The 72089-nt window shown below is 38.2% G+C and overlaps 3 protein-coding genes across 6 annotated transcripts; 2 read left to right on the plus strand and 1 right to left on the minus strand.

Moving 5' to 3' along the window:
- Positions 1–611: 611 nt before the first annotated feature.
- LOC139123763 (mucin-22-like) lies at positions 612–6069 on the plus strand. Its single transcript, XM_070689917.1, has 5 exons — positions 612–616; positions 1862–2106; positions 3992–4402; positions 5357–5377; positions 5990–6069. The coding sequence occupies exons 1-5, from the start codon at positions 612–614 to the stop codon at positions 6067–6069; spliced, it is 762 nt and encodes a 253-aa protein (XP_070546018.1).
- A 10058-nt stretch (positions 6070–16127) lies between these two features.
- LOC139124258 (mucin-22-like) lies at positions 16128–59977 on the plus strand. Of its 4 annotated transcripts, XM_070690398.1 has the most exons (8): positions 28112–28386; positions 35127–35286; positions 55511–55596; positions 56167–56559; positions 57088–57492; positions 57713–58108; positions 58746–58836; positions 59382–59977. In XM_070690398.1, the coding sequence occupies exons 3-7, from the start codon at positions 55536–55538 to the stop codon at positions 58826–58828; spliced, it is 1338 nt and encodes a 445-aa protein (XP_070546499.1). In that variant the 5' UTR covers positions 28112–28386; positions 35127–35286; positions 55511–55535; the 3' UTR covers positions 58829–58836; positions 59382–59977. The 4 variants fall into 4 exon arrangements, with proteins under 4 accessions (XP_070546500.1, XP_070546499.1, XP_070546498.1 ...); XM_070690399.1 differs by lacking the exons at positions 28112–28386; positions 35127–35286 and adding an exon at positions 16128–16253; XM_070690397.1 differs by lacking the exon at positions 35127–35286.
- On the minus strand, positions 19494–20339 carry LOC139123765 (uncharacterized protein KIAA1958 homolog). Its single transcript, XM_070689918.1, has one exon. The coding sequence runs from the start codon at positions 20337–20339 to the stop codon at positions 19494–19496; it is 846 nt and encodes a 281-aa protein (XP_070546019.1).
- Positions 59978–72089: the final 12112 nt, after the last annotated feature.

Consider the following 72089-nt stretch of genomic DNA (forward strand, 5'->3'; position numbering starts at 1 on the left):
TGCAGTTTCTTATATAACATTCTAGTCATTGAACCATAAATTTTAAACAATTTTTTTGTCAGGTGCACCTACGACAAGTAGTTTATTCAGGCAACTTTCTAGAAATTGCTGACACCGATTTTGTACGTCATGATCGTATTCAACTTTCAAAAAATATTCCATCTGTTCATAGAATAGTTTTGTCCGTACACATAAAATCAAGAGCCTCTAAAATCGTGATTGTTTGGTATATAATTGAATTCTCATTCGTAGATTTTGTCTCTCAATGCCCCTTATGCTCTTAAACTCTATTGCTCTATCTTGTTAAATAAATATTATATATTTATAGTTCAATGAAGAGGATGAGAGATTTCGATCATTTTAGGACAGGGATCTATACTCATAGATTATGTCTATAATAAGGATTATATCGATATGTTGTTTTTCGGTCGGTAATAACCCACAAAGCAAATGATACTCCCGTCATTTTTTTATTTTTTCAGTAGGCTCTCCGTGAACTTAAACATTCTCTATAATACTTAGGAATTACGGAATTATTTGCCTATCAATATTCTGTCAGCTATGTGTTTTCTTCTGACTTTCAGTAACCGTTGTTGCTCCGTCTTGAAAAGATGAGGTAGGTCAATGAATCACTTACTATACGAACTAATATTTTGGAATCTACTTTTAATGATTTCTGCAATATCTTCTTGGTCATTTGAGTTAGATCATAAATAAAATTATCGCTGAAATGAAATCCAGATACCAGTATCATACATTACGTCATAAGTTGACCGACAGTGAACCGCTACTATTTTCAACTTGAAAACAAAAGTGATCGAGACGGTCATATTGAACTTGCAATAGAAGTAGATGTCCGGTAATTTATTTCTATAGTACCATAATTTGCATGGTGACCCCTGATTTTCATTCTTGATTTGATAAAAGAATGATTGAAAGTTTCACTGATGACAGATTAAACAAAAGTGTAAGTCTTTCACTTCGGAAGCATGAACGTCCTTAAAATGTGAATAGAATCTATAAGGTGTACTTGCCCATAGCAAGGTGGCTTTGGTTTTCTTTCCTCCCACCTTGCTATCTCGAACTCATGATCAGATTTGAATACTGGAATTTTAATGCTGGACAATGGTTCACATGTATGTGTAAACTGAGTTGAACCAAGTCCTCAACTTTATTTTCATTTTAGAAAAGTGAAGTTTAATAGACGTTTCACCACTGAACTGAAGTATGTCAAATCGTAGGAAGAGTAATATACGTTGAATGGTTTCCTTATTTTTAGAAATCGTCATAATATTCTATCATAAACTGTCCCTGCTTTGTAATTCGAGATTTCATTATTATTTTATTAGGTCTTCTTTTGCAACTGTGGCATTTGCTATTATCGGGTGCGTAGCACTGTGCCAGGCTGAAAGTGAGTACTGTATTCATTTGAAGGTAATTACTTTCCACTCTCACAAACAGACACGAGACAGAAGTAATTGTATGACTCTAAAATACAATGTGTACTAAATTAATTTGTCGACATAATTAGATGTGTACTATCACCTTGGGATGGCCCGAGGCATAGACAATTAATTTTGTAGAACAAGTGAAAACCATTTTTGGCTAGTTAGTAAAGCTTGTATTACTTAGCAGTAACTAAGCCTTGAAAATATATTATCGTTGCTCGTAGCCAACGTTTATTTTGTATGGTTTGACATTTTCATATTTCAGATGATATATATCCTACTTTATTGACGGTAACAACACCAGATCCCGCGACAGGGCAATTTTTAATAGGCACAGCAGTGGCAACTACATTTACTTTGACATTCGTATTAACGGGTACTGTTACACCAACCGATGTAAAAGTGTACTTCAGCAATGCCGATGGATCGATAACGTCAACCGAGGTCACAGCTGAAGGACCCGATGCACCAGATGGCTCTACTCCTGCTTCGGGTACAAATTACGCTGATCTGACAGCTTCACTCACACTCGATGCAACCAACTGCGCCGAGTACTATAAACTGTGTGCGTACATTACATCGGGAGATGACGACATTGCTAACGATGAATACTGCACCGGCTTTGGCAGTACGAAAGCCGGTACGAAGACGTGTACGAGTAAGTTGAAGCCTTACAATTATCAATCGAATAGGGACTAAGTTGCAAATGGGGGTTCATGGCGAAAAATATCATAATTTGGCTTCTGTGTCACAGTGGCAACTTTGTGCGAAACATCACTCTTTTTCTGCCATGGCTTAATGGACAACAGCAAAAGGTTCATGGGTTTGAAATTCAGACAAAAATGAAGAATCACTTTTTTATTTATATCACTATCAACGTCATAGGTTTTTTTTTAGTTTTGTGACATGATCGTATAAATATAAGAGTGTGAAGTTCATGCTCATGTTAAATTATACATTACCGGAAACCTTGATGTTCAAGCTATTTTAAGGTAGCGACATACGACATACCACATAGGCACTTTCAGTTTCAGTTTGGTTTGAAGGCGCATAGGCATACCAATTTGAAACCCGGGCATCCGGAACGTGGCTCCGAATCAGAGTCGGATTTTAACTCTGAAGGACAAAGCGCGAGTGGATAAAGCAATAGAATCCTCGGGAAAGATAGGAAAGTACGATGAGGTAAAGTTTCATCTCTTTGTATTAAATAAGACAGTATCAGTCTGAGTATGAACTTTTCGCGAATTATTTTATTTTATAGAAAGAAGAGCGATCCCGCGCCTGAGTGTTTCCTTTCAATGCGTAAAACACATGCATTGCATGTTGTAGCTGCAGTTCACTTGCTCGAGGTGTTGCCTGGGTATTTGGGTTGGACGCCAACCTTTTACAGAACTATAATTTTATCGACGCACGAGACAAATGGTACAATCGACCCATGTTCCCATGCATTTTTAAAGCAAACGAATCCTGCAAAAAGTGATGTGTTAGCTCTATTCTGTACATGTTTGAAATGACGAAAAACAAAGAAAGCTTGTAACCGTTTTTTTCGGTCGCCATTTTTAATCTCCGTCTTCACGAATGTGTTGATACGGGAAACTTCCTGCCGCACAAGTGTTTCCCGGTGAAAGAGGATGTGACATCGACCGTCATCCTTCCTGTAATGTTTATTTTCGATATTTGGCACGAAAACAGTTTTAGCTTATACTTTAGTACAGCCAGACAGCCTGACAGGTCATTTTAATTTACTCGATCGGTGTGGCGATCGGCCGTATGCGTATCATGTGACGCCGCCACACCGTTGGTGATCTCGTGAAAAGACCGTGGTTTGATCTTGTTTGACACGACAATTTCACTAAAAGCAAACTAAAACTTTTAGGCACTACGATGTTCGCTGGGTGAACGTTCTGAACAAAGGAAGCCCTTGCCTCACACCCTTACGAACATGAGATTTGCAAAGATGTGAAAGACCGCTTGCCCGTATTAAGATAAGTCATCGGCCGAAAGTCGAAAAACCGACTCGGAAAAAAGTCGAACGAGTTTAGCTAGGGGTACACACGCACCCGTAACTTGTACTTGCCTTTTATCTTGACAAATGAAGCGATACGCAATGCAAGGCAGTGACGTAAGCTAATTACTACATCCCCAGAGTGATTCTAAGTTCGGTTGTCTGGGCATGTCACACTTCAAATTTCACACTCTGTCCCCATATCGCTGTATTAGTCAACGAGGAAAGAAGCCCTATTTGTGTTTACTTCGTCTTATTGTTCCATGTTGATATAGCCCAACTGCTTGGTTTCTAATTGTTGTGAGATCGAAATTTTTACATTTTCAATTTTACTCGGCCATATAAGGAGTGAAAAGATGTAATTAAGCACCCAATAATTTGCCTATTCCGTATCTTTACATGCGATACATCTTTATTTATCGGTGACTAGTTTCCATGAGTACTTAACGTTGAGAGTGAGAGCAAAAGAATGTTGTTCTCCGTTGTGTGTTGATAATCTATGTAAGAGATGAATATGGTATATTTTGTACCGCTACAGATGACATTGCAGCTACCACATTGACAGTCACATCACCTGCTCCAGCTACAAGTGTGTTCTACATTGATACAGACATTGCAACTACTTTTACATTAGCCTACACGGTTACTGATTCCGGGGGCTCACCAAGCGATGTCAAGGTGTACTTTAGTAATGCTGACGGTTCAACCAAATCGACTGAAGTGACCGCAGCGGGAACTAATGCGCCTGACGGGTCGGCTGTATCGTCATCGGGAAGTTTTGCTGGTCTCACCGCCACGCTAAGCCTTGACGCCACTAACTGCACAGCCTACACCAAACTGTGTTTATCAATCACCGTGACGGATGCTGATGCGACAAACAATGTGGTTTGTGGTAATTTCGGTACAGCTGCCACAAACGTTGGTACCAAAACCTGTACAGCGCCAGCGGGTGAGTGTACGATACAAACTAACTGCTTATATATTTAATTTCTCTCACTATTTTTTCTCTAGATAAGTCAATCAGAAAATATACTGAACGCACCTCTTGCCATTTTCGCAATCAAACCTTAACGTCAGTAAATTTGCAGTTAATATACCTTTACCTTGATCCGCTTGACTGTATATATTGACGTCATACCTTACGTTCAGCACTATATTCTACAAGGCAAGTGTTTTTATAAAAGGAAAGCTACGTGTACATGTCAATAGTTTTCAGTGCTAAATTGTCAGCATCCAGAAAGTGAAAGATTTAAACTTTTGCTCAAACTCTCCTCCATGACACTTCCAAGCTATCTCTTGCCAACTTAAGAGCAAACATTAGGGTTCACCGTAAAAAAATTGATGACGGGGAAACAAATTACCTAACATTTACCAATATTTGAAATTTCAAATGGCCGCCGTCTCTCTGTTAAGTATACTTGGCGCAATGCATTCAGATATTTAGCAGATATGTGTGTTGAATGGCAATTGCACCAGCAACTACCAGAAGATTCTGACTGGTCCATATAAAAAAACCTTTTCTGTCAGTGGGACAGCTGGTTAGCTCTGCATAATTAATGACATGCTAATGGCGTTTCAATACAAACATTGTATGTATAAGGCCTGTCTGAACCTACTGGCCTACGCTATGTGCATAAATTATTGAATTTACAAAAAAAACCGATTGGAACTAATTTGGGATAATTGGATGGTTAAGTAAGGTCGTTTTAACCTTCAAATGTAAACTCATCTGCTTTTCTTTTTCAGCTATTCCCCCATTTCTATGAGTAATTTGTAATATTGCAACATTCAGCTATACGGCACCTGATACTTTTGAGAATTTTTATAAAATATGAAGATTCAATTATCCCAAATTAGATCAAACTGTGTTGTTAATGTTTTTCCTTGGTTATTACTTTCACAGCGACAACAGAATCCCCGACAGGTATGTCATGTATAGGTATTGAGCCCGTATACTCCTCTTCTTCCTTGCATTACTACGTCCTAAAAGTTAATGGATCAAGTCGAACCATAATACATCTCAGCAGTCAGGACAGTCGCTTGACACTGTTGAATTTTGGACTTAGTATTGTAAATTTATCATAAGAATGGAGTGAACGCCTAGTATATACGAGAAGTAAGTTCTAGCTAAGCTGCAATCGCTTATTTTGCATTCCAAAAAAAAAGACCAGCACTGATTAAGTTTGATTTTTTTTTTTAAAGTTATTCTCAATATTACGATCGTTCCTTTACTACGACTTCATATTGCATGGGAATTTACAGAAGTGCGTGTACCATGTATCTTCGGCTGAGTTCTTTCATTTTGTCACAAACACATATTTTACCTATCGCGTTCGAATCCATAATAGTTTAAAATTAGGTTATCGTATCTGGTTATCGTATCTGGTAAATATCCTTGCATGAAACACTAAGTATTGAACACTTACAAATTTTGTCATCTGCATATCTCTTCAAAGATCTCTTTGCTAATGTTGTACAGATCCTCAGAAAGCCTTTTGTATTGCAAATCAAGTATTTTGCTTTGTTTTTCACACAGAATCCAATGCTGAAGCTTCGTCCGTCGGATTTGTTACTTTCATAACCATGATTGTAGCTTCTGTTCTCGCTTTACGTTGAGAAGACAGTGTAAGTTTAGTAGCTTTTTGTACTATTGTTTCTAGACCTACAGATTGCATGCCTTCACAATGCTACGATCTGCACTGTATCTGAAATTCAGAGCAATTCACTCTCGCCTGAGGCATTCTTATTTCTCATTTTTTACATTAAAGAAATTGTTACATGTCTCATATATGGAACGTCCTGTACTCCATAGGATTCAATGATACCTTGCTGATGACGTCACGGGCCACAGAGTCATAATTTGATTGAAGGCGAACCGGAACTACCTTCAACAAGATAACTTCGGGATTTGAAAACTACAAAATTACATGTTTTACAAAGGAAACATGGTTTTATAAACTTATAAGAAAACAACTTCATATAACCGCATATAAGTTATTCAAAAATATCAATGCAGCATTCGATGATGAGAATCGTTCTACTTTTTGAACAAATTTTCGACTAACACAGAAATAAAGGTATGATTGTCATTTGTATGTGTACTCCATTGAGTGACAACTATGTAAGAGAACGAAAATAATGAAAAGATAGACTAATGATTTTTATTTTTATAAATCGTTGTTGATAAGCTGCTCCGGCAGTAAACTTCAATTCATTACGTGTGTCATTCGTCAAATTATTTAATATCAACCCAAAAATTCATAGTTAATTTATCTAAAAACGTCTCATAGTCAATATTTTGCTCCGTTAAAAGTCAAATCGACAATTTGAACATTAAGACGAAGACTGTTTAAGACGAAGATTGTTTATTTGTCCTTTTACTCTCTCTCTCTCTCTCTCTCTCTCTCTCTCTCTCTCTCTCTCCACTTCGCAGGATATATTTCTGAAGCATTGTGATTAAGGACCTCTATAGATAATATCGAAATATTATAGTCTTCCGAATGAAAATTTTGTTTGTCAGATTGTTATCAATATCCTTTTGAGCCGTCTGACAAGATTAATTGCACAAAAATATTTTTAGATCATATATTATACATTTTCCGTCCATACTTCTCTGACATATTCGATTTCTCGGTTACGTTTCCAGATAACATTTAAAAATCCAAATTCTTGCGATTTTCTTCTTCATTCTGGACTATTATCATTTTAAATTCAAAGAGGATATAGATTTCAACGTCTTTGTTTACTCGTTTAACTTTGTTTGCTTGTTTGTTTGTTTTTTTAAATGTTACGTATACCACTGCCTCCTTCATCAACCAGCTGATCATTTCTGTCCCGACACAAAGTATTTAAGACATAGACGTATTTGAGATGACCAGAATGTTACTATGACGGTACTCTGGATGACGTTAAAGGACATTTCTGTTGATCAGTAAAAAGTTGTACTCGTTTTGTCGAAAGACTCCGTACCCGAGTTGCATTCTGGTCAGAATCAGAAAATTTGCACACAGTTGTGCCTCAGGAATATGTGACTTGATCCGCATGCTCTCTAATTTCGTCATGTTATGGATAATTTTGTTCTCCGGTGAAAGAAAATGGTTTAGATCGGTTGAATGGTATCAGTGAGGAGTGTGTTGGTAAAAGAACGATCACTTGATAAGCATTGTTCAGTTGAATCGGAATCAAATAATTTTGACTTCCAATGGCCTTTCTTGATCGATAATGGTAGCAATAATAAAACTAACTTTAAGTTATGATGCCAGTCTGTCCTCTTCTTGTTTGCTTGCAGTGAAGCATATGATCGCCAGTTTTCACTTCAGTGTCTCAGTGCGTTCATCATATGCCTCATCGTATTAATAAGGAATATCTGTGAAGTAAAACAGTGATTTGAGGCCATGACAACAGGATGCGTTGGAAAAATCAGCGAAATGCATCGTATTAGTACAATGTAAACGATAAAATATAAAATCAGATGAAATTGGAGCAACTCAATGATCACTTATGCTTGTGGAGTGTAAATGTCTTTATAAAAACTTTCAAAGGTTGCAGGTGATAAACGTGCAAAGCATTATTGATCAAATGTAGCCTTTCATGAAGACAGTGTTTGTACCGAGACACTTTACGCTGTCATAAAACAAGGTGTGAGCTACGTGCTTCGGCGTATTCACAGCGACTGAAAAATGACCAGCTTTAACGAGAAAAGAGAAGTTTTAAGTACGACGGATCAAATGTTTTGTACCCCCTTAAAGTGAGGTACCCTCCATCGGTGTAAATATTTGTTCAGTTGGTTGAAATTTCCAGAATAACACTTCTTCGTGAGCACTAACACCCTAATATATCATAGGCTGAGTGGCTCTTGAAAAGCGTGATATGGATTTAACTGTCTGTATTTAACCAATCATGACTTTTCAAGCCTGCGAATTAGTAGCTCAACGATCTGAAATGTGAAATAACTAAGCGTAACGGTGCTATTCTCCTCACAGACTCTGTTCAAGGGGGCTTATGACGCATGCGTGTTTTTTTTTAACTTTTTTACTTCATGTTTTAGACTGCGGGCAGACAATACATTCACCTTTGTATGTATGGAAACTTTGATGCAATCTCTAATGTGACAAGAGTTTCCATTTTTTTTTTTTCAAAATCTCAGCGATCGAAACCAGTGGTAAAATTTTGTGTTCTGTTTTTGAATATCAATGCTAAATAAAAGAGGAGATTACCTATACGTCTCCTTGTCACAAGGTTTAAAGATTGACATGAATTCTAGCTGTAACAAAAGACGCGTCCGATTTTAGAGTACGTCACAGGCGTTCGTCAGCGCAACCTTCAGTTGTGTTTGAAACGCAATAAATAAGCAAAGCGCTTTGGAGTTGTAGTTCAGCCGTGACATCGTTGAAAGGATACATCAGGATATAGTAGATAGTCTCGCAATCTTATCTCTGCACCAGAAATTATATGTGTAATATGACCAGATTTGAGACAGCTGTCAGGAGACGAAGTCGTCTATCACTATACATGTGTACTTTATTTCTATACTAATAATAGACTGGCTAATGCAGTGAAGCATAACACTTGGGTGTGAGACTGATTAGAGTCAAGTGACGTGAAGTGTTTCAGTTGAGGGTGGAAATGTCTCTGATTTAGGAGGGTGAGTGTTGTCGTTGATAAACTACTTTCGGCGGGAGAAGTCTCTAGAGTCACTAATAAAACACGTGATGGATTGGACATATTTTCTTAGCAGATTGAATATCTGGTTTGTAAAATAAACAGTGATAGGAAGCGATGCCTCAAAGCTTAAATCTTAGGAGGAATGCTATCTGAGTATATAAAGGAAGACACAGTACTAAAAATAACGTGACCCAAGATTATATTTCCTAAGAATTTATATCACTACAGTCCAAGCTCAGTTAGTACGTTTTAGATCGCTGTACATGCTCTTACTCATCAGTGAATGGGAACAGTGACGTCCTATTATACTGTTCTCCTTTCAATGATAAGGACAAGTTATGACCAAGTATTGACCTAGCTATCCCTTTACATAGCAACGAGGACATAACAAAAGTGCCCTTTAATGAGAGTTTTGAGCCCTAACATCACACTCAATGTCTAAGTGCACCCAGAAGAGAAAACGGCTGTTATTTACGGTATGTAAAGGTTATAGAATGAGTGTCAGTCACTTAATATTACCCATTGCGAGTGTCGAGGTACTTCTGAAATTTAGAACGTTGGCAGTGATTGGCCACACGTTCATAACCTGTGTGGTCCTTTTCACACTTTGTAATAATTCTTGCCCTTTTCTGGTGCTCTCTAAGTCCAACACTGCCGAAAAGACATGCCGTTGGTCAGAGTCCAATTGTCAAATGAGCAACGATTATTAAAGGTCGTGAACTATGACTGATAAAAACTGTCTTGATTGAAGCCTTTGTCTTTGTTCCAGGGTCTCTAAAAGTAGACATAGATTTGAAATTTCAAAATGTTTATCATGCCTCGCGCTAAATGTGACTCAAGTTCAGATCTGATAAATGAAAGGTGTATAATTGTGTCTTCAGAGCTATTTTTCACACTGTAGTCCCGGCACAGTCTGTACGGTTAAGGTCACTGCACATGTTATTACTCATCAGTGCACATTAAGAGAACCGAGAAGTCCTATTATACTGTTATCCTTTCAAAGATAAGAACAATTTATGGCCGGCCGGTCCACTATTGACCTAGCTATTGTTATGTAGGTCATTTCCCCCACACTCATCATGACCTGAGTTCAATTAGTCTAGAACATTCCCAAGGTCACTGCCCTTGATGACCTCACAACCTTGAATTCAATTAGTCATGTTGGAATGTTCTGGAAAGTTGATTAGTTGTGTAAGGGAGATAATTTTAGAACAGTAATTAGCATGTCAATAAAAGTTCTAGATTGTTCTTACATGCCTTTATAAAAGGGACGTGCACAGCTTCCAGTCAGACTTTTGGGATCGTGTCTCTTGTGTGTTACTAAACTCCAGCAGTAGTCATTCTCAAGACTTTTCAAGACCTTCACTGTCAACGCTGGATTTATACTGTGGTCTTTGTGCAGCTTCAAGCCTGCAAGCCAAAGGACTGTTCATTCATCCGACTGACTGTTACAACTCTGAGACTGGAGCTTTGCCGTCCCCCCAGCTGAGATAAGTAGTCTGTACACTTTTAAAGCTTGTACTCTGTCCCTAACTTAGCAATTAGTTTTGTTTTCGTAATAAATTTTGTTTAAACGGAAAACTGCTGAGTTCACCCTTTTGTTCGTTTCTCTGCACGTAACAAATTGGGGGCTCGTCCGGGAGACGAATATTTTGAGCCGTTTGACAACATTTTGACAGCCTTTTCAAAACTACTGTATACTGTGAACTCAGCGAAATTTAATCATGGCGGAATTTAAACCAGACGATTTATGGATGACCTTGATCAGGACACATTTAATTCCCTCAGAAAAGACGACCTCATAACACTGGCCAATTTCCTTAAAGTAGAAGTCAAAAGATCTATGCGCAAGAGGGAAATACAGTACCGTATTGCCAAACATCTAGTTGATTTAGGCCAATTTGAGGAATCCACCCTGAAAGATTATGAGCCCGAGTCTACCTCTGAACTCAGAAAATTAGAATTAGAAATGCAGACAAATTTGGAGATCAAGAAACTAGAATTACAAATGAGAGAGAAAGAATTACAAATGGAAAAAGAGAGACAGGCAGATTTGGAGCTTAAGAAATTGGAATTAGAAAAGGAAAAATTAGAAATGGAAGAAAGACAGAGAGAAAAAGAATTGCGATTAGAAGAACAGCGATTACAGGTAGAAATAAAACGTTTAGAGCTTGGACAGTCAGGAAAATTCTTCCCTTCAGACAAGTTTGACATCACTAAGCATTTCAGGTTAGTTCCCCCTTTCCAAGAAAAGGATGTTGATAAATATTTCCTTCATTTTGAGAAAATTGCTCAGAGTCTGAATTGGCCTAAGGAGTCCTGGTCTATGCTTTTGCAGAGTGCTTTGGTGGGTAAAGCCAGAGAAATTTACATTCAGTTGTCAGTAGAGCAGGCTTCAGATTATGATTCTGTGAAGGAATTAATTCTCAAGGGCTATGAGTTGGTGCCTGAAGCTTACCGTCAGAAATTTTAGGGATTGTGAGAAGGGGAAAGATCAAACTTACGTTGAATTTGCTCGAACAAAAGAACAACTGTTTGATCGTTGGTGTTCTTCTGAAAAGGTCAGTCAGAATTATGACAAATTACGACAACTTGTTTTGATTGAGGAATTTAAAAGGTGCATTCGGAGTGACATCAAGACGTTTATCAATGAACAAAAGGCAGATACATTGAAGGTTGCTGCACGTTTGGCCGATGATTATTCATTGACCCACAAATCTTCATTTCTCAGCAAACCATCCCAGTCCTTTTCATACAGAAACAATGCAGGTAAATTTAACTCGTCCTTTTCATCCAAGAATTTTTCAAAGGACAGTAGAAAATCAAATGACAACAGTTCACAGAGTTCAAGTAACACTCCCACATCATCAGATCCCAAGTCTCAATCTCCTTCTGACAAACAGTTTGGTACACTTTCTTGTAATTATTGTAAGAAAGGCGGCCATTTAATGTCAGAGTGTTTCAAATTGAAAGAAAACGTGAAGGTCAAAGTGTCAAAGTGGATCTAAGCCCACCGGCTTTATTTCTTCATCAACTCAATTAGAGTCTAATAATGTGTGCAACACATTTTCTGAGGTTAAACCCCTCTCATCCCCAATTAATGAGGTCAAGGTCAATTCTTCTCAAGATAGCATTATGGGTATTTTCGAACCATTTATTCATGATGGTTTTATATCACTTTCTAGTGATTTCTCTTCCGCTACCCCTGTCAAAATTTTAAGAGATACCGGGGCGTCCCAGTCTCTTTTGTTGGCAGATACCCTGCCGTTTTCTGAAAAGTCATTTTCAGGTTCTAGTGTTCTTATTAAGGGGATAGATTGCAATGACTACATTCCTGTTCCTCTCCATAATGTCTACTTGTCTTCGGACTTTGTTTCTGGACCTGTGACTTTAGGTATTAGGCCTTTTTTGCCTTTCGAAGGGATTCACCTTCTTCTTGGAAACGACCTTGCTGGGGACAAGGTCATCACTAATCCACTTGTGACTGATAATCCTAGTTTAGATCAGGATCCAGAGCCAATTGAACAAGAGATACCCGATTTATTTCCTTCATGTGCCATTACTCGAGCCATGTCAAAGAAAACTTCCGAGAATCAAAATACTCTCAAAAATAATGTCACAGATGTTGACTTAAATGACACCTTTCTCAGTCAGGTGTTTGACACGGATCATTCCGTTATCCCTCGTGGATTTGAAACTTCCAGTAAAACTTCTGCTGACCAAAGTCAGACATTTTCTAGATCAAATCTCATTGCAGAACAACACAAAGACCCAGATATTTTGTCTTTGTTTGACAGGGTAGATGATGAAGGTAAAACTTCAGATAGCTCTGTTTCCTATTATACAAAGTCTGGTATTCTCATGCGTAAATGGAGACCTCCAGATGTTTTGGTTGATGACGATTGGGCTATAAAACATCAAATTGTGGTTCCAAAGCCCTACCGTGCTGAATATTGCGCCTGGCCCATGAAACGCCCTGGGCTGGTCACTTAGGAGTCAGGAAAACTTATCACAAAATTCTCAGTCACTTTTATTGGCCTAATCTCAGGCAAGATGTAACACATTTCTGTAAAACTTGTCACACATGTCAAATGGTAGGAAAGCCGAATCAGACCATTCCAAAGGCCCCTTTACAGCCAATTCCTGCATTTCAAGAACCATTTAGTAGGATACTAATAGACTGTGTTGGGCCCCTACCAAAACAAGATCAGGAAATGAGTACATGCTGACAATAATGTGTACATCAACTCGGTTCCCAGAAGCCATACCACTGAGAAATATAAAGACAAAGACTATAGTGAGAGCTTTAGTCAAATTTTTCACTTTATTTGGCCTCCCTAAATGTGTCCAGTCCGATCAAGGCTCCAACTTTATGTCTGGAATTTTTCAACAAGTAATGGATCAGCTAGGCATTAAACAGTATAGGTCATCCGCCTATCATCCAGAAAGTCAGGGTGCTCTTGAGCGATTTCATCAAACTTTGAAAAACATGATTAGGACCTACTGTTTTGACACAGAGAAGCAGTGGGATGAAGGAATTCATTTTCTGCTCTTTGCTGTTAGAGAGTCAATTCAAGAGTCTCTTGGTTTTAGCCCATTTGAGCTTGTATTTGGACATACAGTCCGTGGCCCACTTAAGCTCGTTAAAGAGAATTCCTATCAGACGATGATGATTGTCTGAATATTTTGCAATATGTGTCAGATTTTCGTACAAAACTCTCTAAAGCATGTGAATTAGCCAGAGAAAATCTTGAGTCATCTCAGCAGTCGATGAAAACCAAATACGATAAAAACACCTCAAAACGGAAGTTTGAACCAGGTCAAAAGGTTCTTGTTCTACTTCCAATTCCTGGAAACCACTCCATGCTCGTTACTTTGGGCCATATCTAATTGATAAGAAATTAAGTGATTTAAATACATCATAATAACACCTGACAGGCGAAAACAAAAACAGCTATGTCACATAAATATGCTTAAGCCATATTTGGATAGGGATAATCCTACTATAACTCAGCCTGTCAGTACCGTCAGTTCTGGCCATTATGAAGATAGTGATACTGAAACTGACTTGAGTGAAAATACTCTAAACTCAAAGCTGGGCTCGGTCAAGCTTCAGAACTCAGAAATCCTGGAGAAGCTGGAGTCTACAAAGTTGGCACACCTCCAGCCAGAACAACAACAACAGGTGAAAGAACTGCTCCACGAATATAAACACCTGTTTCAAGATGTTCCAACGAGGACAAACGTCATCTATCACGACGTTGATGTTGGGGACAGTAAGCCTGTAAAACAACATCCATACAGACTGAATCCAACAAAAGCAAAATATCTCCAGGAAGAAGTCAAATACCTGCTGGACAATGACTTTATGAACCCAGTAAAAGTAACTGGAGTTCGCCGTGCATACTTGTTCCCAAATCAGATCACAGTTATCGTATGTGCACGGACTTTAGGAAGGTCAACACTTTAACAAAGACAGACACTTTCCCAATCCCGAGGATTGATGACTGCATCGACCGAGTGGGAAAAGCCAAGTATGTGACGAAATTTGACCTACTGAAGGGATTTTGGCAAGTCCCTCTGACGGATCGTGCTCGTGAAATATCCGCCTTTGTTACACCAGACGGATTGTTCCAGTACAAGGTGATGCCATTCGGAATGAAGAACTCTCCGGCAACGTTCCAACGGATGATCAACGACGTCATATCCGGGCTAGACGGATGTGCAGCTTACGTTGACGACGTCGTCCTGTATAGTGACACCTGGGAGGAACACATCAAGCTCATGCGGAAGTTCTTTGAGAGACTGAGCAAAGCAATGTTGACTGTCAACCTTGCAAATCTGAGTTTGGTTGGGCTAGGGTAACTTACCTCGGACATACTGTAGGACAGGGTGAGGTAAAACCTGTTGATGCCAAAATCAGTGCCATTTCAAGTTTTCCCATACCAAACTGCAAACGACAACTGATGCGCTTTCTCGGTATGGCTGGTTACTACAGAAAATTCTGTCCAAATTCTCCACAATTACTGAGCCTTTGACTAACTTACTTAAAAAGAAAGTAAAGTTTGTTTGGTCAGAGCAATGCCACAGGCATTTGATACACTTAAAGCCATACTGCAAAGTGCTCCCGTGTTGTCTGCACCAGATTTCACTTTGCCATTCAAATTAGCTGTGGATGCTAGTGATACGGCTGCTGGTGCTGTTTATTGCAAGAGGATAGTCATGGGGTAGATCATCCTGTTTGCTATTTTTCACGCAAATTTAACAAATCCCAGAGAAACTACTCTACAATTGAAAAAGAGTGTTTATCTTTGATATTAGCTTTACAGCATTTTGAAGTTTATGTTACTTCTTCAAATCAGCCAATAGTGGTTTATATTGATCACAACCCTCTTGTTTTTCTGCAGAAATTTAAAGGCAAAAATCAGAGATTGCTAAGATGGAGTTTAATGTTACAGGAGTTTAATCTTGACATTAGACATATCAAAGGCAGAGACAATTTAATTGCAGACTGTCTCTCTCGTATTTAGAAATTATTGTTGTTCACTTTCAAGAAATTTTATTGTTGTTCACTTTCAAGAAATTTTACTTTAGAGTAAAACAAAATTTGAGTACTTAAATCCTTTTCAAGATTACATTTGTAAAAGAAAGATTTTTCTTTGAAAAATTTTCTTTTTTTGAAGAGGGGGTGTGTTATGTAGGTCATTTCCCCCACACTCATCATGACCTGAGTTCAATTAGTCTAGAACATTCCCAAGGTCACTGCCCTTGATGACCTCACAACCTTGAATTCAATTAGTCATGTTTGGAATGTTCTGGAAAGTTGATTAGTTGTGTAAGGGAGATAATTTTAGAACAGTAATTAGCATGTCAATAAAAGTTCTAGATTGTTCTTACATGCCTTTATAAAAGGGACGTGCACAGCTTCCAGTCAGACTTTGGGATCGTGTCTCTTGTGTGTTACTAAACTCCAGCAGTAGTCATTCTCAGACTTTTCAAGACCTTCACTGTCAACGCTGGATTTATACTGTGGTCTTTGTGCAGCTTCAAGCCTGCAAGCCAAAGGACTGTTCATTCATCCGACTGACTGTTACAACTCTGAGACTGGAGCTTTGCCGTCCCAGCTGAGATAAGTAGTCTGTACACTTTTAAAGCTTGTACTCTGTCCCTAACTTAGCAATTAGTTTTGTTTTCGTAATAAATTTTGTTTAACGGAAACTGCTGAGTTCACCCTTTTGTTCGTTTTCTCTGCACGTAACACTATCTCTTTACATAGAGCGTTTTGTCCTCCAACCCCTCATACTGGCAAACGTCTACCTACACTCAGAATAGAAATCGCGATTCTATAAGGTTTGTGAAGGTTAATGTCAATCACTTAATGTTATCCATTGCGAGTCTCCAGGTGCTTCTGAAGTTTATAACGTTGGCAGTGAGGGGCCATACGTTAATAACCCTCTTTTTTGTCGCTTTGACACTTTGTAATTCTTCTTGCCGTTTTCTCGTGTTGATCAGAGTCAAATTCTCAAATGAGCAATGCTTATAAATACAATTAAAATATGACGGGCAAACATTGTCTCGAACGAAGGCTCTCTTATTGTTCTAGGGCAACTCAAAGTTGACGTAGATTGGAAGGCGATTTAATGTTTTGCAATTTAATTTACTATTTTGACCCGTCTGACACCAGCATAACAAACGTCTATTTGAATAAAGTCTGGAGAGAAGGGAACTAGTGACAGCAACTCAAAAATATAAATGTTGTTTTCCTTTTGTGATTTGTGTATGGAAGGCATTTCTTGGAAATTAAAAGGTACTTAAATGTGATATGACATGGTTTGTCATATTGAAGCCGTTCTTTTTTACTCAAATGTAGAAATTGACTAGGCTTTGACCAAAGCACATGATACTAGGAATTGAAATTGTATTTGCGTCAACCCAATATTTTGATTGACAATATCATCGTCTCCTGAAGCAATTGACATTGAATGAAAATATACTGAGGAAGACATCATTTTCGAGGAGGTAAAAGGAGAAATTTAAACAACAGAGATTTAAAGTCCCTAATTTAAATAATTTCCGCGAAATTCGATCGAACAATTCAGCCTTGTCACAGTAAATAAAGGCATTTAAACCAAATCATATTGATTTTGGAATCGTGTAATAAACATATTATTGATGATACAAATTCCAAGTTGTCATTTCAACAAGATTTAGTTGTTTTCCTGCTTTCTATCAGTTGGAATGTAATCGCAAGTATACAAATCAATCTTCAAACGACCGTCAACACCATGAAAGATACAGAACACAAGTAAATCATACAATAAAAAAATCCCTTTCAAGAACAGAGTGTCATCGAGTCAAACGTGTCTAGTACTGGTCGTTCGGCAACAGAGCGCTTATAAATATTAAAAAGTGAAGGCACCACCTTGACCTGACAAAGTTCATTGTGTTTGGCCTTTTCTTTATAGTTTAACAGGGGTGTCTTGACATACAAACAATGAACATAGCCTTGCGGAATTTTGTTCAGGACAGTACACTGATGTGAATTGTCGGCTGATCCAACTCTGTTAACTGGCAGGCCAGTATAGTTGTGTATTCATTGCTTCGGTAAAGTCTAATGAACTCTACAGGATGTCCAGGTATTGAATTCATAAAACCCGCTGACTTATTGAAACACTAGGGATGGGGATTAGCCGAGTTGTGATGTCTATTATGTCTTCGCTATATCACTATTTACCATACGCTGTGAGTTGGAATATCATAGAGAAAGTAGTGAATTTACATAGTATTCCCCCTTTATGTGTAAGGACAGCTTAGAATGCGACTTGATATGCCGTGCAAGTTTGAAGTGCCTGTTTCCAATTTAATTCAAACTATTTTTTAGCTTTCAATTTATTCATTTATCAGTACGTTAAACCGCCGTAAGGTTTTGTCATACCTGCGATAGGGCGGAACCTGTCCACGCGGGAACTTATGTAAGGAACAAATGTGGTTGATCTTTCAATCAAGGCACAATTTGGCTTTCTGTCAATCATTGACATACTTATTTATCTCCGGATAACGATTACATACTCGTGCCTTTATATTCATAAGACACTCCATTGCACCATACAATTCAAATTTAGGGACACAATAGCATTTTGAGGTCAGCTGACCAAATTGTCGGAACCGCTTTCGCGGCCACGAATTGAGACTAATAGAATCCCACATCCCAATGGGCTGAGATGGAATGTCTCACACGAGTTGGGGAATTCTGTCTCACACTCGCCTTCGGCTCGTGTGAGACAGAATTCCCCAACGAGTGTGAGACATTCCATCTCAGCCCATTGGGGTGTGGGATTATTTTCCTCACGTTCCTCCAATATCTTAGAGAATTGCATTTTATTGTGGTAGATTTATACTATCAAAAACCAGCGCTCGATTGCCCATGTTTCATTTGTATCATTCCGCACAGAAAAATTAAGTTCCTTTCATTGACGCACATATCAAACACGTTAACAGGTATATTACCGAAATGGCAATTTTATTAACATAGGTTTTACATATCGTGACAGGTCGTTAGTGAATACATAACAGCAACCGTATTAAGACCAACATATTTTCAAATACGTATAGGCGTACTTCTATTTTTGATTAATTGAGAATGTCTTGCAGAGTCATTTTTATACAATAAAACTTTCAACGTCAACACTAATGTCATCAAATAAACTGGCCATTGTTTGTGTTGCCATAAATAATATTGCTAAAGTCATGAACAGTTTCGTTTACTGCCTTGTGAAGCACTGTGCACGGCGACATTTATAATTCAATATTGTTTTCCTGACTGCCAGCAGAGTATGAATATATCACCCTTGGTCGTTTCTTGCCGGATGGCCCAGTTTGACTTTGGATATTCACATTCACATTAAAAGTTCCACCTGTCACCTGGCAATTTTCGAAGATTGCAGATTGACCCAGAACATGCGATGCTTTCAGTCGCTGCGTCTGCCTTCCTTCATGTAGTTGAAGTTTCATATAATTTGACGATGGACCTGCCACAGCAGTCGGAGCGTATTTTTGAGTGACGTCAGCTTTTGTTGTCTCGGTCAGAATGTGCGACATGGCATATTGTTGTGTATCAGATAGTTTGCAATAATTATTTACAGACTGGATATTCTTATGTGCACTCTTTTGCATTGTATGCGTCGTTGGTACCATATTATCATTTAATTTTTGCAACAAAATACTTTCTTCACTGGTATTGGTAAATTTCTTACCGAGTTCAGATAGGCCGCTTTCTGTCGACATGTTCTTCATGATATTTGCAATGGTATTCGGACCCATAGGCTGTCGTTTAAACCATGTCTTTTCGGATGGTTTGGGGTTACTCTGCTTGATCCCTAAATAAAAGGGGTTGTCCAGACCGTTGGAATCTGCTGGTCTAAGTGATCTGTATAATTTATACAAATTACCGGACATCGCTCCGGATCTGACGGAAACGCGTACATCTGCGGATTTACGGGACGTACGTCGGTGACATTCTCACCGGTTCTAGTTTTAGTTTGGTGCTCCCCTGTCATTTCCAGATATTCACGGTCATGACTGTCACGTTTCAGCTGGACATCACCCCAGCAGAGGGACCTGTGTTCTTTTATGGCTCTCATGCCAAAATGTAACATATTATTCAACCACAGAGTGTTGATAATCGATTGTGGGCTGTGACCGCCGAGTTGTTTCGTCGCATACAAGTGATCGACGTTGTCGTCAGTCAGTGTCCCTGCTTTGTTTGGGAGGTTGCCTTTACCCTGTTTACGCAGAGCTTTCTGCTTGGCCTTTAGTTGTTCTCGCGCCGTGAAAAATTCAGGCCCAGTGGTTAGTGACACGTCGTACTTCTTCCAGCGAAGATGTCTCTCAAGGCTGCTGAACATACCTCGTAAGTACGACGGCTCATACTCAGACCCGTCTTCCTTTCGTACGACACACAGAAACTTGCCGACAAGCGGGTCCAGTTCAGTTGGTGCTATATCACACACGTCCCTGCGTTCACCATTTTCCGCCAGATACTCTTTGAATAGAGCAATGTGACCATTAGTTTTGCGAACGGTTTCTTTGTTTTGTTGGTCAGCCACAAAATTATCCAGGTCAACGGAGGACAATGTTGCGAAACGGCTCTGACGTCCATCTGTTGATGGCATTGCGTCACTGCTGTCGTCTGCCACAGCCTCGGGTACAGATGGTTCATTCATGACAATATCGAAGTCTTTCGCTAACTGTATCGTTGGTAAATTTGTTGCCGACGCTGACCATACTCAAAATGTGAAAAATTCAGAACAATCTGTTCACTCTGCTGTACAGTCGTCTGTCTGCTATAGTTCCGGTTGTACATTACGCGATGTTCTATTCGTCAATACACACAGAGAACTACGCGCCGAAAGAAATTGACCAATCAATATACGTTTAACATACGAGGTGTTCGTTCGCGCAACAATACAGAGTGTGAGAACAAATTGATCCCACACTGGTGTTCTCACACTCTCAGCGCACTGGGGACGTGAGAAAAGCATGTTCAGAGACTAAGTAACTAATTACTTTACCCGCAAATGACCACTGCAGCGACAGGAGAAGAGCATATACCTAACATAAGGACGCATGGAATTTAACACAAACGAGGGAACAAATAACTGAATGAGTATTTTCGGTCGATCATGTCATGGTGACCGAATTTTATCGAGCAAAAGTTAAAGGGACTCATGGCAGGGTGTTGATTTTGTCATACACATCAGTGCCCCAGGGTGGAGCCAGTCGAGTTGAGTTGACATTCTGATTTCCCTCAGTTGGAAAATAATTGCGAGTATAGAAATCAATCTCCAAACGACCGTCAACACCATGACAGATACAGAACACAAGTAAATCATACCATAACAATTCCCTTTCAAGAGCATATTGTCATCGTGCCAAACGTGTCTAGTACTGATGGTTCTGTAACAAAGCGCTTATAAATATTAAAAGCGAAGGCACCACCTTGACCTGACGAAGTACTTTGTGTTTGGCCTTTTCTTTATGGTTGGACAAGGAGTGTCTTGAAATACAAACAATGACATAGCCTTAGGGAGTTTATTCAGGACAGTACGCTGATGTGTATTGCCGGTTGACCCAACTCTGTTAACTGGCAGGCGTCAATGTTGTGTGAAAAATATATCATAAAAATATGCATACGCCTCAGTTATGCTTTCATTCATTTTTCATGTCAACATTTCTGACGCCACCGTAACATAACCCTGGGGTCTGAAGTTCTGAAAGACAGGGAACTGTTGAATGGTTCTCCGCAACATACACTTCGCTTTCATGCTGAGATTATGGATCTGATAAAATTTTACCACCCGATTTGCTATTATTTATCGTTATCGGATATATTGGTAAACAGCGGGTATATGTTTAAACGGGGTCAATTTGTGATCCAGGGTGCATAATGTTGGGAAAATGGTGAAAACTGACAAACGAGGTCAAATCACACAGGTCATTTCGATTGAACTGTTGTATAAGAGTGGTTTTCATGGCACATTCCTATTCCAGATGAAATACCCGATTGTTCTTGTCGATAATATTCATATTCGCAAATCGTGATATTAACATACTTTGTTTGCACTGAAAAATACTTCATATGTTCCAAAACACAAATAGGTGCATTTCTTATCTTTGATATCATTTTCAATGCCAAGAGTATGTCCATTAGTCGAGTAGGTGTTGATAACCAGTCTAGCAAAGCATCCCAGGTGTTCTAATTTTACTCGAACACCTGGTTGATCTATTTACACCTCATTTAAAAAGACCTTAAATGAGATTGCACTTGAAAGCAATATATCTGTACCTGGCTAAGTTCAAGACTTTCATCTACTTGCCTTATTTGTCAGTCAAAGTAAGTAAGTCTGGGCACTTGCTTCATATACAGATTCCCCTTTGCCCTACACCCTCTCTTAAAAAGCTTGACTACTTTGACCTTACCGGTCCAATGGAAAGAGCGTATACTTGACAGGAGAACATGACTATCAGTCATCAGCTTGTGACCTAATTTGTCATTTCGACTGAATCTTAGTCATGTCTTATTGTTGAACCAGGCCACAGAGGAAGATCATTTAGGTTGAAGCTTAGTCGTCCCTGGTTGTGGAACCAGGCTTGGCTACAGACGATATTGATATTTGCAACACACCAGCCGGGTTTTGAATCTAGGTTATGTTAAGTCCAGAGAAATGTATTGAGAGTTTCAAGGCTACACTTACAGAAGCGTGGGGAACTTTCACTATTGGAATCTCAGTGTTTCTACAGGCGAATCGGAGATTTGTGATAGGAACAGGATCTTCACGTAACTTGCGGAAACACAACCAATATGGGCTGTACGAAGACTATTAATAGATTCTGGATCCCTTTGGCGTAAAGCAACTATTTATGGATAATCTATTTTATGAAATATGCTACAACTGGATTGTTATCAACTAACATTGTTTATTGCGAATGAAAGAAAGCCAGAGGAGAACTGCATGTACATACAAAAGCCTTCAAAACTTGCCTCAAAACTACGCTAAAGAACAAAATAAATACTTTTATCAACTAACACAACAAATTTGGCCAGGGCCCCTTTGGGAAGGCAATTGGAGTGAAAAGGGGCAGTTGATGACCTAGAGCTGAGCTCAGAAAACTGCCCAAAGTTTTGATCCCGAGGAATGGGGTCAGGATTAAATTTAATCACCAAGCGAGGAAAGAATGACCGAAGTGACACCAGAAAGAGGGAACTTGTGGATAGTCAATTATTTTTTCCCGCTCGAAGCCCAAACAAGACTGCGAAATGAAATGGTAAGTTAACTTACATATAATTTAGTATTTTGTACCGTTTGTGTAAAGGTTCAGGGGTTTCGACTTGTCAGTGACGTTAAAGGCAAGATCAAATTTTATAAAGTTTGATGATCCGCCTGACTTGCGAAAAACGTCTTTACCACAATAACAATCTTCAACATTGTCGTAAAGCATCACCTTTGTCTGAGATTGAAGGTAATTGCTATGAAAGTCAATTTGTTTAAACTTTGCACAGTGTTGACTTGTTTGCACTGTGTTGACTTATTGTCCTTTTCCGCTCTCAAAGCCTTATACCTGCATATCTGAAAACGTGTCTTTATTCTCACGTTAAAGGCACTCAAAAGGCACAAATTCACACTGGCCTGGCATTCAATTTACTTTCAAACTCACACCACGTGTGGTTCTCTGGAGAAATACTTATCAATTTACAATACCAAAGGTTTTTTTTTTATGAGAGGATCCTCTGTTAGAGCCTGCATATCATGCAAGCCGTAAAATAACGTCATAGTTTTGGTTCTCAATATACATGCATTAACTGCCAATGAACTCTGGTGTGAATTAGGTTTAAAATCAAATCTCAAATTCAGTCTTATTTGTGATCATTTCAACACATTTTATTTGCAAGGTCATAGTGTGCTACCTCTAAAAGTCTCAACTATCGCTAATTGAGATATTCACTTTTTGACCTGAACAACACATTCACAGGAAACGTCAAATCTAAGCTGTAAATTGAAAGGCAAGAATACATGTCCGGGAAATGAAATCAAAAAGGGTAAAGGTCCGCTGGCCTTGGGAACCCTGCAGTGTGACGAGTTACATTAACACAATGTGAAAGTGACTTGGTATGTCGGTTGTGTATAAATGAAGGTCTGGCCAATATCAAAATAACAAAAATACAATATATAAAGTAAATATTTCCCGATCATTGTGGATAAGGCAAAACGCAAAAAATATAGCTGGCATATTAAAACTTATGTAGGGCTTAGACTGTACTGGATAAAAATACACCAATGATATCATAGTAAATCATATGTTTAATATCCTAAAGTATATTCATGATTCACCTAAAGTTAATTGATATTATTCTTCATACAGGTTAGATTTGTCCTAAACGACACATACGCCTCATTCGTGTCTTTAAGGGCACGGCTACGAATGTTAATATGCTCATTGTAACAGTTAATCATATCGCATTTTCCGGATAGTAATACTGTAAATTAGCTCCTTTACATAGGTCAAAAAAACTTCATTTGCGAAGAGTGTAATACATCTGTTGTGAATAGACTTATTTCGTAAGAAATCGAGTAAAATCTTATCCATTCAAGGTCCTCACATATTCAAGCAGTATCGCGGAATGAGGTTGACGTGTATATGAGACGTAAAATACATAGAAATTGTTCCACATTGTTGTTTACCTACGATTTACATTTTGTAAATGGCGGCCTCTTTAAAAAAGAAAGGGTTTTATTGTAAATATTCACTCAAGCTTGTCGTGGACTTTGTCACACACGGCTGATCGCTCATAAAAAGCAATTGAAATCTAAATCTAGCTGATTCAACATGCGTGAAAAGACTTTCTACCGGAGATGTACATGTGTATTATTGCAGTGTGGTCATGCACCCTTGTTTCAAACAGTTACAGTCACCAAGAGCTTCAACTCTGCTATTTAGATTTTTGAAACTTGTGATGTATTCTTAAAGATTATAATTGAGCAAATTCGTAAGAAGACAACATTTGACTTCTAAAAACATTTACTGTAGGAAAATCTGAATAATAACAACATATTTGGCTAAATAATCAAATTCGGGGTTGGCTTTTTATTTCATTTGAACGAGCGAAGTAATTTATTTACTAATTCACTCCTACTTAAATGATTATTCCAATTTAAAGTGAAACTGCATGTTGCCAACACAGTTTTTTAAAGCAATTTTTCTCATCAAAGATGACATGGAAACCTCATACTATATATTTTCAAAAAGCAGAGACTCTTAAGTTTATTAAGGTAGCAGTAGCTTACTCGAAAGATCGGTGTGTATCTTTGGGGTAACAAACCTTAACCCTTTGCACCCTGATCCTCTGGTACTCTATGACGTCATCGGACATTTCGACTATAATGGTAAAAAATAATTTCAGTAAAAAACTTGACGATATTTTCTAAAATGCATAATTTCACTAGAAAGAAGAGCATATGTAGAAAAACTGTTTCATTTCGCATTACCTATCCTCGTTCTAAAATGGCAAGGGATGAAAGACAGACACTCAAAAAAGTAATTTAAAGGCGCCCTTCTCAATCCCTGGTTCTCGCATTAACGAATGTGTCAACAGCCCATTAACAGTTTGTCATTCTTTTGTTTTCCATTGAATATTTTATCAAGGAAATAATATTTATATTAGATAAATCTGATAATTGAGTGGGGGCTTTAAACATGATAGGCAAAATTAAAATGCCTCTCATTGAAAGTGTAAGAACTTTATTGCCAAACACAATAGCCGTTTTATATAGCATTTAAAGAACATAATGTGAAAATTTCTTAAATTTGATCCAGCCAGAGTAAAGTTAAATTCGTTGGAAATTTTGAAATGGGGAGGAAGAAGAAGCCAGGAAATCGGGTGATTTGCATACGTTTGATTTATTTAGCATTTCTTTATCACGCAACTTATGACTGCTTGACAAGCTAAATGGTGAACCCAACCAATATCTTAAATTTGGGGTAAAAAATAATTAAAATTGAATGGAAATTTGCAAAAAAGTGATTTCTGAGCAACATTCGCCATGTTGGGTGTAGCGCCCCCGTAAGCACACTGTACGTATACGTTATACAACAACAGCAATGGTCAAGTGTTAGAAATGGCATTGCATCATCGCCTTTGACCATCAAATTACCTTTTGATGCTGATTTTAAAAACCATGTTCTCGAGAAAGATATGCCTGGACGTGAACACAGCCAATGAAACATGAAATTGCATGTGTATGCATCCTTGTCTAGGTCGTCATTAGAGTTGTTATACCATCGTTCATAGTACACTTCATCGAAAATATTATGAGTAATTATCTAATGAGCCAGTATAGTCGTCTATTCATTGCTTCGGTAATGTCTAATGAAATCTACAGCATGTTCAGGTTTTGCATTTATAAAAACACACTATTTTCCATGCGACGTCGTTGTGAGTTGGAATACTATGAAGAAATTATTGAATTTTCATATTATTCCCTCTTTATGTGTAAGGACAGCTTAGAATGTGACTTTATATGCCGTGCAAGTTTGAAGTGTTAGTTTCCAATTAAAATTCAAACTATTTTGTAAGCTTTGAATACATTCATTTATCAGTATGTTGAACCGCCGTAAGATTTTGTCATACGTTCGATATAGGGCGGAACCTGTCCACGCGGGAGTTTATATAGGGAACATGTGCTGGGTCTTTCAATCGATACATAATTAGGCTTTCTGTCAATCATTGACATACTTATTCATCTCCGGATAGCCATTATATAGCCGTGCCTTTATTTGTGCCCAAAAAGTGTAAAACAAAATTCATAAGACATTCCGTTGAACTATAAAATTCAAATTTAGGCACGCAATATCATTTTGAGGTTAGCTGACCAAATTGTCGGAACCGCGCCCGCGGCCAAGAATTGAGACAAGCATGTTTAGGGACTAAGCAATGAAATATTTTAACCGCGAATGACCGTCCCCGGCGGCTGGAAAAGAGCATATACTCAACATGCCGACGCATTAAAGTTGACACAACTGAGGAAACAAGTAACTAAATTAGTATTGACGTTTTCGGTCGATCATGTCATGGTGACCGAATTTTATTAAGCTAAAATTCAAGGGAACCATGACAGGGTTTTTAACCACTGTAGGTTTTTTGTCATACACATCAGAGCGCTAGGGTGGAGCCAGTCAACATGAGAATTTATGTATATGTAACACTATATATTATTGCCTGAATACATGGGTTTAGGTGCCCGAGAGCAGGTGACAATTTGCTGACGTTCGGAGGGCAAATTGTCTCCTGCTACGAGTGCACATAAACCCATGTATTCCTGCAAGCATATTTTTATTACATACCTCTTCACAGTTTATACTTTATGACGTATAGTTTCATGCAGGACGTTTTCAAACAATTTTACCATTATCGACCAGCATTAAACAGTTTTAACGAAAATCAAAATAGGGGCACGCGCATAAAGATTTTACATCTAGCGTTAAGCGTCTACTTTTACGTCGAAAACATCGAAAGGCTTCACTGGCCCGGGTAACCAATGGAAACCGGTCCAGTACAATCGTTCCACCGGCCCGCCAACATCCCGGATGTTCCTATTCAAATCAATGCACTGATTTACATTCACCTCGAGGCATGTTATAAATGTGCTTGGTATTTAATCGAGGCACATTTTCATTTACTTATTCGAACGAACAATTCAGCCTAGTCATAGTAAAAGGAGGCATTCAAACCAAATCATATAGATTTCATAAATGTAATAAACACATTATTGATGAAAGCAATTTTAAATTGTCATTTAACAAGAGAGAGAGGGAGAGTGAGACAGACAGGCAGACAGACAGACAGACAGACAGAGACATAGAGCCATTAGAGTACCCTGTAAACTCTCCTGTATATTTTCAAAATGCAGGCTAGGTTTTTTAATTTTGGATTGTTTCGTCACAGAGGAAAGTGCAGGGCAGCCATTTTTAAAAATCATATGTTTCCTTGTATTTTTTCCTCTTGAAACCCTTACCAAATTATATAATTTTGATATTTTATTGACAGTTTCATTATATTAACACATTTTGCCCTGATCCCTTTCCTTATCAATCCCTGAGGTTTGTTCTAATCCTCTTCTCTTCTCATAATCTGTCAACTTGATTGCAAGTCAGTGATTAGGTCTACCAGTGGCTGTAAAACTGTCGAACTGAGAATAGTCTTTTTATGACACTTCAGTCACTCGTTTTCTAGTTTGAAATATCAAAGAAGATATCACTCTTGAGTGAACGAGTCCTTGAACAAGGCCTCAGGGATAAATAACTATTGAAAACACATACCCTTGGTCTCTACACTGAGAGCAGTTTGGTCGCAGTGAACAATAATTTGAATAATTATTCATGTCTTGAAGAGAGCACACGTCACCGGATGTCTGCAGCGTGCATTTCGATTAGCGTATACCGATTTGGTGGTACTTTGACACAGTCTTCCTCGGACGTTTTTGAAATCTAGTAATGAGAAATGACGGTCGTGTGCTGTTGTGTGACTCTTCTTACGAGGGAATCTTTATGCTAGTCGATCACTGGCTAGTATCTATTGAAGCGGTGCTAAACTACACGGTTTAGCTTCCCGGATATTATCTTAACAAATCCTCCCTGATTATGGGATCGTCATAGACCACTGCAGCCTAGAGAAATGAAAGGATTTATGCAGACAAAAATCGACCTCTGGAATCGGTGAGTGAAATTTTACACTGTGTATGATACTAACCAGTTTCACAGGTGGTGGCATATCGGTGACCCTGATTCAATTGTGTTGTATGTGCTAGGGACTATTGACCGTTATATTCCAATTACCCTCCTGTTTACTCTAGTTGAAATCATATTTTCGGATAATCGATGAAATAAGTGTTTAAACCATCCATGTATTGTAAAAGCTTCGACACGATATAGACTATTGCACATTTTAATGATTGACATTCAGATACGTATACACATGACAACTTTTCCCCATACAGACTTGGACGTGGTGATTTGTGGTAAATTTGCGATACCCACCACGTCTATAAAGTTAATGAGTTACTTTCTTGTTAAAGCACACACTTAAAATCGACTAAGATTGATAACCCCATGCGTGGGGAGTGAAGTAATATACTCTTTGTAAGACAGCTACAATTCCGAATGAAGCAAGACAAATTTGTTGGTTTTAGAAATTTCTCTACAAACACAACGCTAACGTTCACTAAAGAGGGAAAACAATGCAGACCTAGCAAAGCCGTGTGTAGCGACAGTTGCAACACAGTGACCACATAGCATGGAGGTACCAACTTCGCTCCTGGCTCCATGATCGTAGCGAGCGACTGACCACAGAGGAAAAAGACAACATTTTTTTTTACCTAAATGGACTAACGTACGTGTGACCGAAAAATAAAAGCAAAGAGGTTACTACTTGTATTTCCTTCAAGTAGTTTTCTACCACGATATCAACCAATGTGCAATGGTCAGCTATTAGCTCTACGACCGGTATGAGTCAATAGTGCTCGGCTATGACTACGCCGAAGCCCTTTTATAGCCCTGCCCTGCAAAGAAGACTGGTGCACGTGTAGACGCCAGAGTAGTAGTCAAGGCCCTTCTTTTATTGTACATGTAGCTTTTGTTCCTGACAAAATTTGCAGCCACCTCAGTCTGTGAACGTTGATTTATGTTCCTCCACTATGTTTCCCACTATTGTGGTGGAGGGTAACGTACTAAATGGAACATGTGCACAGAGGTCCACACAACATCGCATCTATCCCTTTCTAAGTCACCAACCTGGGAAGAACTTTGGAAAAAGTAATGAAAGCATGGGATAGTAGTATTTGCGAGATAAATGTTGAGAATAGGCAGATTAAGAGAGGTGTAACTTGTTAAACTTGTTCAGTTTCTGAAGGGGAAAGTTGGAACAGATGTCCAAACTTTTCATTGCCTCCTTCTTGTCTGTGATGATGGCAATTTTTATTTATCTGCACGGTATGTATTTCAATACATACCTGTATCATCAACACATTTTCTGTAACAGAAAGGAGACTCCAGAAGTTTTGCTAGAATGAATCGTAATTTTATGTCTCAACCTTCGCTACAAATCGCCGCCTCTGTCTGACCTGATCTGTTAGCTTACGGCAGATATGTAAGATATAATTAAGCAACTACGGTTAATCTGAATGATAGTTCCATTTGATTTCATTTCTAGTGATAACGAATAGAACGGTTGTCTTGCTTCGTGCAACCTGACGATATGCCCTTGACCGTTCCACACCGAGTTCAAAGTGACCTGGTTGTTGAAAAAGAGAAGACACTGTGCTACACGACACTTTCTTTGATGAGGTCTTTTAAAAAGTACTCCAATTGTAAAAAATCACTCCTGTGCGACCATTTGAGTATTCTCGCCCTGGGGAAACAAATTTATCTGAAGCCATTAAAAGACATAAGTTGGACTCTGAATGGAGAAAATCGAGTGCCGAAGGCCAATGTCAATAGCTACTTTTTGTCGAGATGCACTGAATGTTTTCAGCAGGAATTTTGTTGCGCGTGGGAAAGCTCTTTAATACACCTTCCCTCACGGAACTGAAAGAATGTTAATGCAATATTGTGCAGTGACTTGACAATGAAGAAGGATGATTCTTCACACTCTACTTGACATAAGCAGTAGCAATAAGACGTATAAGTACAAAAATGACACTGTACTGGGTCCTATGTTCGTAAACTCTCACTTAAAGGACAAATAGGACTGTGGCAGAAAAACTTTGGCTTCGCTAAATGTGAGGTAAGTTTACACAGTACACCATATTGTCCTGTTTTTGTGATTGTTTGGTGGACTGCAGCAGATCAACAAAATTGTCCAGAGTTTATCGCTGGTCTATCGCGAAAGCGATTCATTCAGGCGTTTTGCAATTTGCATATAAATGCACACCTTCATTAAATTATTGGCATGGCACATTGCTTTTCGTTGCTAACCTCAAACCCTGCACACAGATAAGACAAAGCATAGCTAGGGGCAACCTATAAGTCCGTGCCAAGGGGTAGGTGTTTTGTTGTATTGCTAATAAAGGCTTATTCTACCAACCTTGACATCTTTTGCCAACATGCTGAATTATCTGAAAAAATTGATAGCCTAAGGCGCCAAAGTAGGCAAAGATAAGTTACTAATCTGTGGACGCTGTTACCATATTATCATCGGATTAACTTTGACAAAGTCAACAACCAAAGCGCCCGCACAGTAAAAGCACCGTCCTTCCATACAGAAGATATTTTGCTTGTGCGTTCATTGTTGACTTTGTCAAAGTTAATACGGTGATAATCAGGTGACAGCGTCCACAGATTAGATTAATGTTCTGACCTTTGCAAACACAGGCAGAGTAGATAAAAAGCCAAGTCGGGCTCTCAATGACAAACCTATCAATATGTAAATGCTTTCACTGTACACCATTTTACTCAATCATCGATCATTTTTTTCAAAATAAAACGTATTTGTTCGCTTGATAAACGAGGTTTAATGTCAGGAAACAGTACCCCGTCGTTGTCTACTATGTACACTTGAGGTTCCTCAAGCTCAGGCATAAATACATATATTAATTATATCATTTAGTACGGAAACCAAATTTTCTTTCGACAAATTTGGCGACGTGTTGCTTTACTCAGGCAGAATATTGATCTAACCTTTCGCCAAGAGAGATAGGCATATTCTGTGATCCACTGCCGTCCGTAGGATTCAAACTTCTGCTTGATTGACCAGTTTAGTGAATAGCGAAGTGACGAGAGTTTGTCTTATACTTTACGCACTTTGGTACAGCAAATTGTGAGTTCGAAACCATACATATTCAAGTGAGTCAAAGTTTGAATCATAAATGTCAATCTAAGAATAAAATTGAACAACATTCCGTTTGAGGTCCGAGCACCTCATTATCACCGGCATAGACATTTGACCTAATTCAGAGACTTTCAATTCGTATTTTATAGTTATTCATTCAACACTACCTCTGCACCTACATTCGAAGTATTTGATGTAAATGATTTGCTGGCATTGTTTGAAGACTGTGATACACTAAATATTATCGCCAGTGTGTTTTTTGCTGAGTTAGCAACCTCAAGAAGTGTACAAATTTTCATGAGAATTTTGTTCTGGTGAAAGTCCTTGTCCGATCCAAAACCTTGGACCTGCGTCTCGAACTGATACACTTGAATAAACAGACAATATTGCTAATGTCTTTCTCGGGAGGTAAGGTGAGGTGAGTTGAGGTGAGGTGAGGTGAGGTATGAAGTATACAGCTATGTCAAAAGTACTTGACGGGAGTAGGAGTTTTACTTTAAAAATATGAATTTTAGTTGCATTTGATATAGTAAGATCTAATAGTCGTAAATCAAGAGAAGTCATATCCAGGACTGGTCATTTTCAGCCTTTGTGCCTGGTGTTGGCAAAGCGTCTGTTCAATTATGTTGTACCGCTGTCGCATCGCAATCGCCATGTGGTGTCAGTCCTCGATTACACCCAAAAGCTTCAGGAAACGACAGACCCTCTTTGAGGGGCTGTGACAAAATGAATATTCACTGACAGTCAAACTTCAAGAGGAGAGGTACCATAATCGCTGTTCCCATATACCACCTTGCATGCCAATGCCGTTTGCGTAGTTTGATTTTGGTATTATCGGCGTCAACGTGATTCACAATTTCCAACCAGCTAAATAACCCCGAAATTCTGAGGTTACAGAGATGGCGAGTTTGCATCTGTAAAGTTGGAAAGTTTGGTTCCCAGTTTAACACTATGCTAGACGAAAATTACTTCAAATTTCAGCCCAAGTATCTACCTATCCCTTGAAATCACTTTCTTCTAGTGTCAAATTCAGATTTATCTGATATGAATATTATTAACCAGATGAAATATTTAATTGAAAACAAAAGAATGACAAACTGTAAATTGGTGTTGAGATATTCAATAATGCGAGAACCTGAGATTGAGAAGGGCGCCTAGCGATTAAATGGCCTATCAGAATGCTATCATATTCTCCATAATAAGCATCACCACATTTTTAATGTATGGCACTATCTATGTGCCAAGAGGGCAGACAGCCATGTGTAATATTCCTGGGCACCGTTCAGATAGAGAAAAGCCAACAAACCTCAGCATTGAGCGATATTGTTTCACTCTCCGTCGGCCTTCATTTCGCACGTCTGTAACAGTGTTAACTGCTCGGCATATTATATGATGGAAGTCGTTTGGTGTAAATAAACTCCCTGGCACGCTCTTACAATGCATATTATAAGACTGAAGTCTTTTGGTGCAAATAAACTCCCTGGCACGCTCTTACAATGCATATTATAAGACTGAAGTCTTTTGGTGCAAATAAACTCCCTGGCACGCTCTTACAATGCATATTATAAGACTGAAGTCTTTTGGTGCAAATAAACTCCCTGGCACGCTCTTACAATGCATATTAAGTAAAGGTCGCGAATGGTCCTTTTATCTCTCCTCTGTGCTCTGTCAAGTTCTAACCTGCATTTGTCACAGTCTTGAATTTCTCATATCGAATGTATATTTAGCATGTAGTACCAGGTGACAACAACAGGATTTTATCTAATTTTGGTTATTCTGTAATATTATCCACGTCAGAATTTTACACGTCGGCATCTTTTATTTAAGGAAGTGACGTAACTGTATACATCAGTGTGATATTTCAAAGTGACAATCAAGGTCGTAATAGATGTGTCGAAAATGAATTTAACTGTGCAGACTCTACATATCATAAAGAGTCAGCAATTCGTTGTATCGCGAGATGGCGTGTCATTAGAATACAATGTGTATCACCGTTTAGAGTAAAGGTAGATTGCGGAGTAAAATTAAAATTGTGGTAACTGACAAATACCATTCTATGAGGAGGAGACGATTATGAAAGAGCTTAAGTTGTAACTCGGGCTAAGTTTCCGTGCTGAAAATAAAGTCATTAATCTCCATTCTTCAGGCATGTTCGCCTTTAATTCCAGTCTAGTATTACGGTCGTGTTGTACATCCGATATCTGATAAGGACTGGACAGCGTACGAATACTCTTTGCGACAGACAGCGTGGATTGTTCCCCAGTAAAAGCCGGAATGAAGCTGAACAAAGTTGCGACACATTTATCACTTTCGTTAAAGTCTGTTGTACATTGCAGTCATCGACATGTGCCTCCTGATTTCAAATGAGACACAGTTTATTGGTATCAAAACTAATGAGACAGGGATACACATCCAAAAGTCTCGTTAGGACTTTCAAAAAGTTCTACGGCAGATATAACAACAATGTGGCAAAATATGAAACCTCGGCCACTCAAATGATTAGCGACAGCATTCCCGGTTGTGACTTATTACAGTGATTCGTATAATGTATCATTTTATATAATATTTAGACAAATTTGGGACCAATCCTGACGGGTGTTGCGTTCTTGCAGGGTACGCTTACCCATTCTAGACACTGGTACCATCACTAACTAGCATTGGTTCAGGGTGGTCCTATTTAACTTTGTAGATCTCAAATGTCCCATGGACTTGGTAATGTATTACCTTGAATGGAAATGGTTATTGGACCAGTTTAATGTCATATTGCAAACGACAGCGTTCCTAAACGTCTTTGCATTTCGGAAAGAACAATGTCAAATTAAATTAATTCACTTTTGGTCTCAGGATTTGTTTTGCTTGATGCCTATTCCTCATTCATTTACATATAAAGTCATGATAGTTGTGTTTGTTGCAAGCGCATGGCAATATGCAATACTGACTCAGCGTTTTCTTCATATCTTGATTAAATATATGGTATTTCTTTGTCGATGTCCTGCCAATCCATGAACTGTTTGGTAAATTCGCATTTACCATTTGCTTTACACCCTAAGTTCGTTGCTGTACAAATATACGATTAAATATATTGCTATGTAAATTGTAGTATGATATGTCCATTATTTCGAGCTTTTGACTGAATATTACATATATATTATGCAACCTCCAAGTACTAATCAGCTCAGGCGTAACAGACCATTCTTTACAGCAAAGCAGGTAGTCAGAGATATTGTTCCCTCTCGACAATTATCCGCTTCTTACAAATTTACCGTTCTATAGTTGGTCTGTAGCAAAGCGACCTTTAAGATAACGCTGACTCTGAAAGCTTCCCATGGACAGATAACCCCAAGGACTATTCATATCAGAGAACGTCCACCCCAGTAAGATAGATGTCTTTAACATTGATGTCTTTATCGTGCGAGATGAAGAGAAAATCCTTTTCGGAAAATAATGAGAAAGAAAGCATAGAAAATGTCAAGGTTTTTCTAGGTAACATCGTCAATTCTCTGTATGAATCTTATTCAACAACTCCATAGAGTAGTCTTAAAGAGCTGCATATCTCATGAATATCATTTTATAATGTTTTTTTGTTGCATTTCCACATAATTAAATTAAGGCTACTCGTTCCATAATAAAGACTCTGCAAAAACCTGTGGTACAGCAACACTTCGGCTGAGTAACATCCATTTTGTCGGCTGTATACTATTGTGATATCTACATGACGACAAATTGACACTGTGTAGCGAGACAGTAGCGATGACCTGCGTGCAACACCTATTGACATGGAAACTCTCAGGGTAAAGAAACAAACATAAGTTATTTCTGGTCAATATTATGCTTCATTAATTTTAATGCGTACCAGGGCATAAACAAAAGCGCAAGCAGCGCCTCGGATTTGCAGTGCGCAGTTTCTGCGCCGAAAACAGCCGATTTTGAAAGTTAAAGTCTTTTTAAGGCAGTTGTTTGCACAAGTGCTCATCACAGGGACGATATTTATATTGGCTGTGGAAACGAACGCTTCCCTTGCATAGAGAGGGAAAAGTGGGCTTCATATATGTTTACAAACGCAGCTTAGCGCATCGTGTACCTTTATGTACCTTCATACCTTCCCTCACCGAACTGAAATAATCGTAATGCAAAATTGTGCAGTCACTTAACAAGGAAGAAGGATGATTCTTCACACTGTACTTGACATAAGAAGTAGAAATAAGCAGTGGAAATTTAATAGCCGTACAAACATGATACTATACTGGATCCTATGTTCGTAAACACTCGTTGAATGAGAGATCTTCATCGACATTTTACCACTCAAAGGACAAATAGGACTGTGACAGAAAAACTTTGGCTTCGCTTAATGTGAGAAATGTTTACACTGTGCACCATGTTGTCCTGTTTTTGTGATTGTTTGGTGGACTGCAGCGGATCAACAAAATTGTCCAGAGTTTATCGCTGGTGTATCGCGAAAGCGATTCATTCAGGCGTTTGGCGATTAGCATATAAATGCACACCTTCAAAAGTTTGGACACGGCACATTGCTCTTCGTTGCCAACCTTCAACCCTGCACACAGATTATACAAAGCATAGCTAGGGGCTTTCTTTATGTCAATGCCTAGGGGTAGGTGATTTCTTGTACTACTAATAAAGTTGTTTTTCTACCAAACTTGACATCTTTTGTCAACATGCTGCATTATCTGAAGAGTTTGATAGCCTAATTCACCAAAGTAATAAGCAAGGGTAAGTTTCTAATCTGTGGACGCTGTCACCTGATTATCAACGGATTTACTTTGAAAAAGTCAACAACCAAAGCGCCACCAAGGTATAACCACCATCCTTCCACACAGAAGATACCTTGCTGGTGCGTTTATTGTTGACTTTATCAAAATTAATACGGTGATAATCTGGTGACAGCGTCCACAGATTACATTAATGTTCTGACCTTTGCAAACACAGGCAGAGTAGCTAAAAATCCAAGTCAGGCTCTCAATGACAAACCTATCAATATGTAAATGTTTTCACTGTACACCACTTTACTCAATCATTGATTTTTTTTCTTCAAAATAACACGTATTTTTGTGCTAGTTAAACAGGGTTCAATGTCACGAAACTGTACCACGTCTTTATCTGCTATGTACACTTGCGGTTCCACAAGCTCAGGCAAAGATACATATATTAATTATATCATTTAGTACAGAAGCCAAATATTCTTTCGACAAATTTCGTGGCGTGTTGCATTACTTAGGCAGAAAATTGATCTAACGTTTCACGAAGAGAGATAGGCAGATCCTGTGATCAAGTGCTGTTTGTAGGATTCAAACTTACCCTGGATTGACCAGTTTAGTAAATACAGAAGTGATGAGCGTTTGTCTCACACTTTACGCACTTAAGAGCAGCAAATAGTGAGTTCGAATCCATACATATTCAAGTAAATCCAAGTTTTAATCGTAAATGTAATCTAAGAATGAAACTGAACAACATTCTGTTTGAGGTCCGAGCACCTCATTATCACCGGCATAGACATTTCGCCTTATTCAGAGACTTTCAATTCGTATTTTTTATAGTTATTAATTCAACACTACCTCTGCACCTACACTCGAAGTATTTGATGTAAATGATTTGCTGGCATTGTTTAAAGACTGTCACTTAGAATTATCGCCTGTGTTGTTTGCTGAATTAGCAACCTCGAGAAGTGTACAATTTTCATGAGAACTTTTGTTCTGGTGAAAGTCCTTGTCTGATCCAAAACCTTGGACCTGCGTCTCGAATTGATACACTTGAATAAACAGACAATATTGCCTATGTCTTTCTCAGGAGGTGAAATGAGGTGAGGTGAGATGAGTTGAGGCGAGGTGAGGTATGAAGTATACAGCTATGTCTAACGTACTTGACGGGAGTAGGAGTTTTACTTTAAAAATATGAATTTTAGTTGCACTTGATATAGCAAGCTATAATAGTCGTAAATCGAGAGACGTCATATCCGGGACTGGTCAATTTCAGCTATTCTGCCTGGTGTTGGCAAAGCGTCTGTTCAATTATGTTGTACCGATGTCGCATCGCAATTGCTATGTGGTGTCAGTCCTCGATTTCACCCAAAGGCTTCATGAAACCACAGACCCTCTTTGAGGGGCTGTGACGAAATAAATATTCAGTCAAACTTCAAGAGGAGAGGTACAAGTAGTCGCTGTTTCCACATACTACCTTGCATGCCAATGCTGTTTGAGTAGTTCGATATTGGTATCATCGACGTCAACGTGATTTACAGTTTCTGACCAGCTAAATAACCCCGACATTTTGAGGTTACAGAGACGGCGAGTTGGTATCTTCAAAGTAGGAAAGTTTGGTTCCCAGTGTAACACTATGCTAGAAGAAAAGTACTTCACATTTGAGCCCAAGTATCTACCTATTCCTTGAAATCACTTTCTTCTGGTGTCAAACTAAGATTTATCTAATATGAATATTATTTACAAGATGAAACATTCAATTGAAAACAAAAGAATGACAAACTTTTAATTGCTGTTGACACATTCAATAATGCGAGAACCAGGGATTGAGAAGGGCGCCTGGCAATCAAATGGCCTATGAGAATGCTATCATATTCTCCATAATAAGCATCACATTTTTAATGTTTTGCACTATCTATGTGCCAAGAGGGAAGCCAGCCATGTGTAATATTGCTGCGCAACGTTCAGATAGAGAAAAGCCAACAAACCTCGGCATTAAGCGATATTGTTTCACTTTCCGTGGGCCTCCATTTCGTACGTCTGTAACAGTGTTAACTGCACGGTATATTATATGATTAAAGTCGTTTGGTGTAAATAAACTCCCTGCAGGCTCTTACAATGCATATTACAAGACATAAGTCTTTTGGTGCAAAAAAAGTCCCTCGCACGCTCTTACAATGCATGTTGTATGACTGAAGTCGCTTGGTGCAAATAAACTCACTGGCACGCTCTTACATTGCATATAAGTAAAGTTTGCGAATGATCCTTTTATCGTTTCTCTGTGCTCTGTCAAGTTCTAAGCTGCAATTGTCACAGTCTTGAATTTCTCATATCGAATGTATATTTACGATGTAGTACCAGGTGACAAGGGCAGGATTTTATCTAATTTTGGTTATTCTGTAATATTATCCACGTCAGAATTTTACACGTCCTTATCTTTAATTTAAGAAAATGACGTAACTGTATACATGCCGCATGATATTTCAACGTGACAACCAAGGTCGTAATAAATGTGTCGACAATGAATTTAAGTGTGCAGAGTCTACCTATCATAAATAGTCAGCAATGCATTGTATCACGAGATGGCGTGTCAGTAGAATACAATGTGTATCACCGTTTAGAGTAAAGGTAGATTGCGGAGTAAAATTAAAATTGTGGTATGTAACTGACAAATACCATTCAATGAGGAGGAGACGATTATGAAAGAGCTTAAGTTGTAACTCGGGCTGAGTTTCTGTGCTGAAAATAAAGTCATCAATCTCCATTCTATTGGCGTGTTCGCCATCGATTACACTCTAGTATAACGGTCGTGTGGTACCTCCGATATCTGATAAGGACTGGACAGCGTACAAATACTCCCTGCGACAGACAGCGTGGGTTATTCCCCAGTAAAACCCGGAATGAAGCTGAACAAAGTTGCGACACATTTATCACTTTCGTTAAAGTCTGTTGTATATTGCAGTCATCGACATGTGCCTCCTGATTTTCAAACGAGACACAGCTTATTGGTATCAAAACTAATGAGACAGGGATACACATCCAAAAGTCTCGTTAGGACTTTCAAAAAGTTCTACGGTCGATATGACAACATTGTGGCCAAATATGAAACCTCGGCCATTCAAATGATTAGCGACAGCATTCCCGGCTGTGACTTATTACAGTGATTCATATAATGTATCATTTCATATAATATTTAAAAAAATTTGGGACCAATGCTGACGGGTGTTGCATTCTTGCATGGTACGCTTACCCATTCAAGACACTGATACCACCACTAACTATCATTGGTTCAGGATGGTCCTACTTAACTTTGTAGATCTCAAATGTCCCATGGACTTGGAAATGTATTACCTTTAAGACAACGCTGACTCTGGAAGTTTCCAATGCACAGATAACCCCAGGGATTGTTAATATCAGAGAACATCCACCAAAGATAGATGTCTTGACCATTGGTGTCTGTATCTTGCCAGACGAAGAGAACATCCTTTCTGGACAATAATGAGAAAGACAGCAATGTTAATGATGAACTGTCGATTTTTTTTTTCTAGGTAACATCGTCAATTCTCAGTATGAATCTTATTCAACAACTCAATAGGGTAGTCTTAAAGATTTGGATATCTCATGAATATCATTTTATAATGTTTTTGTTGCATTTCAACATAATTAAATTAAGGCTACTCGTTCCATAATAAAGTCGCTGCAAAAATCAGTGGTACAGCAACACTTCGGCTGAGTAACTTCCACTTTGTCGGCTGTATGCTATTGTGATATATACTTGACGACAAATTGTCATTGTAGCGATGACCCGCGTGCAACACCTGTTGACATGGAAACTCTCAGGGTAAAGAAACAAACATAGGTCCGTTATGGCCAATATTATGCTTCATTAATTTTAATGCGTATCAGGGCATAAACAAAAACGCAAGCAGCGCCTCTGATTTGCGTCGCGCAGTTTCTGCGCGAAAACAGCCGATTTTGAAAATTAAAGTTTTTTGCAAGGTTGGTGTTTGCACGAGTGCTTATTAGTGGGACGAGATTGATAATTGCAGTGAAAACGAACGCTTCCCTTGCAAAGAGAGAGAGAGAAAAGTGGGTTTTAACTAAGTTTACAAGCACAGCTTAGGGCATCATGTACCTTCATGTACCTTCATACCTTCCCTCACCGAATTGAAATAATAGTAATGCAAAATTGTGCAATCACTTAACAAGACAGAAGGATGCTTTTTACACTCTACTAGAGATAAGCAGTAGCAATAAGCAGTAGCAATTTAATAGCCGTACCAACATGATACTGTACTGGATCCTATGTTCGTAAACTCTCATTGAATGAGAGAACTTCGTCCACAATTTACCACTCAAAGGACAAATAGGACTGTGGCAGAAAAAAACTTTGGCTTCGCTTAATGTGAGGAAAGTTTACACAGTGCATCATGTTGTCCTGTTTTGTGATTGTTTGGTGGATTGCAGCAGATCAATCAAATTGTCCAGAGTGTATCGCTGGTGTATCGCTAAAGCGATTCATTCAGGCGTTTGGCGATTTGCATATAAATGCAAACCTTCATTAAAATTTTGGGCAAGGCACATTGTTCTTCGTTGCCAACCTTCAACCCTGCACAGAGACTAGACAGAGCATAGCTAGGGTGTACCTATACGTCCGTGCCTAGGGGTAGGTGCTTTATTGTATTGCTAATAAAGGCTTATTCTACCAACCTTGACATCTTTTGTCAACATGCTGCATTCATAAAATCATAAAATTTTGGACACAGCACATTGCTCTTCGTTGCCAACCTTCAACCCTGCACACAGATTAAACAAAGCATAGCTATGGGGCTTTCTTTACGTCAGTGTCTAGGGGTAGGTGATTTGTTTTATTGCTAATAAAGTTGTTTTTCTACCAACCTTGACATCTTTTGTCGACATGCTGCATTACCTTAAGAGTTTGATCACCTAGTGCGCCAAAGTAAGCAGGATAAGTTGCTAATATGTGGACGCTGTCACCAGATTATCACCAGATTTACTTTGACAAAGTCAACAACCAAAGCTCCAGCAAGGTATTACAACCATCCTTCCACACAGAAGATACCTTGCTGGTGAGTTCATTGTTGACTTTGTAAGAGTTAATACGGTGATAATCTGCTGACAGCGTCCATATATTAGATTAATGTTCTGACCTTTGCAAACACAGGTAGAGTAGCTAAAAATCCAAGTCAGGCTCTCAATGACAAACCTATCAATATGCAAATGTTTTCACTGTACACTATTTTATCCAATCATCGATCATTTTTTCAAAATAACACGTATTTGTATGCTTGATAAACGGGGTTTATCGTCATGAAACTGTACCTCGTCTTTATCTACTATGTACACTTGCGGTTCCTCAAGCTCGGGCAGAGATACATAATTATATTAATTATATCATTTAGTACAGAAGGTAAATGTTCTTTCGACAAATTTTGCGACGTGTTGCATTACTTAGGCAGAAAATTGATCTAAACTTCAAGAGGGGAGGTATCAGTAGTCGCTGTTTCCACACGCTAGCTTGCATGCCAATGCTGTTTGAGTACTTCGATATTGGTATTATCGAAGTCAACGTGATTCACATTTTCTGACCAGCTAAATAACCCCGAAAATTTGAGGTTACAGAGACGGCGAGTTGGCATTTTCAAAGTAGGAAAGTTTGGTTCCCAGTGTAACACTATGCTAGAAGAAAAGTACCTCACATTTTGGCCCGAGTGTCTACCTTTGCCTTGAAATCACTTTCTTCTAGTATAAAACTCAGATTTATCTAATATAAATATTATTTACTTGATGAAACATTCAATTAAAAACAAAAGCATGACAAACTGTTAATAGGCTGTTGACAAATTCGCTGCCGCATGATATTTCAACGTGACAATCAAGGTCGTAATAAATGTGTCGACAATGAATATTAGTGTTCAGAGTCTACATATCATAAAGAGTCAGCAATTCGCTGTATCACGAGATGGCGTGTCAGTAGAATACAATGTATATCACTGTTAGAGTAAAGGTAGATTACGGAGTAAAAATAAAATCGTGGTAACTGACAAATACCATTCAATCAGGGGGAGACGATTATGAAAGAGCTTAAGTTGTAACTCGGGCTGAGTTTCCGTGCTGAAAATAAAGTCATTAATCTCCATTCTTCAGGCATGTTCGCCTTTAATTACAGTCTAGTATTACGGTCGTGTGGTACATCCGGTATCTGATAAGGAATTGACAGCGTACGAATACTCTTTGCGAGAGACAGCGTGGATTATTCCCCAGTAAAAGCCGGAATGAAGCTGAGAAACGTTGAGACACGTTTATCATTTCCGTCAGAGTCTGTTTTACATTGCAGTCATCGACATGTGCCTCCTGTTTTTCAAATGAGACGCAGCTTATTGGTATCAAAACTAGTAAGACAAGAATAAAAAATCCAAAAGTCTCGTGAGGACTGTCAAAAAAGTTCTACGGTCGATATGACAATATTGTGGCCAAATATGAAACCTCGGTCACTCAAATAATTAGCGACAGCATTTCCGGCTTTGACTTATTACAGTGATTTATATACTGTATCATTTCATATAATATTTACACAACTTTGAGACCAATCCTGACGGATGTAGCATTCTTGCAGGGTACGATTACCCATTCCAGACACTGGTACCGACACTAACTATCATTGGTTCAGGATGGTCCTACTTAACTTTGTAGATCTCAAATGTCCCATGGACTTGGTTATGTATTACCTTGAATGGAAATGATTATCCGACCAGTTTAATGTCATATTGCAAACGACAGCGTTCCTAAACGTCTTTGCATTTCGAAAAGAACAACGTCAAATTAAATTAATCATCTTTTGGTCTCAGGATTTGTTTTGCTTGATGCCTATTCCTCATCCATTTACGTATAAAGTCATGATAGCTGTGTTTTTGTAAGCGCGTGGCAATACGTAATACTGACTCAGCGTTTTCTTCATATCTTGATTAAATATATGGTATTTCTTTGTCGATATCCTGCTAATCAATGAACTGTTGGCAAAATTCGCATTTACCATTTGCTTTACACCCTAAGTTCGTTGCTCTACGAATATACGATTAAATGTATTGTTATGTAAATTGTAGTATGAAATTTCAAATATTTCGATTATATATATATAGGCCTATATATATATATATATATATATATATATATATATATATATATATATATATATATATATATATATATATATATATTCTTCTACCTCCAAGTATTAATCAGCTCTGGTGGAACAGACCATTCTTTACAGCAATGCAGGTAGTCAGAGATATCGTTCACAAATAATCGCTTCTTACAAATTTACCGTTCTATTGCTGGTCTTTAACAAAGCGACCTTTAAGAATATGCTGACTCTTAAAGTTTCCAATGCACAGATAAACGTAAGGAATATTTATATCAAAGAATGTCCACCCCAGTGAGATAGATGTCTTGACCATTAATGTCTGTATCTTGCGAGACGAAGAGAACAACCATTCCGGACAATAGTGAGAAAGAAAGCATAGAAAATGTTTATGATTAACTGTCAAGGTTTTTCTAGGTAACATCGGCAATTCTCAGTAGGAATCTAATTCATCAACTCCATAGAGTAGACTTTAAGAGTTGTATATCTCATGAATATCATTTTATAATGTTTTTGTTGCATTTCCACATAACTAAATTAAGGCTACTCGTTCCATAATAAAGTCTCTGCAAAAATCAGTGGAACAACAACACTTCGGCTGAGTATCATCCACTTTGTAGGCTGTATGCTATTGTGATATCTACATGACGATAAATTTACATTGTAGCGATGACCCGCGTGCAACACCTGTTGGTATGGAAACTCTCAGGGTAAACAAACAAACATAAGTCCGTTCTGGTCAATATTATGCTTCATTAATTTTAATGCGTAGCAGGGCATAAAAAAAACCCGCAGGCAGCGCCTCGGATTTGTGGTGCGCAGTTTCTACGCAGACAACAGCCGATTTTGAAAATTGAACTCTTTTACAAGGCTGGCGTTTGCACGAGTGTTCACTAGTGGGACGATATTTATAATGGCGGTAGAAACGAGCGCTTCCCTTGCATAGAGAGAGATAAGTGGGCTTTGCGTAAGTTTATAAGCGCAGCTGAGCGCATCATGTACCTTGGCGAGGTGGCTGTGCTCGAAAACGAAGATCAATGCAAGTTTTAGATTCAAAATCGATCATCAATAACCTCCTGTGAGATCCTAAAGAACTATAAGTTATATTGTCACACATCTCAGATCACTCAAGAAAATGTTGCCTGAAAGATTTGAATCTGTTAAAGAAATTTCATAAAAGTCTGAAAATCTGAAAACTATTAAAGCGACACCGAAGGATTCAAATTACTAAGCAATGGTTGCCAATAGTAATTTCCAAAATCAATCAAAATGCAATGTTTTTCATGGTGTTCTTTGCAAAATAAAGATTTACAGAGCCATATGATTCCAAAAGACGCAGGTTTGTTGCGCGATTGGTCATTGACGTAACACATATACAAATTACCTCAGTTCTACTTTAAAACGTTTCATCTCCTACAAATTTGTACAAAATTTTCCAAAATTTCAGAATGTACCACACGAGATACCTGTTTAGAGCCCCTAGCATGGATTAGGTTATATATTCAAGGAAAAACGATTTTTGAACAGGAAAATATCTACTGTGTCATTTCGTAAAATTTTGAAGGGTTTTACGGCGATATCTCACAAACTTTCCGGAATTTTTAGTAACGCATGCTCATCTATATTTTCATGAACGACATCAATGATTCTGCCAAAGATCAGCTAAATTGGTTTACAATTGCTCTGATTCCTTCGGTATCGCCCTAAATATAAAACTGTTAGTTCCAAATGTTTCACAGCATTGTCCTGCAATATGGCGAAATGTTTTAATCGTGCGAGTGAGGTATTCTCTGTTAACAGTTTTCCATTCGTTGAATTTCAACAAAAATGCACATCTTTACGAAATAAACTGAAAAGTGAGGGCTTGTTTAATCACTTTCTATCATTGACTTTACGCTAAGTTACAAAGAGACGACCGTGGTTCGGTGGTCAAAAGACAATATTGCGGCAACATGCACCATGTGAAACACAAAGAAGACCGACATATGTCATCCTGGTCACATTTCTTTTTATTTCTTTCCCAATAGAAACATGCAAGGATCTACTACTTTTGAAAACAAGTGTTCACTTAAAAAAACAATCTTAAAAATACCACATTAAGGGGAAACACGACATTATCCCTCCGCTCTTCGAAGATGCATATCAACAAACACCGGCCACGTTTACTCAGAGCTAGAATGAAAACATTGTTGATCCTTAGTGACCATATTTAAAAGCAAGCTGTGATATTCCGGTCATTCTGTATGTCTGTTTGTGTTTCTGTCTCCGTTTGTCTTTTTCTCTGTCTGTCTGCCTGCCTGCCTGTCTGTCTGTCTGTCTGTCTGTCTCTGATCAACATATAAACAATGCACTTTTTTGAGCCTTCATGTTATAATTAAAATAAATCAAGGGGTTCACATAAAAATATATTTTCCTCGAGTCTTGATAAAATTATTACGATTATCATTAATATTACTCTAATGGAATTAGCTACACTTTTTCTATTTGTACGTTCCGACAAATGACAGTAATGGCCAAAAACGAAGCAAAGATTGCGGTTAAATGAAGCCTGTAACACGCAATGTAGACATATATTTATCATCTTGAATTTTTCTCTGATAAACTGACTATAAGCCTTTCTTCTTTCTTGCTTTTCACATAGAATCATACAACTAATTGCTAAGTTTGAAAATGTTTACATACAGGTGATTAAACCATAGAAAAAGGATGCAGATAAACAGATAAGACGCTTCATCTCATAGTATCGAAATTGCCTATTAATGGGAACAGCCCCGTTACTCAAAGTGATTAAATACTTTAAGATAGCGCTGAACATAACACAGCCTATTTTACTCAACATAACTTTTTTGAGAATGTTCACTCGATATTTACATTAATTTCTTGACCTAAGATTGACCTAAGATTGAAAACTTAGTGTGCTTCACCTTTTAGCATGGCAAGCAGCTAAATTGAAAATTACAATTTGATTTTTTTCAGCAACATGCTCTGATGCCCTGACAAGATGTTTCAGGCAATTTTTAACTCTGTTCAATGGTACAGTAATTCTCGGTAGCCTCAATGTGTTATATTGTCATAGTTTAGGGAAAGACTCTGCCATGCTTTGGTTTTCTAACAGATTACAGTTTTAAAGATGTAAGCTGTAAAAATAAGATGTAAGATGTAAAAATAGAAGGTGCTATACAAGGCTAAGACGAATACTTGGGTTTATTCAGGAACAATATTGATGGACCTGACTTGCCACTGTACGAAACACTCAGAACCATGGCTCGTAGTCTATGTCAGTCAATCATCAAGACACACTAGGTTATCTTCCTTTAAATTAAACATACCTTGCCCTTATGTCGACATTAGTCTACTTTTCAATGATGTATACTATTTCTTCATTTCTGTTTTTCTTCTCTCAGTGTGTTTTTGTTGTGTACCAGTCTGTCTGTCTGTCTGTCTGTGCTCCATCCCTCTGATTGACTGTTTATATTTTGTGTAGTCCCCTTGCCTCTTTTTCTTTCTCCGAACATTCGTATTTCTTTAACTCGATTAACCATACGAATAATTTGTCGCCAATGAAATAAATTCGAAAAATGAAGGGAAAAGTACGTGTTGCGAATCCAAGCAGAAAAAATATTGATCATCGTATTAATTTCAACGAGAATGGAGGAAATATCACTGCATTTAAACTCCTTGACATATTTTGCTTGTGACGTGAAACATCAAAAACTGAAGTTGTTCAACGTAACACTACCGGGAATTATCTTTTTGTGACGACTTTTATTCATGTTACGCTATACCAAAGACCAGTTGTTGGCAAAATGTAATCATGTGCTGATCTCTCTAAACTGATGAAACATATTTTGATGTTCGTAACCACTACTCAATTAATATTGTTAAGAAAGAACAGACGCGTTCTAAAACTTGTGAAACTAATTCGCGTATATAAAATAATCGCAATTATACCAATCCATCATCCAATAAGACTAGGTCAGAATTTGTAAGACAATAGTTGTAAACATAGACACAAAACAGCACAGAACAGACAGTAAACAGACGGTACACAAACAAAGTCAAATTCATGAAAGAAAGATATATGGACCTCTGGCCAAAAGACCAAGAGGTGATGTCAGGTGTTTCGAAAATAGTAAGCGCATCGTGCCCCACATGTGGCACCCGCCATACATCAATCCGCAAGTCACATAGGTAGTGGTCACTAACTAAGGCCCTATGTCACCGATGCCATCAGTGATCATTTGTCGAAGAGAGATATGGTATTTATCTATCAGCTTGCGATACCTGCCAAAAAATCGTTGAATGTTGAGACAAGTCTTGCTCTGGTGTAACCTTTATTTAACAGTTTGTAAGGGAGATGGCCATGTCTCTCTACAAAATCATCATATGAACCGCATGCTCTTGCATATCGAATAAGCTGCGAAATGTATACCCCATAAGCAGGTAAGAGTGGAATAGTACTGATGAGGTGTGGAAAATTGATTATACTAAAGTTGAAATCATCTCCCTCGTCATATAGCCTAGTAGAAAGGTGACCATTAGAGTCAAATTCAAGTAAAATCACTTAATTAGGTCACGACACATGTCTCCCCGCCCTGTACTGCAATACGTAGCTATAATTTTCCAGGTTACACTATTAGTGATGTAGTGTGTAAGGTGACTTTGCAATAGTTGTTTATGGTTACGGCAGTACCCTCAACTTTAACCGAGTGGTAGCCAAGGCTACCGACTGTTTGGTGACATAAACAACATAAATTCTGTGCCTTTTCGATACTATTCGCACGAGTAAGCATCATGTACCTATATATCACTCTCACCATACTCTCACCACATTTTAGGCGAGACTAGGCTCATCTCTTTTTAAGGTTCATTTAACAAGTTTAATGCGGTTAGCTGATAAAGTTTGAGATGCCCGTCAGAAAAGTTTTACATGCTCGAAAAGTACACTCCCAGGGCGAATATTGCTTATCAATAATCTTCTTCGAGATCCTAAATAAGGATACGTTATATTGTTACAAACCCGACCTCGCTCTAGAATTAGGCGCCTTAAAGGTTTGAATTTGTTAAGGATTGGAGTGGCCAATAGACACCTATTGATTAAAATGAAAATCTGACAACGTTAAAACAAAATACTGCTAAATCAAAGTTTTCTACAACATTGCCTATTCACATGTTCAGAAAGCGTATTAGTAAATAAAAATAAATGCACGTGACACTACTGCAAGTGATGAATTCTGTGTTTTCATTTTTCCATTTGTTGATATTTAGCAAATATGCACATCCTTACAAGTTTAACTAGAAAATCTCAAAGCAGATTTACAGTAGTTTGTGTATTGCACAACAAGCACGCAGAGTGTACAGAAGCATTTCGTGATGTTCCTCGAGAAAGTTTTCTGAGTGAGATATTTGTCTAAACATGCTAAACATGTGAAAACATGTTAAAACAAAAAAGCTGAAAAGCGCTTCTGCCGACTATTCCAATAGACAATGACCCCAAACGCCTTGTTCATTTATTGTACAGTGATAAATTACTTCAAGTGACATTACAGTTGGTGCACATTGAATTTGTTGAAGTGAAGTCTTGGCAACCGTGTCCTTACAGTTCAACACATCACTACTTGTTGATCGCTGCTTGAAAGAAAGTGAGTTGTCTATTAAGCTATTAAATATTGAACGTACGAGAATTTCACCGATGACATGATATTAGTATGTAGCTACGTAGCTGTGTAGGCGATATATTCAGTTTAAATTAAAGCTGCTACTCTGTGTAGTAAACATTCCTCGTCTCATACATCATTTTCAACTCATTGACTCCTGCCTACAGCAATGTTGATGACATTATCTGGTTATCTAGTACACGTATACAACTGGAGCAGTTGAAATTGGACAGACGACATAAAACAAATCTTCAACCTTAGCGCTGGTGTCGAACGGAAATCGTGGAGCTTATGAAATCACTGTTAATAGTTACTCAAATTTGTAGAATTGACGAATCTTCTATCTGTCATTTTTATTTTAACATTAAGTTGCATTTCCAATGTGATTTTATTATTCGTTTCATAAGTAAATGAACTGCTATTTCACTAACGATTTAAAATTTATATTTTCTTTACATTTTGATTTGCGTTTCAGAGTTAGGATCATTTCTCAAAATGAAATTCATTGTCATCCTGAGTTATAAAAATTAACTAATAAACTAAAAAACGTTCAATAAAGGTTACAGAAACATTCACCTGTTAATGGGTACGGTGGCCGTACTGGTAGCTCTGATAGCGAGGAACACATGGCTGACTTGAAAATGAGGAAAGGAAATATAAGACACATCAAATTTTCTACTTTGTGGATTATAGTAATCCGTCTTTCTCTGGTTACATACTATAAAAAATTGTAGACAGTAAGAATGGTATGACATATGTTTTATTAACAACGACAAAATAGGGTGTATTTAACTTAGAAAACAACTGTCGATAGCTGATGCGATTTTTGCAAAAGAATAATATTGTTAATTGTAGGATTTTAAATATTTTTTAATATTCGTAATTAAACAAATATTAGAGCCCTAAATCAAGTGCTCGAGGAAGTAATTGAGGAATTAAAAAATATGTGTGATCGCAATTTACATAGCAATATTTTGGAATGCCGTATTTGAAATCTCTGATGAATTGCCAGTTTTCAACTACGTATGCATTATGTACGCTTTTAAAATTCCGTTTGAGGGATTCGGCACTCAAAAACTCTTTAAATCAACCACATTATTATCTGGTGGCAATACGGGATTCTATGAAAACATCAAAGTTGCTTCTCCTGGTGACCTAGGGGTCAGGTCATTTTGGAATTTAGTGTGTAGCAAGCATTTCTCCGGGTATTTTTAACTCTGCAAATAAAATTGCGAGCGGTCACGTGACCCTGTCTGCAATATTGAATTTTCAAAAACATCCAACGCCGACATTACGGGATTTTTAGGGACAAAAACGAAGCAAATACGCCTATTCCCGGATATTCCCGGCACTCAAGGTATATGGTAATTCAATATTGCGCCAGATATATCCGGCGTTCAAGGTAATCAAGGGGTTAAATGTAGAAATATCTTAAACTCCAGAATCAGCACACCATTTGAATTGACATGTTTCAAATATCATCAAAAGTGTGAGTATATAAAGTTGGCGAAAAACATGTCGTTTGGTCACATGGTTTGGCTGCCATATTGGATTTTTTGTTAACTCCAATTTATTCTATTAAAATGTATAAAGCTGTACCATGCAATAGGCACGTTTTTCAGTAATAAAGTGGTTTTCCAATATGATGATCTATTTGCAAACGATTGCGATTCCGATTTCACAAAACATTTGAAAAACGTAGGCGCTCTGAAAATACGTTTTGTTTCCTCCCCAAAACTGTTTAATAATCATACCTCCCCGTTTCTTTCTCTCCTTAAGAATTCTAAAAAACTCAACTTGAGGTGCATTGTATGGACACTAAATTATCGATTTCCATTTTGATATTCCGACCGACAAAAAATGTGCTCGTATTTTGGTGTTATTTGCATGTTTTTGATCTTCCTCGTTTCTCTTCCAATTTTTTATTTGGTCTACATACTCTAAACGTTTACAATCGCGCTGGTTTCTACCACCTCATATGTTGTCAACCGACGTATTTTGTTGTTTCCAGGGCAATGAATACAATTTGAAAAGCACAAACACATTTTGACAGGCAATAAATCACAGCAGATTTAGCTCATTGTTAAATTAGTCACTGAATTATTGGCTGTTTCAACTTTGCTAACGCCTCCAATGGTACACGTGAGAGTCTGTACAACCAATCAAATCTTAACAAAATATACACGTCATTCATTTATGACTTACCGAATAGTTAAAAAGAGTGGTTATAGCCAGTGTTCGAATCAGTTGCCGATTTGAACTATAACTCTGCAGGCTTGTGTGATACAGGTAAGACCTACCATTTTTTTTGTTAATTCTTTGATTCATTGATATCAGTTATTTTTTTACTTTCTTACTTATTATTGTCAAGTTTTACGAACTTGTACGGCAAAGAGAACACCAAGACTTCTAATTTACGGTAGTATGCGCCTCAAAAATGAAAGACTGAACTTTAACTTTTTGGCCGAGCGGTTTTGTCTGTTGATTCTCCACTAGTTGACTGGATGCCGTAGGTTGTAGCCTCGAACCCCTATTGGGGACATCGTATTCTCTACCCCGGGTTGATAGCTCTGCTGGTCGATAGAATTGTCCCCGAGGCTGCCTTTCGCCAAGTTTAAGCGATGTATGTATTTAATGCTTCAGTAATTTTGTGTGCGATGTGTGATAGTTGACTATGGCAAAGTGTGGAGAAGTCGCATTCAGAAAAATGTAACAACTTGGCTCGGTTGAACCACTCTTTTTGAGAGTGGAGATTTTGCAAAGCGGTCCCGTCTTTTGCTTGTCCGCTAGGTGACTGGATGCCGTATGTATTTGGTTCGAAGCCCAATTGAAGCATCGTATTTTCCTCAAGGAAACTTTCAACCAAGCTATTTCAAAATCAAGATTAAAATGGGTATTACCGTGCAAATTTTGGTGTGAGAGAAGCAGATTACCCAGATTTACTGATATTTGATATTCGAAATGACACTAATCCATGTGCTAACTCTGATGAAGAGAAAATGAAATTTTCGATTTTCAATAAAACTAACATGGTCAGATTTTTCGTACAGGAAAAGCTTTAAAATGAGCCCTAAAATGGTATATCATAAACAAATTGTCAATAAAAGATTGAGAGTCCGATTTTTTTGACAACTGTCAAATTGCGGTTTGTATAAGAGTAACATCAACGGTGTATGTCGAATAGTGATGTAAGCTCTGAACAGTCAAACGAGTATCAAAAGAAGTTTACAATATTTTAATGGTTTCAATTCGTTTTCAACATGTATAGACAGCATTGGTCAGCTTTCAATTTACCTAACATTCACATATCTCATTGTCTTCGAAAACCGACGCGTTTTCAAAATAGCTTATTCTGCTGAAGAAAACAAAAAGTCGAGACATTATTAAGAACACGCTCTATAAAAAGAGGCGCCCTGAAATAACGTTTTGTCGGGGAAGGGGGACTGTAATTTTTTTGACTTTATCACTCAAAGTCAATGCATCCATAAATGGATTTCCATGCATTGAATAAAATACATGCAAATACAGAATAAAAATAAAAAAAATAACTCAATAAAAGACCAGTAGATAAATAAATATGAAACTGCACTGTGCATCAAAAAGGAAAAGCATCAAAAGTTGGTGAGCATCCAAATATTCAATAAAAACAAGTCGGAAGTCGACACGGACATGGCTAAAAATTGTTTAGAAAAGAATAAACAGGCACAGTAAGGTAATTTAAATTACTGGTATAATATTGGCAATGTTGCATGGACGATATTTGAATGAGCGACTGTTGGCCACTTGGGGGAATTTCTGTTAAACATGGTCTTACTTTTTGACCCCACTCTGAATGCAAACTGCACAATTAATTATACGTCGGAAATTGCGTTTAAGAGTGATATTACACTTTGAAAAGACAGAGTCACGGTAGTCTCAAAGTGTGAAAACTGTAACTGAGATCATAACATTATTGCGAACTTTTTTTACTTGGATTGTCACATGCTAGGTGGAGGTATGCAACAAAGTTGGAGACCGCTGAGTTCTTGGTCAAGTCTTAAACCTAAACAGGTTGTAGCAGGAGATTCTTTGATTGTATTACTTTGATTGGATAGATTTCTTTATGTCATTTGGTACTATCTTGAGTTCTTGCTTAATAAAAAAGAGCATGTATTGATATTTCGAAATGTTGGGTTTGAGAGAATTGGAATTAAAGCACGTACTTAAGTCCATGGTGAATTTCCTGTTCAAGATGACTGTGAATGAGTCAATATCAGAAATGGTGCACGCTTTGAGGATATTTATGTCGCCAGCAAAACCATAATTTATCAAAAGCTTTCAAGCAGGAAGGTTATTGACGGATTTGTGACGATTTCAATCTTTATATAGTACTCCGTGGTGCAGACCCTTAAAACTCTAAGCTTACCTCAATATTAAGCAATAGTATAGTTTTAGTACTCATATATGAGAGAGAGAGAGAGAGAGAGAGAGAGAGAGAGAGAGAGAGAGAGAGAGAGAGAGAGAGAGAGAGAGAGAGAGAGAGAGTGACTCTTAGGGGCGTAATTAGGGGCAAAAATGTTTTGTTTTTTTGTGTTTTTTTTTGTTTGTTTGTTTGTTTGTTTTTTTTTGCTAAAGGAGGAACCGAACGACAACGAGATTCGCCGCTTACAATTTCTGCATTCGTTTTGATTATCTTTCCGCCATTAAACTAATGTATTTGTTGCTACATACATTCTGTCATGATTAGTTTTGTCTCCTAGATTTGGAGGTGAAACGTTTGTGTGTACAGAATGTCTCACAGTGTATTTATAATATAAGAATACTTTCCATAGCAACCCTTATCTTCGGGGATATCAATCAGCTCATATAGGCATTTGATCATCAACTCTATAGTGCCTATTCCTTACAATTTCCGTCATATTGATTTTTTATGAAATCACATTTTAATCCCACTTTACTATGCAAAGATTTTCCCCCCAAATTGAGTGTGAATTGTATTGAATATCTTAAGTCTGCCACGTCTTATCTTAATTTACGATCTACAGACCCTAAGTGTTATTAACAACCTCATCCTTTGTAAATACCGTTAATAACGATAAAGGATTGAAGGCTTCCGTTGGAATCCCTTTACTATTGCTATCTTATTCGTCATTTCAAGATGTCTTAACTTGAAGCTAGAGAGTTTAAAAAAATAAAATAAAAAGAAAACTTTTGTAGAGATTGTAAAAGTAAGGTAGCAGAAAATTTGACAGTACACGCGTGCGGTAGAGTTGGTTTAACAACAGTATCAGACAATGTCAAATCTTTATGCCAAAATAATATTCTCAGCTTTTTGTGTTTGTGTCGACAAATGGCATGGGAAGAAGGACTTATAATTCAATACGTTGCTATAATATTGCTCCATGCAAAACTCATCGGCTACGTATCGATTTCCATCGCGCCAGATCGGAGGTTATTTACATTGAGCATTTGGAGTGACTGTGCATTGAGTCGTCATGTCAACTGACATCACGCTCGCGTCACTCTTTCACGCGATGCCGATACCCTTTCGAAGTTAGATCAGGCGATGCCACCCTAATTGTTTCCTTAAGCTTGTCAAAAAATTACAACAACAGTATTGGATTTCATTAGGACACAATTATAGGAATCAACATTCTAATACCGTGTCAAGCAACCGATATCCGACTGTTTACTTTGTTTACTTCTATGATGAAAATTTAGCTCGAGTAATCAAAACTGATGACGTTAAACGTGACCCCGAGTTTACCATTAAATATCACTGCTGATATTTTACATTTAATTGTCACCAAGATTGAGCACAGTGGGCATGGAGATGCGATAACAGCTAATACCATGTTCTGTTATTGGTTGTCAAATGTTTTAGGTCACTGACTTGATTTTTGCCCCTCTATCCTTAATGTATAGGATAAAGCCCGAGTACGAGGGCTCTTCTGGTATATAAAGTCCAACCCAACGATAAAATGTCGAGCCGCAGGCCGAGACATTTTATCGTAGGGTTGGACTTTATATACCAGAAGAGCCCGAGTATGAGGGTTTTATCCGACTTAAAAACTATCGCCCCTAACTGATATATTTTCGTTTTCAATGTATTTACGTCAACCGTCCCCTTTGTCAATGTAACATGTTTAGGATATGAATTAAAACTTTTATTTGTGAAATAGCCTTCCAATGTAATGGAACATCCTATAAATGCCCCAGGGCACATTATATAAATGCCCTAGGGCACAGCAGATTTTGTGTTGCAGCTGGTTTCCGCTGTATTACCAAATTTGAATATTAAAACGTACCAGATGTCTACAGAATATGACATGTTCACTTTTGATTGGACAGTACTTTACTACGGCGCTGTCATTTGTTCTGGAATTTGGTGACCAGGGCTTTACGTGTAAATAAAACACCCTGAATTGAGCACTCTGATTGGTCAATCAACAGTGGATAGTTTTTTAAGAACATTAAACAAGCCTTGTTTATGTTTTTTTTTCAGATTCAGAAACTAGCCGAACAAAGTCATGAAGACACTGGTGGTTTGTTTTCTTTTTCTCGCCTTTGTATGTGCCGTCGATGGAGGAGGTAAGTTTTTGTGTTACTTCTATCAGCTTGTAAACATTACAGAAGAGTGATTTACTTTAAACTTTTAGCAGACACTTAAATGATATATAGCTGTCAGCTTCTCATTATATTTGCAATAGGCATATAGTTGCCAAATATAACGAACCAATTAAGATATATTTTTTTTGGAATGGTGTTGTTTTAATCAGACAGAAAGTAAGCTGTGTTGAAAGAAATTAATCATAGGCGGCAATATGAGATAATAATTTTAAAAACTTACGGATCGGTGCGTGTAGCTCGCATTTCCGATGAACCAAACAATGGCAGTTCATTGTGAATATGAGCGCGACTTGACTTTGTGAATTTCAGTGGCTGAATGTCTGTGACTATGTCACAAAAATGACTATTTGCCGCACTTATCTTCTTCATTTGTAGTTTATTACATATACCTTTGAAGGGGCTCGTACAATCGGCCTTTTTTCTGGAGGTAATGTGTATATGAATGTAAACTGCCTTTCAAATATTTGCTACAGTGGATTGTGTATCTTTAAGTGATGCGAAGATTTAATTTTTCCCTCTTCTTTTCTTCAGAAATCGATATCAAAGGTGATAGCTTTGAAATCACTAGTCCTAGTGGCTCACTGACCTTCAACCGGAACACAGATACGGCGCTAACATTCGACGTTGGTTTGGAGAACGACGATAGCACAGCTGTGACGCTTACATCAGTTAAACTATACCTGTCAGACAATAGTGATGTTACAGCAGCGGGAGCTATAGTGTCTACTGCAATAGATATCACCGGTGCTCCAACCACAGTAGATGGTGATGCTGACGGAAGTGCCGGTAATGGTTTGACGACTGGTATGACCGCTGCTGTGAAAATTGCTGATGGGACTGACTGTAGTTCTTACACCAAAATCTGCCTTCGGGTGATACCCGACGATGGCACTGAATGTAAAAGTGCTACAATGAACTGTGATGGTAGGTTAAGCTTCTCTTGAATCCCAACGTATTTATGCAGCGTTTAAGCCATATGAAAACAATTTATAGCATTACATTTTTTTTAATTTATAGTCAAACTTTATGGTTTTATATCTCAAATGTGAAGTACAGATCCTTTCAGTATCGGATATCAACGACCACGAGGCATTTGATATTGTGAGGTGACTTTATAAGATTTCGATCGGCTACGTTTTATTGATTGCTTCTGTTCACCATTATTTGTATAACGCTTTGTGAACTTTATGGTGCTTAAATAACAATTCTGAACTGTTGCCGTTCATTGTCCATATCATATAAAAGCATAATTGCTTTGTGTCAGGGGTTTTATACAACCTGGATTGAAATGAGTCAAAAGCAAAAGAAACAATAATCTAAACAGAGTATTTGAGGTTGGATATTGTATAAAAATATCAACACACAAATATGTCTATACAAAGTCGTCTTTTTGTCATGCTAGGTGCATTATCCAATGGAATTAAAAGATCGGAAATTTGTGTTCAATTTCAGCATTAGCTTTCAAAGTAGACACCATTGCAGTGACAGCACCGACAACTTACACGCTGAACCGAGTTCAAGCGACCACTCTCACATTCAGTGCCGGCCTGTTCAACGCTGACGCAACGGAGACCACAATAACATCCTACAAGTTGTATCTGTCCGACAATGAAGACTTGTCTGATGGTGCAACCAAAAAGTCTGCCGCCATTGACGTCACTGGTGCTCCAACCACTGTTCCGGCCAGTTCTGACGGTACTGCTGGTAAAGGACTCACCACCGGTATGACATCTGCTGTCAAAATCGAGTCAGCAGAGGACTGCAGTGCCTACAACAAACTCTGCCTGAAAGTTGAATATGATTCCACTTCTGCGACAGGTTGTTTTGATGTAACTGGCAAAACAGACTGTGCTTCAAGTAAGTGTTGCTGTCCAGGGACTCTGTTTCAAAGATTCCATAATTATCTTGATATGTAAAAGTTGCTTGATTATTTTTATAGATAAAGTTGTTGTAAGTATATGTAAGGATGATTGATTGTGACGCTATACTGGAGAATGAAAGATTTGATATAGACATAACGTAATTAATGAGCTCACATTACAATGTCATGGAAACATTCGTTTTGTTCTCTCTCCAGCCCTAGCTTTCAAAACTGGTTCATTTTCAATAACGGGACCATCAACCTATAAGCTGAATACAGATACAGAGACCACACTAACCTTCAGTGCTGCATTACTGAATGTCGAAACTACAGAGGTGACCCTGACGTCTTACAAGTTATATCTTTCGGACAACGTAGACCTGTCTGCCACAGGGGCCAACGTGTCTGACGCCATTAACGTCACTGGTGCTCCAACTACTGTTCCAGCCAGTGCTGATGGCACCGCTGATAAAGGACTGACCACTGGTATGACATCTGCTGTGAAAATCGAGTCAGCAGAAGACTGCAGTGCCTACAAGTGGGCGTGTCTGAAGGCAGAACCAGGTCCTGTAACAGACTGCACTGATGTCAGTGATAAAATTGAATGTGCAAGTAAGTGTAGCTTAACTGTATACCTCAGCGAGGTACATATAAAATATATCAGGTCTACACACGGTATGGAGGGTGATCTTCCAAAAAAGGATGTAAATCAGCCGATTAAGCAAGTTTGTTTATTTTCAAAACCGGCAATCATGACTGATGTTCGGATTCTGTAAGGATGTGACGGAAGTGGAGTGAACGTTGCAACTCAGGTTCAAAGATCAAATTTAGCTTTCTTTGATTTCAAATTTCGAAACAAATGACAAGTGGTCTTTTTTGGCGAAAGGTAAGGGTTAAATCGTACCGGGACATTGCTTATATATTACTAAAATGTCAAAACTATCAGCTACGCCGCGCCGCGCGCTATTTTTAACCTTTTTTGTGTTAATCGTATCGGATTACCAGCTCGATGAATGTATTTTATGTGATATCAATACTGAGACTGGTTTATTTTGTTGTATGTATGTATGTATGTATGTATGTATGTATGTATGTATGTATGTATGTTTGTATGTTCACCACTTGCCATAAACATACACATAACAGAATTGACTTAAAATCATGAAAAGCAAGAAATTGTAAGAATTTGTTTTCTCCAGCATCCTAATTATGCATGTTATAAATTTCTTTTGTTTTATCTGTAAATTAGATGGCGGAGCAACTGTGACGAACGTAAGCTTGTTTACAGCTGTGCTGATTTTGACGTCGACATTTTCACAATTTCAACAATAATTCTTAAGGTAAGACTCAGCCATGTATCGGCGATTATAATTTTGATTATTCTGTATTCTTGTTTGTCAGTTATATAATCTAATGCGTATTAGCGGTCAAAAGTTCAACAGTCATACGGAGGGGAACGCGCCCGTTCATCATTGTAGAACGGTGCATGTAAAGTCATGCCAGATAAGTAGTCAAAATAGTGTTTGTTTGTACACCATGCAAACTTTTGAGACCAACGTGCATCGCGCTAACAATTGATATTTCACTTCAGTGGTGAATTTATTTTGTAAGAAATAATTGGCGATAAATAAAAATAAGTATTTTGACTGCAAAATTGTTGTCTCATGGAAACCAAAACTGCTTGTCATTTAACTAGAATGACGCGATGCTCTCATATTGAACTTTGGAATAAGGGAAGTTAGGTAAAGGAAACGTTCTACATAAGTTTTGAGCTGTTTTACGTTTAAGCTAATTTACTGGAATATTTGATAGTATGACACGTTTTGGCATTCAAAAATAGTTTACTTTGGAGACGCTCCTTCATTAGTGTTGTAATGTTTTTCAGACAACGATGATGGACGACTTCTGGAAGACGCCGTAATGAACCATGCGAATTTCAATCTTGTAACTCTGTGGATGATTTGATGCATATATTTTCGATTAGTTTAGTTTAATTGTAATACAAAATGAAAAAAAAACATTGACAGGTGTTTATGACAGTACTATGGATGACGTCATTCAACATTGACACTGGTTCTTATTGTGGAGTTTGACGAACGACTCCGTACTCGAGACATCATATGTTTTAGTTAAACTTAGTTTAAACAGAAAACCTGGCTTTTAAAGCTCGCCGATGGCAGAATCACAACATTTTGTGTTTCTAAAATACTCCCAGCCAGGAAACGGCCCTAGGAAGTCATTTTCACTTGTGGCGACCCAGAGTGCCGTATGAGCGTGTCTGTGTTGATAGGTAAAGTCTGCTGATTAGTTGCCTATTAAAGATGATATTGTTTACGAAGAATGCAACAGGGGCGTTTTGACACCGAAAGGTATAAGCCTTATAATCCTTGTATCGATTAGGTTCAGAAGAAATCCTGTCTATGTATTAAAATATAAACATTATTAACTTGATTAAAAAAGAACATTAAGTTTTTAATTATACATCTGAGATTGTATAGATGTTTTGTTTTTATTTAAATATGTGCACATAGTCAAGGCTCAGAGAGAGAGAGAGAGAGAGAGAGAGAGAGAGAGAGAGAGAGAGAAGGGGAGGTGTTGAATTTTGAATAGCCAACCAGAAAGAATATTGTTATCACCTCGACTATTTATGCCATTCGGACAAGTATTAATATTTTTATATTCTCCACTGGATTGGTGGTTAAAGAAATGCTGAAAACAGAAATGTGCATGCGATTAAATAACAATCCATTCGTCCATGAACTACGGTGCGTGTTCAACATTACTTTTGAATACTCACTATAGTTTATAGATCAATGATATTAATAATGACTTTTAACAGAGAAAACGACGGAAATGACGTGTTCGCCCTCAAGCGTGGTGGAGAGAGAAGTCATGCCATGGCATGGCAGGGCATTTCCAAAAATCAACACTTGAAGCGCTTTGCAGAGTAGCGTTGAACTTTGTAACTAGGCACTGCGGATCAGTGATACAATTATATATTTACCGGTCGGCATTGCCTTTGATGGTTGTTCAAATAATACTTTTTTGACCTTCGACATTTTGACTCAAGAGTAAACTATGCCGTGTAGCCTCGGGGTGTCCAATGAGTTTGGTGTGGAACGTCAATGCAATTCTTAAAGTACTCGGGGAATTCGGCTTGAACAGAACTGTACATCTTCATCGTCTTGATTGCGATTAACTATCTTGTGTTGCAACTCATCGTACGAGAGCAAAAAAGAACATGTGCGGCAGCACATAGGCTTACAGACGTGATTGTCATGACCGACAAGAAGCTGACCCTGACAAGTGCAGTCCAAGGTATGCATGATGTTTCCGTCACCGGACTTATCAGGTGATCATCAGACTCAAGTCCAATTGGTCAAAAGTACGCAGAGCACTGTCCGACATCACATACGCCCTCTATGATCGTGAAAATATTTTCTATAACATATAGGGAAATCTTAAGCTGACGTTCATTGAAATATTTGAGCGAAAAATCCAACTTCTATATGGAGTTACCAATAAAGTGTAAAAATGTATATTTTGCACTGCAAACGTGTAAAAGTGTACATTTTGCACGATACTTTCGAAAGATATAAATTGGTCGACCTAGCCTAAAGTCTCATGCGCATTACAGTGTTTCTAATAGTAGTGAGTCGTGAGCCCTATTTCAAATTCCCCCTACTTCAAGGTTTTAAATGTAACTATTCTCGGACGTTTTAGTTTATTTTCTCAAGTCTGTTGGAACTCTATGGGACGTTGCGACGCCAATTATGTTCAAAGCCACTCGCCCCTTCGCTGACGCTGTCCCACCTACTTTGTTTCAGGGAAATGGTTAGTTCCAAAATAATCTTTTATTCAAGCCACGCTGAATGAAAGTGCGAATATAATATATCCTCAACTAACGGAATAGAAAACTTATTGTCTCATCCAGTCGTAAGGAAGTGGAATTTTGTGATTTTTATTTCAATGTCATAAATCGAAGAAGGAAAAGTTCAAGGGAGACTGGAGCTGCACTGTGAAAAGACTAATCTATGCTCACAACGTTGTCAGAATGTTGAATTAAAGTTATACGTCCTTGCAACTTGTTCATATCTATTTTCAGCTCAAAACCAAACGTGTTAAGAAATCAAGAATTTTATATGTTTGGCAAACAGAGGAAAGGGCAGGGCAGCTATTGTTAAAAAATCATCTCTTTCCTTGTTTTTTTTCCTCTTGAAACCCTTACCAAATTATATAATTTGATATTTTGTTGACAGTGATTAATTTTATTTACACGCATTGCCCTGATCCCTTTCCTTATCAGTCCCTGTGGGTTTGTTCTACTCCTATTCTCATAATCTGTTAGTTAGCTTGCAAGTCAGTGATTAGGTCTGCCAGTGGCTGTAAAAACTGTCGAACCGAGAAGTAGTCTTTTATGACAGCCATTCGTGTTCTAGTTTGAAATATCAAAGAAAATATCACTCTTGCGTGAACGAGTCCTTGAACACGGCCGCAAGGATAAATAATTATTGAAAACACATACCCTTGGTCTTTCCATTGAGACCAGTTTCTTCGCAATGAACAATTTGAATAATAATTCATGTCTTGAAGAGTGCACACGTCACCGGATGTCTGATGACGGTCATGTGCTGTTGTGTGACTCTTATTAAGAGTGAATCTTTATGCTAGTCGATATACAACAAGTATAAATTGAAGCGATACTAAACTATAAGTGTTTAGCTTCCCGGATATTATCTTAACAAATCCTTCCTGATTATGGGATCGTTGTAGACAACTGCAGCCTGGAGGAATGAAAGGATTTATGCAGACAAAAATCGACCTCAGTTATTGGTGAGTAACATTTAACATTGTGTATGATACTGACCGGTTTCACAGGTGGTGGCATATCAGTGACCCTGATTCACTTGCGTTGTATGTGTCAGGGACTATTTACCGTCGTCCAATTACCCCCTGTTTACTGTATGTGGAATCATGTTTTTAAAACATCGATGAAATAAGTGATGAAACCACCGCTACGTTGTAAAAGGTTAGCCACGATATAGACTATTTCACTTTTTAATGATTGTCATTCAGATACACATTGCAACTTTGCCCCACACAGATTTACACGTGGTGATTTGTGGTAAATCGGCTATACCAACCACGTCTATAAAATTAATGGTTATAACATCACATTGATAACCCCGACACGTGGGCAGTGAAGTAATTTACTCTTTGTAAGACAGCTACAATTCCGGAAGAAGCAAGACAAACTTGTTGGTTTTACAAATTTCCCTACAAACACAAAACTAACGTTCATCAAAGAAGGAAAACAATGCAGACCTAGCAAAGCCGTGTGTATAACGACAGTCGAAAACCAGTGAGCATGTAGCATGGAGCGTGGAGGTACCAACTTCGCTCCTGGTTCCATGATCGTAGCAAGCGACTGACCACGGAGGTATAAGAGAACTTTTGCACCTCCATGGACGCGTGACATGACCGAAAAATAAAACCAAAGATGTTACCACCTGTATTTACTTCAAGTAGTTTTCTACCACGGTATCAACCAATGTGCAATGGTCAGCTATTAACCCTACGGCCGGTATGAGTCAAGAGTGATTGGCTATGACTACGCCGAAGCCCTATTATAGCCCTGCCACGCAGAGTGGACTGGCGCACGTGTAGACGCCAGAGTAGTAGCCAAGGCCCTTCTTTTATTGTACATGTAGTTTTTGTTCCTGACAAAATTTGCAGCCACCTCAGTCTGTGTACGGTGATTTGTGTTCGTCCACTATGTTTCCCTCCATTGTGATGGAGGGTAACGTAGTGAACGGAACATGTACACAGAAGTCCACACAGCATCGTGTCTAACCCTTTCTATGTCATCTATCTGGAAAGAACCTTGGAAAAGGTAATAAAACGTGGGATAGTTGTATTTATGAGATAAACAGTGAGAATAGGAAGATTAAGAGGGGAGTAACAGGTCTAGCTTGTTCTGTGGGAGGAAAATTGGAATGCAAGAGGTGTCAAAATAATACTATGTGTTAAGCGGTAGAGTTAGGGTTCTCTAGTTGATGAACGATAACTGACCTATCGAAATGTATATATTTCAAGAATATATTGTTATAACTGCTGCATGGCACGGGCAGGGAGCGCTATGGAGTAACAAAATTCGCCATGAATGTATCGAAGAAAATTCTTTTGTTTTTACAAAGAAGGCTTAAGGCAAGGAAATTTGCATGACTGTCATAAGACATTGTAAATCGAGAGTTAAGGCACGGTTATTGCTACATTGGTCAGAATGGTAATGTTAAATTATCCAGCTGAGGTCTACGAAATATACTAGATTACAGGATTATCACTGATGACTCATAACATCCCTCACTTTTGTATGTTTCAGCCCATGTTGGCTTGGTTCAATTACCTGTTAAAAGGGATAAATTGACCTTAATGACATTTCAGTTTCCTGTGACCTAAAGGGAAAATCTCCTAAAATAACCCCACATCTACGCATGTGAGATGGTGAAACAACGTCACCGTCTTTGAATTGATGCTATTGTCTGTTTCAGTCTAATACTAAATCACCATTCATGTTTTTAAGAGTTTGCTGGGTGCATTTTGATTAGCGTTGTAGTGCTTCGTTTTATTATATTTTTGCACACGTCTTCGATGGACAATTTTCAAATCTTGTAACATTACAAACTGTAGTGCCATTTTGTGTGGGAATTTATTTTTACTGCAGTCATACATAATTAGAATACATTGAAGCGCTAAACAAAAAGATATATGTATCTTAATGAATACCACCCTTGTAAACTTGGAATATGAGAGACTTTGGTTGACAGTCGACAATTTACTGTCTGAATTACTATGAGGACAGATGCAGGCAAACGACGACTTGGCTATTGATGAGCAAAATTTCCTCGCCGTAATATGAAGATAGATCCAAATGGTCTAATCAGTACGCCAAATAACATATTGATTGTGTAACTATTTTACACGAATTAATATTTATTTGTGAATTAAGCTTTACTCGGTGAAAGTATTTATTGCGATCAAATCACCCAACTTTGTACCGCGTGCTTGCTGTTTTTCTTTCCACCAGCTCCTCGTGTTGGTGTTCTAAAATTGGGCGCTACAGTAATGACGTGTACATAAATGTATTACGCGCCTTGAAAGTGAATGACTTAGGCTAGGCATGGGGTGTACTTGTCAAGAAAACATATATCTATCGTGTGTGTCTTTTCTTCCTGAATTAACTGTCATAGTCCTGTATTTTGAAGAAATTGTTTTACTGTTTTACCGCAAAGTGAAAAGGAGGACAGCCAATTTAGAAAAATATCTTCAGTATATTTTGCTTGAGTCGATGTGTTTTTTCTACATATTCCTCGCAGTTGGTTTGTTTGGAAGTGTTGCACCGTGCATTCTCATTAGTGTTTAATGCTTCACTGTTACCTTTGCACATATCTTCGCTTGACGATTTTGAAATCTAGTTATGAGACTTGACGGCTGTCTGTTGTTGTGTGACAGCTCAGGCAAGTAATTATTTTACTCTAGTCACAAACAGTATACATCAAAGAGCAATGTGAGCGCGATATGTGGTTTGCTTTCTGGATTTAATCCTCGTAAACTCGGAACTGAAGAGACCTTGGATGACCATTTACTGTACAGTTGCTGAGATTGCAGTGTGATTCAATAGCTGTCCAAAAGAAAAAAAAATTACTAAGTTCTTGTCTGTGAAAATGGCAATTTTGATTTATTTGAACGGTATGTATTCAATACATAGCGGTATCATCAGCACATTTTCTGTAACAGAGATGCGAGTCCAGAAGTTTTGCTAGAATGAATCATTACAGTATGTCTCTACCTTCGGTACAAATCGCCGTCTGTGTCTGACCTGATCTGTTAGCTTACGGCAGATATGCAAGATATAATTAAGCAATTAAGGTTAATCTGAATGTTACTTCCAAGTGATTTCAATTCTAATGGTGCATAATCTGATATATAGATAGAACGGATGTCTTGCTTTGTGCCAACTGACGATATGCAACAGCCCTTTGACCGTTCCACAACGAGTTTAAAGTTACCTGGCAGTTGAACAAAAGACATTGTGCTACACGACACTTTCTTTGCTGAGGTCTTTTAAAAAGTACTTCAAAAGTACTTCAATTGTAAAAAATCAGACCTGTGCGACCATGGGAGGATCCTCGCCTTAGGGAAACATAAATTTATCTGAAACCCTTAAAAGACATCAGTCGGACTTTAAATGGAGACAATCAAGCGCCGCAGGCCAATGTCAATAGCAACCTTTTTGTCGAGATGCACCTACTGTTTTCAGAAGGCATTTTGTTGCGCGTGGGAAAGCTCTTTAATATACCTTCCCTCACAGAACTGAAGAAAATAGTAATTCAACAATTGTGCAGTCACTCTACAAGGCAGAAAGATGATTCGTCACACTGTACTTGACATAAGCAGTAGAAATTTAAGCGCCGTGTATACAGGATACTGTACTTGATCCTATGTTCATAAACTCTAATTGAATAAGAGATCTTCGTTGACATTTTACCACTCAAAGAATAAATACGACTGTGGCAGGAAAAAACTTTGGCTTCCCTAAATTTGAGGAAAGTTTACACAGTACACCATGTTGTCCTGTTTTTGTAATTTTTTGGTGGACTGAAGCGGATCAACAAAATTGTCCCGAGTTTATCGCTGGTGTATCGCTAAAGCGATTTATTCAGGCGTTTGGTGATTTGCATATAAATGCACACCATCATTAAATTGCAGGCATGGGACATTGTTCTTCAGTGCCAACCAGGTTAGACAATGCATAGCTAAGGGCTGCCTACATGTCCGTCCCTACGGATGGGTAGGTGTTTTGTTGTATTGCTAATAAAGGTTTACCAACCTTGACAATCTTCTGCAAACGTTTTATCAACATGCTGCATCTATTATCTGAAGAGTTTGATCGCCTAATGCGCCAAAGCAAGCAAGTGTAAATTACTAATCTGTGGACGGTGTCACCAGATTATCACCGGATTAACTTTGACAAAGTAAACAACGAACGCGCCAGCAATGTATAGCAGAAGATACCTTGCTGGTGCGTTCGTTGTTGACTTTGTCACAGTTAATACGGTGATAATCTGGTGATAGCATCAACAGATTAGTAATCTATCTTGCTTGCTTTGGCGCATGAGTCAATCAAACGCATCAGATAACGACGCAGCACAGTGAAAAAAATCGCGTAAGATTGTCAAAGGACAAATACGTGACACGGCGAAAGAGAAAAAGAAATTATTACAAAACCAGTGCTAACTTAAGACCAAGACACCAAAGGTTGGCAGTATTCCTTAATGGCAAAAACATATCATAGTCAAACGTTTTAACATAAATAAACCATAGCAAGAAGAACCTTGTGCTGAGCTCAAGACACACCTACCCCCATCCCTGCTCCTGGGGCCCCTGGGGACGGATATTTTGTGCAGCCCCTATAAATGGACAAAGAGTGTGCATTTAATGACGCTTACGCTGAAGAGTTTGATCGCCTAATGCGCCAAAGCAAGCAAGTGTAACTACTAATCTGTGGACGCTGTTACCAGATTATGTAGGTCTTCCCAGAAGCGCTTTTTAGTGTTACAACGAGGAGTCAAGTAACTGTGTCCATAATTGGCTCTAATTAAATATTTTCTTTTACTCTGTGACGATGTATTCTCAAACGATTGACGCTTTTCAAGTTTGCTCACTTGAGTAGCAATTGCACTGTCAAAGATCACTCACAAGGCTGTGCTCGTCTCTCTGTAAAACTGTATTTATTAAAGTTTCTCTTTTAGTGTCTCTTTCTGCCTATGTGTGTCTCTTCGATAGTACGTATACGTCACCGTCTGCCTCTCATTTTGGATAATAAATAAATAAATAAATAAATAAATAATACACGTTTTAACATGAATCCCTTCCGTTTTGACGGAGAGTTTCAGTCTGTAACTTGTCATTGGACTGTTGGTGTTTCTGAAGTCAGTCAGAGCTTTAGGTTATTGGAGCAGAGGTGGCATGGAGATTAGATTCGAGGTTTTTGGCATTCATAAGTTACAACTATGTGATAGAAGTCGTCCTCATTATGGCTTTGTGACACCAGTTTTATTGTTCTTTAACATTCCACTTTTCAACACTCGTGAGAGACTTGAATAATACTGTACAGTAATCTGTAAACGCTTAAATTGTAATCCAGATATATCCTTACAAAACAAATATCTATTTGGACTAAACCTTTAAATAAACAAGAAGAATGTGGTTTACTTGTCTTAGTATTTAAGTTGAACACGCTTTCATACGTGATATGACTTGTTGGACATTTGATCCGTTAGAAATTCAGAGATACGACACTAAGAGAACTACTGCAGTATTAAGGTAGAACACGCCTCGGGGACACAAATTTTGACACTTCAACTTTTATAATTCTTTTCTGATATACCACTAGTGGGGGTTCATTTAAAGCTTTTGGTGTAAGAAGACTTTTACTGGCTTAGTTTTAAATCTAGCACGCAGCGAAGAAATTACTCGGCATATGACCTGTTTGTGTGCCTACTACACTCAAAACCAAATATTCGACCGTTTGTCATTTGCATATAAATACAAACCCTTACAAACCAAGTCATTGACAATGACATAGTCCCCACTTGTAATAGGAGTATTAGTCTTGAGGGGGCAGGGAAATGAGGTCATTAAGAAGTATCACCAAAGTGTATATGTTCAGATCTATGGACACATAGGTCTATGTCATTGTTCACAATTTGAAACAAGAGGCATGTCTAAGTTCTGGTTCTAAATCGGGAAAAAAAGAAAAAATCAACCTCTAGCTGTATTGGCCAGCCAAGAAATACATATGTGCATAATAAATGAGGTACAAGATGTGACATCTTAAGGTCTATTATCCTATCAAAATTGAAGCGTAAAGAACTTGTGATTACTGAGTTATGCATATATATGCATATTCAAGGTCTAAGGTCATCAAGGTCACGTGACATTTTGAAAAAAAACATTGTATTGCTAATTAATCCATATATGCCAAAATTCAGACCTCTAGCTCTATTGGCTTGCCCACAATTATATATGGGCATAATTAACGAGGTAAGGCATGTGTTGTCATAAGGTCTCCCATCCTACTAAATATAAAGGACATAGCACTTGTGGCTACTTATTTATTGACATAATCGTGTATTTTAGGTAAAAGGTTATCGAGGTCACATGACATTTTGTCAAAAAATTTCTATCCTATAGTCTATCCCTATATACTAAAAATCATACATTTACCTCTATTGGCTTGTTCAAAATTAGATATGCACATAATGAATCAGGTACAATATGTGGCGTCATAAGGTGTCCCATCATACCAAATGTGAAGGGTGTAGCACTTGTGGTTCCTGAGTTATGGACAAATATGTATATTTGGGGTCAAAGGTCACCGAGGTCACGTGACATTTTGTCAAAAAAATTGTATTGCTAAGTTATCCCTACATACCAAAAATCAGACCTCTGGCTCTATTGGCTCGCTCAAAATTAGATATGCACATAATTAATGAGGAACAATATGTGGCGTCATAAGGTGTCCCATCATACCATATATGAAGGGTGTAGCACTTGTGGTTACTGAGTTATGGACAAATATGTATACTTGAGGTCAAAGGTCACCAAGGTCACGTGACATTTTGTCAAAAAAAATTGTATTGCTAAGTTATGCCTATATACCAAAAATCAGACCTCTAGCTCTATTCGCTCACTCAAAATTAGATATGTGCATAATTAATGAGGTACAATATGTGGCGTCATAAGTTGTCCCATCATACCAAATATGAAGGGTGTAGCATTTGTGGTTACTGAGTTTTGGACAAATATGTATATTTGAGGTCAAAGGTCATTGAGGTCACATTACATTTTTTCAAAATAATTGTATTGCTAAGTTATCCCTATATACCAAAAATCAGACCTCTAGCTCTTTTGGCTCGCTCAAAATTACATATGCGCATAATTAATGAGGTACAATATGTGGCGTCATAAGGTGTCCCATCATACCAAATATGAAGAGTGTAGCACTTGTGGTTACTGAGTTATGCACAAATATGTATATTTGAGGTCAAAGGTCATTGACATCACTTGACATTTTGTCAAAAAAATTGTATTGCTAAGTTATCCCTACATACCAAAAATCAGACCTCTGGCTCTATTGGCTCGCTCAAAATTAGATATGCACATAATTAATGAGGTACAATATGTGATGTCATAAGGTGTCCCATCATACCAAATATGAAGGGTGTAGCATTAGTGATTACTGAGTTATGGACAAATATGTATATTTGAGGTCAAAGGTCACCAAGGTCACGTGACATTTTGTCAAAAAAATTGTATTGCTAAGTTATCCATATATACCAAAAATAAGACCTCTAGCTCTATTGGCTCGCTCAAAATTAGATATGCACATAATTAATGAGGTAAAATATGTGGCGTCATAGGGATTCCCATCATACCATAGATGAAAGGTTTACAACTTGTGGTTACTGAGTTATGGACAAATATGTATATTCGAGGTCAAAGGTCACCAAGGTCACATGACATTTTGTCAAAGTGTCTGAGATATCTGCGTGAACGGATGGACTCACGGACTGACATGACCCAATCTATGAGCCCCCTGGACTTTATCTGTGGGGACTAAAAACTGTGTCACTGCATCCTTTTTGCAATATGAATACGATGAGAAACTAAATTTTTATTTATCTTGGCCTTATACGTGGGAGCCTATGTACTGCCTTATAGATGGGAGTCTATGGACTGCCTTATACATGGGAGTCTATGGACTGCCTTATACATGGGAGTCTATGGACTGCCTTATACATGGGAGTCTATGGTCTGCCTTATACATGGGAGTCTATGGACTGCCTTATACATAGGAGTCTATGGTCTGCCTATACATGGGAGTCTATGGTCTGCCTTATACATGGGAGTCTATGGAGGTGAAAACTAAAAAGTCCTCTACCACGGCCAAATTTGATCGCATTGTGAAACAAATCGACGTGCATCTGTATGAGGTATGGTACTATCCTTGTACCAAGTTTGAACAAAATCGCTCAATGCGTCTCTGAGATATCTGCGTGAACGGACGGACGGACGCACGGACGCACGGACGGACGGACGGACGGACGGACGCACGGACATGACCAAACCTATAAGTCCCCCCAGACGGTGTCCGTGGGGACTAATAAACCATTTATTTTATTTACTCCGATCAGTAAGAGCATGAAGAAAGGAGAGAAAATGATAGAGAAAACAGTGTGAAAATCTCAGTAATACTTTATGGGTCGCCTGTGCTTATACATGGGAATCTATGGACTGCCTTATACATGGGGGTCTATGGAGGTGAAAACTAGTGTGAAAATCTCAGTAATACTTTATGGGTCGCCTGTGCTTATACATGGGAGTCTATGGACTGCCTTATACATGGGAGTCTATGGACTGCCTTATACATGGGGGTCTATGGAGGTGAAAACTAAAAAGTCCTCTAACATGGCCAAATTTGATCGCATTGTGAAACAAATCGACGTGCATCTGTATGAGGTAGGGTACTATCCTTGAACCAAGTTTGAACAAAATCGCTCCAGGCGTCTATGAGATATCTGCGTGAACGGACGGACGCACAGACGCACGCACGCACGCACACACGGACGCACGGACGGACGCACGGACATGACCAAACCTATAAGTCCCCCCGGACGGTGTCCGTGGGGACTAAAAATCAAAGTTAGAGTTTAGGCAAGGGTCATTATTCTTCGTTGCCAACGTTTGACCCTGCTCGCAGGCTGTATTGAAGGTATGCATTTAAAGACAACATATAGTTTGTACTCATTTCAGAATTCTAACTAAGTCTTACATTAGACACTTTTTATTTAAATCAGTCAGGGCTTCACCGATGCAAAGGCCACGGAAAGACACAAAACTGCCTGCTAATCAGTTTGACTCCTGCTTGTGTGCTCCTTGACCTTTTAAGATGCATTTGTTACAGTAATGTGAGTAGTTATTCCAGACACGATGTGATTACGCTAGTGCATTCTATTCACCCGGCCCGTTCAAGGGCAGTGAATTCTGCTCCCTGGAAAATAAATTCGCAACATGTATGTTTGTTCTCGAAAACAGATAATTATATGCAGGAGACAACAATATGTGCTCAATAATTCATATCTTTTGGAGATCAAGCGGAAGTTTATTCATCGATTCAGAGGACAGTTTTGCTATTGCCGTGAAACATATCTCCCGCAGACGATTTAGAAATCTTCTAATGAGATATTTATAGTGTTGTGTAAAAAGCTACGTCTAGGCCGATTGCATGGATTTTGCATGCAAGCGTCTATTGCTTTGCATATTCTTGATTTACTTCAATTATTAAGATGTAACTGCAGGTTGCCACCCAACATTTTTAAAGCAATATTTCTCATCTAAGATGGCAAGGAAACCCAGTTATATATATTTTCAAAAAGCAGAGAATGTAACGTTTAGTAACGTTTATTTGAAGGAGGAAGTTGGTGTATATTTGGGGTAAAAACCCTCAACTTTGGTATTAATGATGATT

The sequence above is a fragment of the Ptychodera flava genome (assembly GCF_041260155.1).
Source record: "Ptychodera flava strain L36383 chromosome 23 unlocalized genomic scaffold, AS_Pfla_20210202 Scaffold_23__1_contigs__length_28996876_pilon, whole genome shotgun sequence".
Taxonomy (NCBI): Eukaryota; Metazoa; Hemichordata; class Enteropneusta; family Ptychoderidae; genus Ptychodera; species Ptychodera flava.

What these genes read in the sequence shown, in the direction of transcription:
- LOC139124258 (XM_070690399.1), top strand. Translation starts at nt 55,536, where the DNA reads ATGAAGACACTGGTGGTTTGTTTTCTTTTTCTCGCCTTTGTATGTGCC. An exon ending in ATGTGCCGTCGATGGAGGAG is followed by an intron (nt 55,597 to 56,166) that starts GTAAGTTTTTGT and finishes TCTTTTCTTCAG; the next exon opens with AAATCGATATCAAAGGTGAT. An exon ending in TGCTACAATGAACTGTGATG is followed by an intron (nt 56,560 to 57,087) that starts GTAGGTTAAGCT and finishes GTTCAATTTCAG; the next exon opens with CATTAGCTTTCAAAGTAGAC.
- LOC139123765 (XM_070689918.1), bottom strand. Translation starts at nt 20,339, where the DNA reads ATGAATGAACCATCTGTACCCGAGGCTGTGGCAGACGACAGCAGTGAC.
- LOC139123763 (XM_070689917.1), top strand. An exon ending in CGGTACGAAGACGTGTACGA is followed by an intron (nt 2,107 to 3,991) that starts GTAAGTTGAAGC and finishes GTACCGCTACAG; the next exon opens with ATGACATTGCAGCTACCACA. An exon ending in AACCTGTACAGCGCCAGCGG is followed by an intron (nt 4,403 to 5,356) that starts GTGAGTGTACGA and finishes TTACTTTCACAG; the next exon opens with CGACAACAGAATCCCCGACA.